At 40.2% G+C, this 72,089-nt stretch overlaps 1 protein-coding gene across 4 annotated transcripts; it reads right to left on the reverse strand.

Moving 5' to 3' along the window:
- Window positions 1-12,731: 12,731 nt before the first annotated feature.
- On the reverse strand, window positions 12,732-55,950 carry RNASEH2B (ribonuclease H2 subunit B). 4 transcript variants are annotated; one of them, XM_018908631.3, is made up of 11 exons: window positions 55,817-55,950; window positions 44,831-44,902; window positions 41,794-41,901; window positions 39,453-39,529; window positions 36,800-36,917; window positions 30,350-30,414; window positions 29,027-29,132; window positions 25,838-25,916; window positions 25,015-25,057; window positions 19,917-19,997; window positions 17,240-17,972 (listed from the first exon to the last, which is right to left on the reverse strand). In XM_018908631.3, the coding sequence occupies exons 1-11, from the start codon at window positions 55,896-55,898 to the stop codon at window positions 17,865-17,867; spliced, it is 939 nt and encodes a 312-aa protein (XP_018764176.1). In that variant the 5' UTR covers window positions 55,899-55,950; the 3' UTR covers window positions 17,240-17,864. The 4 variants fall into 4 exon arrangements, with proteins under 4 accessions (XP_018764178.1, XP_018764176.1, XP_018764175.1 ...); XM_018908630.3 differs by having other exon boundaries at window positions 36,800-36,920; XM_018908633.3 differs by lacking the exons at window positions 17,240-17,972; window positions 19,917-19,997 and adding an exon at window positions 12,732-14,662 and having other exon boundaries at window positions 36,800-36,920.
- Window positions 55,951-72,089: the final 16,139 nt, after the last annotated feature.

Raw genomic sequence — 72,089 nt, forward strand, 5'->3', positions numbered from 1 at the left:
ATGGGCAGGGATGCCTCCCACTAGACCAGGCTTCCCAAAGTCCCATCCAGCTTGGCCTTGAACACTTCTAGGGATGAGGCACCCTCTGATTCTCTGGGAAACCCATGACAGCACTTCACCATCCTCACAGTAAAGAAATTCTTCCTTATATTTAATCTAAAATCAACTCCTTTCAGTTGAAAGCCATTTTCCCTTTTCCTATCACTATATATCCCTGTAAAAAATCACTTTCCAGCTTCCTTGTAAGCTCTATTCAGGTACTGGAAAGATGCCAGAAGATCCTCTCTTCTCCAGGCTGAACAGCCCCAGCTCTCTCTGCCTGTCTTCACAGGAGAGGTGCTCCAGCCCTCTGATCGTCTTCGTGGCCCTCGTCTGGACTGGCTCCAGCAGGTCCCTGTCCTTCTTATGTTGGCAGTCCCAGAGCTGGATGCAGCACTCAAGAAAGTGTCTCATCAGCCTTACCAGAGTTTTCTCCTGAGGTGACTGACAGGCTAGATCTGTTCACACTGAGGACTGCTTGGAGTTTTCCTGGCACTTTTTTAACACCTCTTTTTGTTCTCACTTTTTATCTGCCAGCAACTAAAGCCAGTTGGCCTTAATGGAGAATGAAAAAAAAAGGAACAATGAAGAGTGGCTTTCCAATTAGCAATGGCAACAGACATTCTAGGATTAGTGTTTTGTCATAATACATGGAAAATAAGGAACAATAAATTGCAGAAAGCCTGATATTAGGCACTTTAATGAAAAAAGATGATGAGTTTTCAGTCCAGACTTTAGGAATGCCAAAATTGTGTAATAAAGGTAAACAGAAGTGTTCAGTACTTTTGGTCTCAAGTTCCAAAATGAAAAAAGATGAGATTTTATTACCTATATTTTTAAAATCACATACAGTCTACAGCCTTTCTCTTTGGCTGCTAATATAAAGTTCAAGATGAGCTATATGTCATTACAGAGTGGCTGCCCTTCAAAGGAGGAAAGAGCCCCCAGATTTAAGTTTGCTAATATGACATTCATGAGAGACTATTTTAATAAAAAACACAGAGGATGAGGGCAGGTGTCTTCGAGCTGGATCTGGAACCATAATTTAAGTCCTTTGTGTGATACAGAAAGTTCAGAGTAGCACTGACCATGGACTTTGGATTGCAATCCTTGACTTCATTCACAGGTGAAGCAGAGCACAAAGTTAAGCATGATGAGCCAGAGGTTCAGCAGTAGGAGACCCATGTAATACCTTGGCTAAGAAACTGAGATTGTGTCATCCTATGAAGTCTAGAACAAGAAGCACCTAGGAGTCATTACTTACAGTTATAGCAGAGATTTTCTACCTCAGTTCTTTGCGATCAGGAATGCCTCCTGTTAGCGGACTGAAATTCACTATAAAGCAATGTATCTTTCCTTTAGAAAAATTTGAGGGATCTGCAAAAAGGGAAGAAAAAGTTGGAAGTCATGAATCTACAGAATTGTGCAGAGCTATGATTGCTAGCCCTACCATCTGCATCTCACAGTGATGGGTTCTGTCACTTCTTGGTGTCTGCACTGACCTCTGTAAATATTTTGCCAATGGGCAAAATATTTTTTCCTTTCCTGCTGCAGGCATTCCCATGGTCAGACTCTATAAACTGTTCAAGGTAGCTTGGTTACTTCTTGAAGCAATTTAGATCCTTCATCGTAGGAGCTCCAGGTAGGTGACAGAAGGAAAGTCCTTGATGCTATCTCAACTCTTCATGCTTCTGGGGGATGCAGAGATGAGTTTAGAGAGGAATGGAGTAACTGTGGTGGGGCATATGGGCTCTGATGGGGCTGGAGAAACAAGAGACCTGTCAATAGCATTTTAGTGTATCAGAGGAATTCTCATGTTAGAGATCAGCTCAATGGGACAGGCAAGGAAGGGACCAGGAGTGGTCGGATGGCCACAGTTATATGGTGAATTTGCAGCTAGCTACAGGAAGGAAGAAGTGGACTCTTAGGAAGGAGATGTTACCTCTAGCAGCACAAGTTTCTAGCTCTTTGTTAGCTTTTATGCCTGGTTGTGCTATTTAATATATGTATTAAATGAAGCAGAAACATTTGTGTCTTCTGGCATCTGCTGTTAGGATGCCAATACCTCTGAAGGATATTCCAAAGAAGTTCTGCAAGCTCTTCCACTAGATATGAAAAAAAGAGCTTGGCCTCCTATTCTTGGAGGAATGTTGTCTGTGTCTCAATGACACAAAGGGAGAAGATGAGGATGTCATGGTCAATAAATCATTCAGTTATTCCTAAAGGGAAGATCTTTGACCCCAAGAACTGAAGAGGGATATCAGTTGTGAATCTTAGGAGTATTTTGCCTTCTTGGATACTCCATTTCTATTTCCTGTTCACTGTTCTACCTAAGGGTGCCACTAAATGTTTATTTATCTATTCTAACAGAGAATAGATAAATAAACATTTGGAATATTTATGCTAATAATAAGAGCTGGTGGCTAAACTGCATTTCCTTGCAACGTTAAATCATCTGTGATCATGAGCATGAAGCTTCTCCCACAGGACACCCAAGTATCTTCTCCACTTATCAAAGACAGCATGTCAGAGGGCCAGGCATCAGGGCAAAGGTGCAGCCATAAACTGCAGGAGGACTCCTTTGGGATCAGGGGGCCTGCTGACAAGGCACCCCTCTGCTGTTTTGTGTCCACCAGGTGATGAGCAAGCTGCCAACAGAGGAGGGCAGCTGGCTGTCCTTTGAAAGAAGGGCCAGAGAGTCCAGCAGAGTGGAACTGCAGATGTATGACTTGGGAGAAACCGGGCCCTGAGGGGGAAGCCAGATGTGGGACTTCCCTGCTCAGTCTGTGAGAGAAGCTGTGTGTGCCCCCAGCACACGTACTTTTGGCATTTCTGTGATACAAACCAGGCCATGGGTGGACACAAGGGACTGCAAACCTTCTGAGCAGAAAGGAGTTCTTGAGTCCTTTGAGATGTTACTTCCTCAGGAGAGAGCTGAATGACCTCCTCCCAGCTATCTCCCTCCTCCGTCTTACGGACTATATCTGAGCTTAGAAACACTGGTAATGGGTGTGCCTAAATTAAGGCCACGGGAATTACTGATTTTCCACTTGGGGAGGAGATTATCCATTAAACTGAAACTGAGAAAAAAAAAGAAATTCCCAATATTCAGTGGAATGAAACAATTCATTCTGTTTGACTGAAGAATTCAAAGTGACCCCAAACAAATGCTTTCCTTCCATCACCTTAGGGCTTTAAAAAATTCAGAGAAGGAAAGACAGACAGCCAAAGGGGGAGGCTGGGTGTCCTAGCCAAAGCTATCAAGACAAATGCTGCCTTTCTCCTCACTTTGTGGCTGAGGGACTTCAATAGCAGTGTGGGGGGTGGGGGAGGGAGAGGGCTTGGGCTCTTGCCTGGGATGTGTACAAATGGGCTTCAAACTCTTGGCTTGCCCAATTGAGGCTAATGAACCTGCACTGAGATCTCATGAGAAGACGAGAGGATGGACACATGCTCCAGGCATTGAGGTTTTTCCACTTTCTAAAAGGCGGTGAAGGGAGTATATGTGTAATGAGGACTTGAGACTGGAGCCGAGGGAAGTGAGATCCAACTGCAGCCAATAAATACCCATCTTCTTTTGCCTAATGACCAAAACCCATAAATTAGTTAGGACAGCTTTGACCAGGATGCTGGGAAGAACATGCTGGTGGTGGGAAGATTCATCTTGGGAGTCCCTGTGCAGAACTGTGCATGAGGCAGAAGGGATATTAGAACCTATTTCCTCTGTACTAATTAGACAGGGAAGGCTCCAAAATCAACCCCTCTTTGCAAAAGGAGCCCAAATCCCCTTGAGAAACCGGCTTCAGCAGATGGAAATGTTTTGCAGCAGAAATGTCAGCACAGAGGATAAATAATGCTGGTGGCCACCCACTGTTGGCTTTTGGCATATCAAAGGTGTGCCCAGCTCCTCATCTTGGAGCTTTTTCCTTTTATCAGCATTGTCACAGGTCAAGCAGTGCAGGATGCAGGACAAGCACAACATGGGAATTTAGTGAGCCTGTCAATACATAGTGTGTGGCACATTTGTTACCTAGACCCACTGGCTGCTAACTGTGTCATTTACTTGGGCTGCTTGTTCTGCCAAGTCCACAGAGGCCATCAGTAGAAATGCAAACATATTCCACTTCTTTATAGGCTTTCTTATATATATTTTTTATGGAAATTACATTTTTCTGTCATTTTGTACCCGGAAGTTTTCCTTCTACACATCATGCGGACAAATAAACAGCCCCACAATCCAGTCAGGGAGGTTAGCAGGCCTGATACTGTGCTATGTCAAACTGAGCCAGTCTTGTACATATGTTATATATTCACCTTTTCTCTGGCATCTGCATTGCACTTGGGAAAACACTCGCACGCAAAGGGATGGGCTCTGGGGAACGGAGAAACATTATCTAGCACGGGAATACTCAATTAATTTTCAGCAAGCAGCTTTTATAATACATAACATACACTTAACATAATACACTTTGGTCTCGTGCCAGAGATTCTAAATGATTAGGCTGTATCAATTTACTCTTGAAACACTGATTAAAATCTCAAAACTTTCATAGCAAATGATGCATGAACCAGAATCTGAAATGTGATGATTGAAATATTGCAATGTCACAGATTCATCACACAGCCTTTCCAAATCCACTCTCAGTTTCAGCTGGCCCCTTAAATGTTCTACTCACACATCCTAGTGATCAGCTTTTTTCTCCTGTTCAGTCTCCCCCTCCCCGACCCTCTGCCTCTTGGAAAGATAATAGCCAGGCCTTAATTGAAGCAAACAGGTCATTAAAACAGTAATTTTGTAGATATTCACAATGACAGACATTCATTCAGTGCCAAAGACAAGTAAAGAATCGAGGACAGGATATTCCATGCACATTAATTCTACCATAGACCAAATCGAAGTTAAACATCCTCCTCTTTTCTTACTGTGAAAAATTTCCATTGGGAACATAATTTAAACAAAGAAAAATGAAAAATAACTATTCAATTTTTGCCCTGTGAATGGTGCCCTAGCCCTGAAGGAGGTCTTAACAAATGGTGTCACAACTTCTCCAAAGAGAAGGAAGATTCTCATCTCCTGTTTCTTGGTGCACAGTCACAATTCATCATTTGTTGCAGATAAGAGAGGTCAAATCACCCTGACTATTTTTACAACCTCTCTGTAGGACAACCCTCATCACAGTGTCACAGAAATGCACTTAGTTCTAACTGGAATCCAGAAACTCCAAGCAAAATTGCCTGCTGCATGAAGCACATTGTCTGTCCCAGGAACCGCTGTACCAGAGCTTTTGTGAAATGATTCTTTAGCAACAAGCCAACATTGTAAATCTCATATTGGGTTCTCAAATGCCTGTAAAGATAAGTGCACTTGGACTTCTTCAAACTGTCAGCTACAGGTCCCTTCCTTAGCTGTCAAACTGCAGTGTCTCGGGGGAGAAGCCATGTGTGATTCAGAGAGTCTGACAGTGAGGATGTCCTGACCTGCTCTGGCAAAGGACAGCACTCATCACCCTGAAGGGAGACATCTGAGCCTGGACTCATCCCATTTCACTTCAGGCCAAGCTGAGAGTCTTATTACACTAGGACTTTTTCCCACAGTCTGTAGAGAGAGGCACCACCAGACCCCTTGTCAACACTCAAATGAAGATGTGTTTTTGTTCCCAGTGACCCTGAAGGAAACTGCTCCTAACTAAGTGTTCAGTTAAATGCCTAAAATGAGATGAGGTGGCCTGGACCAGGCAGCAGCCTGGTGTAGCTTCCTCCACACAAACTGCAAATGTTCTCCAGTCCAAGTCCAGTCTTGGCAGGCTGGGACCAAACATGCCAGGCCATGCCTGCCATCACACTAACATCTAAGGATGCTAGCAACTAGGACTTTGGGGAGATGACCTCTGCTCCAACCATTTCAGGGACCATCTGAAGCAGGGAGAAATCTTGGGAGAAGCACATCATCATTTCAAGGTGCAGAGTAGATGCCTGGCTGGACCCAGTGGCTGTCCCCTGAGGGCTCCCCTCCTCCCAGCTGGCAGTGCTCTCCACGGTGCTTTTGGCATGCTTGAACCCCTGTCCAGGAGTTTTCCTGGTCCATCACATGCCACCATTAGGGGACAACTTCTGTGTTCTTTTCAGAGCTTTTACTCTGCTCCAGCTCAAGCTGTATGTATGCAAGGATGAAAAAAACCCAACTGAATGAGATCATTTTTCTCATCTCAGACATTCAGCCTGCTAGCCAGGGTTACTGGAATAAAGCAGGGAAGCTCTTTTTCCATAGCAAGCCATCTGGTTGACATAGGCTCACACTGATGCTAATCTGTTGGTTTCTTTCTTTTTATTATTTTTTTTTTCCTGAGGAACACTTCATCTGCAGCTGTAAATTCAGACCTGCTCCCTCTGTGTGCAGAGCATTCATTTTGCACACATATTTATTACCACATTATCCCCCATTGTAGGTGTCAGGAAATCATTGTTATCCTTGGTGTGTCTACGTTGTTCTAATGTCAGGGATGTACTTTCAAATGGAAATTAAGCAATTATGTTTCACATGGGGAAACCTGACAGACGCATAGATTTTTACACCACTGGCAATGTTGCTGTCACAAAAGCAGACATTGTTCTCAGTGGACTGCCAAAGAAATATAATGTATTTCAAGAGCAAAGTGGGAGAGGGAGGGAAGCAAGAAGGGGGAATGTGGGGTAATTAGCTGTGTGATTTGAGTTCATAGATCATGGAGCTGTTTAACTTCAAAATGCAGAAGCGACATGACAATGAGGCTACTTAACTCATCCTTGAAAAGGAGGTTTCCAGTAGCCTTTAAAAACACAAATAAATGCTTTCAGCACTATCTTCCACTCCTGGTTAAACGAGGATGCTACTGCATGTTTATTCTTTGTAACGCTTATTTAGGAATTGGTCTAATTAGCTACTAAGCTAAGTGCTGTAGGAGCAAAGAGTCATGCTGGTTCCCAGTTTATTGAACATCAGTTGTTCAGGTGGTGTCCCTGGGACAGGCAGCTGGGCAATCCTTCACCTGGTGAGGAATGTGTGCTGCAGGTTGGTGCCATACATCCTCTAGGGATGGGAACATTCCGCTTGCACCCATGGCTCTGTTGTTGTAACGCAGCACACAGAGCCCATCTGGAACCTCGTGCTCCTCCTCCTCCTCCTCCTCCTCCTCCTCCTCCTCCCTCCCTCTCTCCCCCAGCTATTTTTGGTTTGTTGCAGGCTTTATTCAGCAGCCTTTTGTGTAACTCTCCTCTGCCCTTGGTCATTAGCTTCATACTACTCCCTCGGGTGTAATAGACCCACAGCAGCCCAAAGCCAGGAGCCAGTGAGCTCAGGCAAAGGGCTGTACTCGTGCCCAGTGGAAAGCAATAGAGTCCTGGGACCCAAGGAAGAGAATATCTTTAAAAATGAAGTATTTTAAAAATATTTCAATCAAATCCTCACATTTTACAAAAAGGTCTCTTAAGAAGCACAGCAGCATACATCATAAACCAAGCCTTCACTTAAATGGATTTCTAGAAAAGATCAAAAAGGACTTAGGACTCTCCAAGGAGAATTTATTGTTTCATGGATATTTTAGATGGGCAAATCCTGTAGCCCTGAATAAAACAAAATTCTTACAATTGAGATTGAAAGGAATAACTAATGATCAAGACTTCTGTAAGCCAAGAAGTGCATGAAAATGGCTGAGAAAATGGATGTTGCCTCAAGGAGCTCATAGTAAAATACAAGGCACCACAAAACCAATGAGATGGGGGAAAAGTAGACATTTCTATCCTTCCTCCCCTCCATGAGACATAAAAGGTATGTTTATCATACCAGGTCTCAGTGGAGTTTTGGAGCAAGGTAAGAAGCGTAACCAGATTTTTGGACGCCTGTCAGGGCTTTTATGCTCCTCCTCTGGCCGTTCAGGTCACCTTTACCTATGTGAGAGGGGAATAAAGACCACAGATACTTGTTTGGGTCCAGCTGACTGCAGATATCCTGCGTCTGCTGCTCCTAGAGATGCAGAGCAGAAGCACTTGCTGGCACCTGGACACTTCTGCTGAACATGAGACTCTACCCTATCTCCACAGCCCAAGAAGGCTCAGCGGGCAACTGTGCCTACTGCCATAGCTCTCGGGCTGGGAAGCAGGGCTGGTGTCATTTCCTTCAAGGCATGAACCCTTCTATTCCTGTCTTCCACCTCTTCCTGCCCACTCACCAACCCTGGCAGCAGGCTCTAGTTTTAATTCTTTTCCTGGCTCCCCAGGGAAGACATCTCTTGTTCATCAGACACACCACTCCTCATTCTTCTTCCTGTCTCATTTATTTCTATCTCCTGCAGAAGATAAACCACATGAGACCTGGAAGCTCTCCTTGAAGAGACTGAAGATCACTGGACAAACAAGTGGTGCTCTAACACAAGTAGATTAATACCACATAGCTTCCTCAACAAGAGGGGAAAATCAGTGTCCCACAGATCAGGTGGGGAAAATGAACCAACAGAGACACAAATTATAGAGTTCCCTGTAGGTGCAGAAGGGGAATCAGTATCAGCATCAGCTGGGTTTCTGTCAAGCAAGGCTGGGGTGGAGGGACACATGACCTCTTTTGGTCCTCTGCAAATACATCTTTTACAACAACTTGGCAAAATGTCCTAAATGTTTCCTAGGAATACTTGCAGCTGATAGGGTGCTGAAGGAGGTAAACAAGTTAGTGACAGTGTCAGGACAGTGGACCACAAGCAAACCATGAAGCACTGCCAAACCCAGGTGTAGAGAGCACAGACCGTCCCAGGAAGCAATGGATGTGAGAAAAAAGGCATGATGTGGGCTCAGTGTTCTCCTGATGGACCACCCTCCCCATCCACTACACTGCAGCCAGCAGGGAGAAAGATTCTTGGCTATTAAATTGCAAAATCCTGAGGAGGATCCAGATTTTGAATGAAAGACTCCAATCTATTCAACTTTGCCCCCCGAAAAGTGACAACTTGGAGTACCAATGGTGGTTATGTTCCCCACCCCACAAAATAGGAAGAGAACAAGCCTATCTCTTCCATAGAGGAGCTCCATACATCCAAAAGGCCCCTTCACACAGGCAATAATCTCTCTCTGCATCTTCCCTTTGTTCCTGAGCTTGTATCAACCTGTCACATCTCTCCACTTGGGCAAACTCTCCACTCTGTCAGATGGGTCCCACCTGTTCTAGCAGGTCTCAGTCCTCAAAGTGGGAGGTCTCAGTCCTCAAAGTCCTCATAGTTGTCAATGCCTGATTCAGGTTGGCACCAGATGTGCAGCCAGGTGTTTACTCATTGAAGCTCTTTTCCTTCCCAAGCCCTTCCCTTCACTCATGGAGACCAGGTATTGTGAGCATAATGGCTTAGGTCATGTCAACCAAAAAACACACTGTTAATACACACTGTTAGTTTAAGCTCAGTGCTTCCAAACCCCTGGGAAGAATTCAGATACACAACTCCCTTTCTGTCCAATAGAATTTGTGTGGTTACACTTTGGCAGAGTTGAAAATACTCACGCACACATGGAACAGAACACATGGACACAAGTATGAGGACATCTGAGAGTGTCACTGTTTGTAGTTATTCTGTAAGCCCACTGGGACAAATACCTCATCTCTCAGTGGCTTCAAAGCCAAGTAGGACTCTTTTGTACACTGTAAAAATAAACAGTTTTCTATGAAGAACTGCTGAGAAAGGACCTGGCAAACTGCACCAAGAATCTTTCTGATCCTTGCAAGTGCTACTGGCAAACTCATTTCTATAGTGGTTTTCTCTTAAAAGGGTCCAGTAACATTTTCTTCTTGTCGTGGAGTAGCATGTCCATTCTAATGAGTTACTGCCTTTTAGTAGTTGCCTGCTACCTAGTGGTTTACACATACCACTGGCACAAGTAAAGAAGACTTTTAAAGCACGACTTCCAGATAAAATGAGAGCATGGAAAAGTGCTGATCCATGGTCCTCTTTGCTTCCTTGTGCTATTCAAGCTCTCTTTTCTCTCTGCCCTTCCTACCTCCACTCCTTTATTTCCAAGCTTATCAGAGTGACAGAATTGTTTGGGCTGGAAGGGCCCTCTGGAGATCATTTAGTCCAGCCCTGCCTGTCCAGGCAGGGTCACTTGGAGCAGGTTACACAGGCATGCATCCAGGTGGGTTTTGAGTATCTCCAGAGCGGGAGACTCTACAACCTTCCTGGGCAGCCTTTGAGCCTTTTTTCCCTCCATATTTTCCTGCAAAAAAACCCTCCAAACAAGCCAACAACAAAACCCCCCGATCTCTGCAGATCATTTGGCCCACACTGCTTGTCACTAACCAATAGTCTTGGAAGGAAAATGCTCAAGTCAGGCATATGCATACAGGGACAACTTGCCTTGGAAACAAAAACCACAGCAAATAATCCTTCCTGAAGGTCTCCTCTTTGCCAAAGCTGCACTCTCTAACCAATGGGCTGGGAAAAAGGTTCATATCACTCACTCTTGCTGCAGTTCTGTGGTGGCACATTCATTACAGATTTCACAGAATTACAGAACAGCCCATGTTGGAAGGGACTTCAAAACATCATCTGGCCCAACCATTCATGGAAGAAGAGCCTAGATGAGATTATCTAGCACCCTGTCCAACTGCATCTTGAAAACTTCCAGTGATGGGGACTCCACCACAACTCATGAAAGGTTGTTCTAGTGAATGATTGTTCCTAACATTAACAATTCCTTTCTATATCAAGACAAAAGCTCTCCCAGTGCAACTTATACTTGTTACCCCTTGTCTTAATAACCTGGGATGACTTTATGATGTTTGTATCCCCAGTTGTTTGCTCTGTTTATGCTGGATATTAAGTTCTGCACCTTTAAGACTGGTTCTGAGAGTGAAGAGGGGAGAGAAGAAGTGTGGAGATTGTTATCAGGGACTGCACTTGCTCCCCGCATCCTTCTCCTGGGCTGTGTTGTCTGCAGTATGGACAGACAGCGGGAGAGAGCTTTTTTGGGTTTTTTTCAGCTTACTGAGGCAGAGAAGTTCCCTGTGTTTTTTTTCTTTTTCCTGGAACTGTTCAAACCTGACCTGGACAGAAGACTCAGAAAAACACTTGGAGCTCACACCTGTGGCCCACCGGGGCCTGTGACGCTGCATTCCAGTGCCAGAGGGACTGATAAAGAGACTGAGCTCGGCTGCAAGCCATGAAAAGGACTTTTTGAATTTGCCATCTCTTCAGAACAGTGAGAGGTTATACTGCTCAATGTTGGGGTTTTCTCACTTTCACCACTACTGAATCAACTCTGAACTGCTTTCGAAGAACCTGTAGCAATGCCAGCTTGCACAAGGAATTCAAGAGGAAGTAGTGATGAGCCTATTCACGACTAGGGATGCAGAGAGTTTTGATTTTGGCTGTCCTCATGAATGTGGATTCCTGTTCTGAAGCAGTTTGCTCAGCTGGCCTGAAGTCAAGGGCAGATGGGACTATAATAAATTAGCACCTTCTGAAAAAGAATCAGGTCCTCAGATTGAAAAGAGAAAGGGTGAAGAAAACAATGACCATAATCCCAAATCAGAAGCCAAATATTAAAGCAGAACTTTTCACCTTCCTATTAGCTTCCCCTTTTAAAAACTGGTGAGCCTCACAGGGGCATTGTTTTACCTGAGACAACATTGCTTGCTTTGCAGCTATCTCAGGGTATGCAATGCATTTTAAAAGGGAGCTTTGGAAAAATTAGGGCAATTAGCAACGTGACAGACCCTAAAAGACAATAGTTGTGCACAGAGGGGGTAATAGAGATTTCACCTTGGACACTTGAGCTATTGAAGCTCTTCAAGAATATAAAGCAATGTTCTATTTTCCTTAGTCTAAGCAACGCCTTGTGAGATCACTTCATTGAGGTAAGAAATGTAAATACTATTTCATATTTAAATAGATGCTGTGCTGTTGCTTTGTTGTTAGCACTGGTACTCCTCTTTCTTCAGATAAGTGCTGGTGGGTGATGGGTATATGAAATGGTACAAGCCTTACTCCTTTTCTTTTTTGGTTTCATTAATATCAATAAACAAATTTGACAGCCAAATAAAATACCCATCACCTGTGCTTTGCCCCTTGCTGTCTGGATTTTATAAATGCAATGACTGTAACTATCTTAACAGCCTTGAAGCCTCATGTCAACACTTACAGTATCAGGGTGATACTGGTATGTTTTGGCAGAGGAACAGCTTTCCTCTGTGCTTCATTAACTGTCTGCTCCTAAAAAACATGGAAAATAATTGTTTATCAGTTCTGTGTCAGTCTGTGATGGAGCACCTATGTATCACATAGGTGAAGGCGAAGAATGCAAAATACGTAAAAAGTCACACAAATAATCACATCATTCTCTTCACCTCCACTCTCTTCATCCCACCAACACTCAAAGATTCACCACCACGTTCATGAAAATGAAAATGTCCAGAGTGTGTAGGCCAGCAACTGTATGTAGACAGAGATGGTTTCTTTTCAGAACACCTGTACAGTAAGGTCCTCAGGGATTAGCCTAATTGCATTGCTGAATCTGTCTAAATGAATGTTTAGATTTGTATTTATATCAGGATTCATTATTTCCTCCAACTCAGCCCAAGAATTACTGACTACCCTGTGGAGGGTAACAGCATCAGTAGCCTGACTGCACTGTGTTTTTCTTTGCATTCCTCTGTGACACTAGTGAAGAAATAATCAGCAAAATATTCCAAAGGCATTTATTTATTTCTTGCACATATATTAAAAATAAAATCTTACAAAATATGGAACCACATACTGAAATATATCATCTTAATTCACACATCAAGTGTTTTTTAATGTAAGCTAGAAAAATAGAAATTTCATTTTGGACCCATATAATAATCTTGCTGTATTCCTAAAAACAATGTTAAATTTTTTTTTTCCTAAAAAAGAGAAAGTGCACATTGCTTCAGCAGACTAACAAAAAGAATTCAGTGCAAATTCCTAAAACAGGCATTCAGATTACAATTCCTTTCATATATTATTTCTAAACAGTTAATAGTTCAGCTTTTCCATATTCTGAAACAGAGATGAACAGAATCAGTTAAAAAGAAAGTTGAACAAGCTATTATTGCCTCTGTCCTGGAATTTATTTTCCAGCAAAGTCATAATAAACTCTTATTGGATCTCTTCTTTACTCAAAGTTAGGCAAAATTTGCGAGAGTTGATGTAAAATATTTCTTTATGTTTTACCTAGAACACTGAAAATACATTCAAGCTTTACCAAGCATTTTGGTTATTTGCTGTAGGCATCTGTAAACTGGGGTCACAGTTGGAATTTACAGAAGGAAAATTCATTCTATTCAAAATCCTGTCAATTATTAACTTTAAAAAGTTCTCCAGCAAAGAGTTATATATTAATAGTAGTTTGATATACAGGTATTTAAGTTAAGAACATCAGACTGCATATGACACAAATGAGGATCCCATTAGCATTCATTTTCTGCATGTTTTATGTAGTCTCAGGCTGACATTTTGGTTGAAGCTTACTCCACAGAAAGTGCCACTTACATCAATAAATGAAGGATAATTAGCTCTTTTTTTTAAATATGAAAAATTACACAGGTTTTGGTTTAGTTCTCAACACAAAATGTACATGTTATTTTATATATGGTTGTAAGGATTCAATCCCTTAGAATAAAAGAAGTAAAATAAAAAAACACAGCATCTCCATCTGTCCTTCTGAACACACAACCTACCTAAAGGATTAGCACTTAAAGAGTCACACTGTCCACACAATCTGAGCTAGGTGACACCTTCTGTAAAACAGGTCAGTGTTGGACAAAATCATGTAAATCATCAAAATCATGTAAATTACTTTTAAAAATGTAAATGTCCTATAAAGAGTCAATATTGGGTTTTTTCCCATTTTGGTTGATTGTTTGACCGAACATTGGACTTATGAAAAAGAAAGAAGAAATTGCATAAAACATGCTATACAAACATATTTTGCTATACAGCTTCTAAAACTTGTAATTACAGCCACTAAAAGCATACATTCTATTAAAAAATGAATACAAAACATAGAAAATCAAGTATTTAAGACTTGCTCAAGGATGCAGTTGGTCTGATCTTGCAAAAGACTTGGGCAGGTGCTTAATATTAAGCATATGAGTCATTGTGCCAAGAGAGATTTTATGGTCAACACTAATGCACAAATATTAGACTGGCTCTTCCACTTCAAGATAAGCATGGATGTAAGTGCTTTGCTGGATATGGATCAGGATGCTCAGCACCTAACAGGGCTGCAGGCACTGATCCAGCAAAGCACTTACCCACACGAACAACACGGCTGACTTGAGGATCGCTGCTCATGTGCTTAACATTAGGCATGCTCGTAAGTGCTTTCCTGGAAGGGCCCGATAGACCAATGGTGTGTAAGCTATAAAATTTGAAGCAGAGTATGTTTAACACACTGCATATTTAACAATACTAATCTGCTGAGATTTGCTCTTTCTTGGAACAGGGCATGTCCGATGTCAAACATTTATTTTTCAGAAAGTGCGTAAAGAAAGACATCAAAAGCAGCTTTGTGATTATGGCAAGTTCCAATAACACAAGCGAGTCTCCTTAAGCTCCTTTCATTTCTTCTTTGCACGTCTTTTCTCAGGCATCTACAAAGGAAAGAGAAAACCCTAATCAAAAACATTATTCAAATAACCATCCATGCATTTAATTTCGCCCCAAATAAACATCACGTCAGATGCAACTGAACACCTGAAAACAGACACACTGACCCCTTCCAGATTTCAGATCTGAATGCAAGTTCTGCCCACTATGCCACCTCTTCCACTGAAAATATTCAAATCACCAAGCACTTCTACAAATAGAAATAAGTTTATTACTTAAGACTGAAAATGATGTGCCAGTTTGACCCTTAAATACCCCTAAGTCAGTGCTTGTATTTCCATGTTTTCCATGCCCACTCATGTCAGCCCATTTGCTATGCAAAGTCTAAAAAAGTGAAAATGTGAGAGCTGTTTAATCCCAGATAAACAACTATAAAATCATCACAGCTCATCAGATATTTACACGAACATGTAGAGATGTCATGTTAACCCAGAAAAAGAAATAAAGTAAGACCACATTTCTATAATAGCCCTGGCATATTACTCCATACTATGCTAACCAAGGAAGAAATAGCAAAGCAGCACTTCATAATGATCTACTGCTACTGCTGGCCAGGCAGGGTAACTATATTTAAATCCTCATTGTGGTAGGAAATATTGTTTTATGCACTTGGCACCTTATGCTCTTCATAACTTCTTACAGATACATGTCGAGGAAGTTTCAAACTTACTAAACGTATTTCTTGCTTTCCTAAAGGGAAAAGAGTTTTTGTTTTCATGTGAAAGCTCTAATGGTTTTTGGAAACGGCTTATTTTTCTTGTCATGCACAAATTCCTGCTCAACCAAAAGCACAGTCGCTAATAAAATTACTATTGTGGTAAGTTACAGCATAGCTGACAGCTGAAGTCGAGATGTGGCACTAAAGCAAAATGCATGTCTGCACAGAGGAAGAACTCTAGACTTAGTCCTTGAGCACAGCAGCAGATGTGAGAGGCATGCATAGAGCAAGAAAAAATCTGGTACCCCATATCAGAAGTCAGCACAAAGGCTTCTCATCTTCATCAGATTTGATCTCTCTCTGTCCCAAATTCTGACCAGAGAAACTGGGACATTTTCATAGAAGGTTCTTGAACAGTCAACGAAAAGGTGTGCTTGCAAAATTTATTTCCCAAAACTTTTGAACTGTTAAAATCCAAACCCCTAAAACTAGCATATTTAAATATCCAGAAGAGCTTCTACCATGTATCTGTTCTGCCCCACAGCTCCTGTTTCCAACATAATTCTATCCTATTCTTGGTTTTCCAACAAGTACCCATCCCACGCTTGTCTGCTTTTTCAGCATTTTCTAGAACTGGCTTTTCATTAATAGATACAAAACTCCTTTTTTCTACCAAAACACTCCCCAACTTGTTGCTTACTGCACAGAACTTCTCCATTAACATGGCAGAATGCGCCTGTTCTTTTTCTTTCTTTTTTTCCCATAGCATCATCCTGCATTTTTGACAGGTGTTTTTCAAAATTGCCATCACTTCGGCATCCCTTTTATCACATGAATTTGGGAGGCTGAGTGTTTTCTGGAATTTAACCCTTCCAGTTCATAACCACAATTGCTCATTCTGGGCTCATCAAACACAATTTATTATCAGAGATAATAATTTTGTAGATTTCCAAGTATTTTCCTCTACCTGGAATTCCAGCCATGCTGACCCTCTGCGCATTTGCAAACTACACCTGCCACTTTGTAAAAAAACATCAGTTTGAAAGGCACACAAAAACCAACAAGAACTACAAAACTGCACAGAACACATGGCAAGGTTTCTCTTTCATTTCTGTCTGGAAGAGAGTGCCACAGAGCTTTTTAACCTAACAGACACCATCGTAATCCAAGGGTTGTAAATGACAGCAAGTAAGTTTGAAGTGGAAAAATGACATAGTTACTCAAAAAGGGGGAATTCCTAATTCCTCTGAAACTCACATGATCAAGGTATACAAGCAGATTCTCTGCTGAGCTGAAGTAGCAAAGACTGATGTGTTTGAAGAATGTCCTTCAAAAACACACATTGTAGTTGATCTATAGTAATGACTCAGTGCAACAACTGATGCATGACATTGATTATTGTGGAGAATTGGCTAGACCAGTACAATTGATCCCAGTGACTCCATCTCTTTTTCAGTTCTGTGACTGAGGGAAGCCACAGTATCAGCTATCCCTCTAAATACACAGGAATACTCTGTAATGATGAAAGAACACAGAAAAGAGTGGGCAGTGCATTTTAAGTAACAGTCCTACCTTGTGCAAGACTTTGTAAAACTAAACCTTATCTAAGACACTCATACTTAAGCTTTTGAATCCAATGCCAAACAGGCTTCTTAAAAAAACCCCCACCCATTTAAATCAAATTTTCCCTGATTATTTTTGTAAGGACCTCTCGACCTTGGAACTAAACATAAAAATACCCCTATATTGCTATGTGCTAAGAGATTTATCACATAAAGCCAAAGAGATGCCAGAACTCTTTAAGGATTAAAATTTATATACAGGAAAATACCAAAAGCATTTCAAAAATGTGCTGAAACCCAACCTAGCTTTTGAAGCATACAGCAAATACAGCAAGCACAAGTTGTTACACAAAGCACTTTATTGCATTACATGTACACTGACATTCATTGCCATTTGTTTCCAGCATATTGAAAACAACCCAAATCCCAATACAGAGAGTATCCTTGCCCTGATAAAACACCACCACTGACAATGCTTACATCAGCCCTTATATTTGGGTCAAAATAAAAATGCAATGATGCCATCCTACTCTGATGTAACACGGGGTAAAAAAACTTCAGAAAGTTTTGAAAAAATAACGCAACTTATGAATTTAAGAAAAAAAACATCAAAAAGTGGGCAAGTTTTCAGCCTAGAATGAAATGTAATGGAGAAAACTCTGTGGTGGGCTTGCTCTAGAAGGAGCAGCAGCACAGTATAGTACCCTGCTAAGCCTTGCTTCTAGCTCATGCACCATGTTATTGCAGCTGAGCCATCTTCCCAATCCAGGCTGGAAAATCAGATAACATGGTACTGCCTTGCCTCACTAAGGCCCAACAGCTCTGCCCTGCCACTTGACAGATCTCTCCCTCACACTCGTACCCAGACATGCCCTGCATACACTATACTAAAAAAAAAACTCCAGGAGACATCTTTAGCTTAACATAAAAATAACCACTGTATAAAATTTTTTCAAGAACAAGTCTTCATTTTGATGTTTTAGGTTTGGAGCTGAAGAAAGCAGAAATGGATTTCATTCCACTTTTATCAACTTTGGCCAGAGCCTTCTGTGCTGCAGACATCTTGGTGTTTCCCTGTGAGTGAAATGATAAACAGAAACAGTTAAACAGCAACTCCACAGGGGGGAAACAGATGCTACAAACTCCTAAATACAGAAGTCAAGCAATAAGTTTAATTGCTTTTTTAGTATACGGCCATAAAGATAATGTTATGCAGGCTTTGAATTGTAGGAGAAAAACATTAAAGAGCAAATCTGAGATTATTCAAACTGAAGAATACTTGTCATGAATTACTTAACCTCAAACAAAGACAGAAAACAAACTACAAGGAGAAGGAGGTGAAACATCTCTCATTTCTGCAGGATGAGGTATCCCAAATCAAACGTTTACTTTGGGATAATCCCTGAGTGTACATTAAGAGGAATAATGCATGCAATAGAACAGATGCATTCTGTACCCTCCGACTTAATCTCATGATTATGCTGTCAGCAGGCTGAATTACAGACCTGCATTACAGATGATGAATAATTCACACTGATTTACTATCAAAGACTATGCACAGTGAAATAAAGGGAAAAGAGATTAAGAACTAGGAATGAAGAAGGTAACTAACGTTTCCAAAGCACTCTTGAGGCCACTGGGACAACTTCCCAGACTTCTACACCTAAAACACATTTTATGAACCACATTTTATAGAGCCGACCCCTTTTTTTTCTTGTATTTTAAAGCGTTATGTTTTAAATCTCTAGCTGCTTTCCCTATTAAGAAAACTCTGCATTGACCTTTCTTTATGATACTCCTCAGTCTGCAGGACTTCTCAAAAACAGTACTTGGGATCAGCTAGATGGTTATGGATACGATGGAGATAGGCAACAACTGTATGATTGTCTGTGTTACTCTACAAACAAAACCACTGCCAAAGTATTTTAAAAAGAGTAGCATACTGTACAGAGTCCAAGGGCTATCTTTTCTTTCCCAGATTCTCTCATCAATGTGCGTTATTACTTCAGAAGTAAATCATATTTAATGTTAAAATGAATTATCTCACCTCAGTTTATTTCTATCTTCATGCTAAGTTCAAAAGCTACAGTATATAATGTGGGGAACGGGGAAACATGCATATTTAAACTATTTATCACCTTCACTTAGGGGGAAATCCTCTTACTTCCAAACTAGAATGTGCAATGAGTACAAAAAAAACCCTGGGGTTTTGGGGGGAGGAAGGAATGCATCTGTCACCAGCTGCTTCTCTTTGCAAAGGGATAACGAGTAGTCAGCATTAGACTGAAGGTCACAAGACCAGCACAGCGGGCCTTTTCGGTTCCCCACGGATTGGAGGAAGATTCATTTTCTTTCAATGTTCAGAGAAATAAGCCAGTACAAGCCTCACAACTTTGGCAGACATAGACAGGATCTATTTCTTTTCACATCTCTGTTGCTCTCCTAGGAATAGTACAGTGGCAGGCACCGTTGGATTCAGATTTGGATTGGCCTCCAAACATGCATTGGAGCTGGCAATCAGTAAGTTCTGTGTTGACTTAACTTCATTAAGTTGACATAAGTAAGTGCACAAGCAATATTTCTAGGTAAAAATAAAGCCTGTCCTAGCATCCCTTGGAATTTAAATAAATGTTGCCATCTTAATTTCTTTTTAAAATTACTGAAATTTACCAGTTGCTATCACTAAGCCATAGGATTTCTCATCTCAAGATCTCAAAGAGCTTTGCAAACATTAGCCGAACACCTTAACACATCTGTCTGAGTCTGTGAGGCTCACTGGAATGTTCACTGGTGACATACAACCCAGCAGCAATAGCAAAAAACAGTTCAGAATATGAAATTAAAACTGTCACATTAAACCTGAAAGAAAAGTTCAAGGAGATATAATTACAGATGTCAGACAATTTTGTATTTGTTTTGTATTTGTGATGTGTTTTGAAGGAGAAAGTTAAGCACTCTGTGCTTGCTATTAATCTACACTCTGTCAGCAAAACATGTATGAATGCAAGGCTTGCTTACCTTCTTGGTTTTCAGACTGTCGCTGTTAAATTTAGTATAGTCTTCTTGTGGTTCCACAGGGACATCTGACAATTTCCTTTTCTGAAATGTTAGAGTGAGGAAGTTGCTCTGTCAACCACTTTTATGATGTACACACATGGAAGTTCAAAGTTTTGGCTTTAAAACGTAACCATAGCACCAAAACAGGACTGGCAATCAACTGAAGAATCTGCAGCAAGAGTGGAAGATTTCTGTCTGCAATCGTCTTCTCTACATGTGAATATAAACCATCTTTACAGCATTCAGAAGAGAGCATTCAGTGTCAGGGGAAGCATTTTCTTCCTAGCCTTCTGAAGAATGACTGCTAGAAATCAGCCATGATTGTGACTTTGGTGTCAGCCTATTTAGAGAGCATTCTGGAGCAGCTGTTAGAAGTCAGTGCCTGACAGTCAAGGAACTGTGGTGCTCATGATCTCATGGACCTGTGCAGCACCTCTAGTGTTGTAGCTATCTGCCAACACATGTGGATCATCATCTAGTCTGTTGTCTGTTTGTTCACAGCCTTTAGAATTTATTAGTTTCTACAGGCTGGCATCAGTGAAACACTGCCATAGCTCATTCATCACTTGAATCCAACAGTATATTATCAAAGTTTGACTCTGCATGTACTGTGTGACTCCTAACTTCAGAAATAATGCACGTGAACGATTCTAAGCACTCCACATGATCAGGCTGTAAAAATGAATATTTCTTTCCATAAACTGTGACCATGTGTTTAGTTTAAAGGTGAAAACTTTCTGGTATGTTTCCAAAAGGGAAAAAAAAAAAGTATGTAGTATTTTACAACACTGTATTTTTATTATTATTATATATCTGATATTACTACCCTGTCCTTAATATCCTGTGAAATCTAGACCGTGGCCTTCCCAGCTTTTGTGCCAAAGAGAGTGATTTTGCAAGCAACTTGGATGGTACCATACATTTTAAGATCCTGTTTTATTCATTTTGCTTATGGTGCTTCTGATATCTCTCTCTCTCTCTCTCCCCCTCCCTCTTCTGTTTGGCACAGAAGCCAGGTCTGCAGCCTAGATTTCTCAGCTCTTAGAACCAGATCCAACTGAAGCCTTTTCTTTTGATTTCAATGGAATCTGGATCAGCCTATTTAGGAGGCTGTTTACTGTGCTGTGATTACATTTTCAAATGACAATCTAATGAAGAATTACTTTTCTCCTCTTTTTGGAATCTGATAAACAAGTTTTTAAAACTTATAACAAAAATGTTTGCATTTCAGCAAAACATTTGCTGTTTAGTTGTAGCAAAGCCTACATATTCTTTGTAAATGTCTCTCATCATCTGCCAATAGCCAGACTCCCTGTGCTGACAAACTGGACAGTGCGATGATTACAACACAAGATCAACGGCTTACAATTAATACAAAGAACATGCAATTTTGATTTAATCATTAAATCACAAAGACCAGGCTGCACCCAGTTTGTTCTTGCTCAAGAAAGAGAATGTGTCGTTGCTTTTCAGCTGATCACTGAAGTTTCTACATCTTTCAGAGTTTAATGTAATGTCCAAACATGCAATTATTTTTCCAAAACAGGAAATGCATGTTAGAACCTTATTTTGGAATAATCATATATTATGTCTGACAATACACCTTGCCCTCATGAAGAGAAATGTCAACACAAGTGATTAAAAATGGTCTAAAGACAAAGTTTCCATGTATAAACCTACATTGCTCCTCTGGGATTGTGAAATAAAGGAGTGTTTTTATCTCTGAAGTTGCAAGGACTTAAACACAGAAACATCATACACACCCTGGTCAGTGCTCTGGAAATTAATCAGATCCTCAGCAAGGTCTCACTACCCAGCAACTGAACAGTTCTAAGCCTCATTTCCTCTGCAACCAAACTGCTGAAATAAAACTGCTTTTAAAAATAGATTCTCAGAACTATCCCAACGGTATAAAAGCTATTCGTACACAATATGGAATGTACATCACATGCAGTTTAATACAGTTGTTTTAACATGCTTATATAGCTAATGACTATCAGTTGGCTCCTGTTGTGGGCTTAATATTTCTTACAACACATAAAGATAATTCTTAACTGAATCAAAGGGCCAAGTAACTGTGCAGCCAGAACAACTGTCCAGCCACATGGAAATAACATATCTCTGGATATCCATTGGAAAACAAATGCTATTAATAACAGTAGGGCTCAATTATTCCTCTATGTGCTAGCTGACATGCTGCTAAACAGAACAGTCACTGAACGAGCCAGAAATGAGGGTTTTTTTAGACTTTGTTTCAGTAAGTAGCAGGGACACTGCAGGAAAGGCCAGCGTGGTATGCTATCTCGTTTCAGCAGACAGAGGCTGCCCAGTTTAAATTAAATAGAAAGGATTATCCAAAGTGGGGTTATTAGTTCTAGGGGGGCAAACATTGCAAATCGTACACCTTACTTGTCTGAGGCAAAGCAAAGGGACTTGATGTGTGAGGAAGACATTTGTAAGGTAAAAGAAAAACACTGAAGAAGTGATTTTGGATCTTCTACTTCAAACAAGGTGAAAGTCTTGGAGGAAAAAGCTTTTCAGACTAAACACTATAAATGTGGCTCCTTGCTCACACAGATGCACACACATTCCACCACCCCCTATCCATCCCCCAAAAAATCCAACTGACACTAGGTGTAAGCAGAAGTCTCTAATGAATGGGTGGAAAAAAAGACTGGGGGAAAGGAAATATCAAAAAAAAAAAATCAGTTTAGGGGTCAGGTAATCCTGGGACTAAGTGAGAACTGCCAAAAAGTCAAGCTGAGTTAGACCTTGGAAAGGAAATTAAAACAAACAGTACAAGGTTGTTTAGCCACAGAGGCAAAAAGGGAACTAAAAAAGAGAAAATGAAGCTGCTGTACTGTAGGGATTGGATAGATATTGAAGTTAACCTATGTGTGGACTCAAAATGGAAGAACTCTTTTACCTCAGAACATAATTTTCAATAAAAATAAAGAGGTTAAGCACAGGGACAGAAGAAGGAGTAGAAATCACTCTATTCAAGACAGAAGTAAAACTCAATATGCTGATCCAGTTGGAAGACCGCATCAGAAGCCACAAGATGAGAGGCAGAACCTGGCGTATATTCTATCAGGCAGGGACCATATTAGTGCAGAATAGCCACAGACCCATCTCTAATATAAGAAGGAAGAAAAAGCAATAGTAGGACTCAGGAGAAGAGAGTGGTGGAAAAAAGTGAAAGAAGGAAGAATAATTAAAGAGTAAATGAAACACAGAATCATAGAGTGGTTTGGCTTTGAAGGGACATTAAAGATCATCTAATTCCAACCCTCCTGCCCTAGGCAGGAATACCTTCCACTAGACCAGGTGGCTCAGAGCCCCATCCAACCTGGCCTTGAACACTGCCAGGGATGGAAGCTCACAACATCTCTGGGCAGCCTGTTCCACTGTGTCACTACCTTCAAATCCAATTTAAACCTACACTCTCTCTCAGCTTAAGATCATTCCCCCTTGTCCTGTCACTACATGCCCTTGTAAAAAGTTTTCTCTCCAGCTCTCCTGCAGCCCCCTTAAGGTACTGGAAGGTACTCTAAGGTCTCCCTGGAGCCTTCTCTTCTCCAGGCTAAACAACCCCAACTCCCTCAGTAGGTCTCAGCCTAAAACCAAAACAAGGTAATGCCTACTAACTTGCCTTTATTTTGTCAAATATAACACATTTTCTGGTGACAGAATGTGAAGGATTGCCAGAGGACTTGACATGGTGCCACTTAAGCAGCTGAAATTACAGAAAAAAATACTGCATAAGAAGTTTAAGGTAGGTGAAGAACTGGGAAAAAGGGAAACAAAGGCAAATAATGCAGAAAGGGATGTCCTTGAATCAGATGGAGATTACTAGTTAATTACTAATTGAAGATAATAACAGAATGCTAACATTTGCTGAATGTACACCACTGAGTAGCATTATGAAGACCTAAAGAGCCTTTAACACTGTGAAAAAAAGTCAGGGAACATTCAAGACTGGAAACATTAAGACCAGATTAAATGTACAGAAGAAGTAAAAGGTCATGTACACAGAAACTAACTTCATGAATTTCTTGTAAATCTGAGAACTGATCAAGTAAAAACTGCTGTGGAAAAAAAAAAACAAAATCAACTGTGTGTCTTAACTATTCACAGCACAACAGAGAGCTATCTGATCACGCATCAATAGAGGCAAATGGGATTCTAGTCTGTAATGGGACAAAGTATTTCTAGTTAAGACAAGATGGGAAGAATGCCATCATATTGTATGAGTAAAGGTTTTATCAGAAATAATTACACATTTTTCTGGTCACCTGCTTTGAAACAATTGAATTCAGCTTGGAGTAGGTGTAAAGAAATGTTTCCACAATGAGGGAATGGAGAATCCATCTCACACAACCAAATTGGCTTCTCAACATGAAAACACAAAGCATATATGTTTTCCCTTTACACATTAAAAGAACTAATGTTAGGGAGGGAAAGGAGCCATTTCAATTTTAAAAAACAATGATAAAGTTAGCACAAAAGGGCAGGGGAATAAATTTGCCATGAATAAATTCAAGGTGGAATTTACAGAAAGGTTTCTGAGCATCAGAGGAATGAGGTTATAGAACACTCTTCCAAGAGAAGTAATGGAAATAAAAAATCCTAATGAGACTTACAGTGAAGAATGGTCAATGTATGAGAGATTATTCAACATGGTTGTCTGGGAATCCATGACCCAGGAGGTCCCTTTTAGGGTCCTCATAAATTATGTATGAAAGAAAACCTATGAGGTCATATTGTCCCATCAACCTCAATAAAACTAAATAAGCAAAACACATATGAAAAAGACTGTTGACCAAAACCATAAAATATGCCTCTCTTTTTCCCTCCCCTTTTTTAAGAAGGAAAACCAACCAAAATATTCCTTATTAAAAATATGAGTTACCTGGTAAATTTCTTGAGCTTGTTTCAGACTGGCTTTTCACAAGGCCACCTTACTTAATGTATTGTACCCAGGGCTTGGTCTGGTCCAGTTTTGATAATAACACAGAAAAATTAACTTACATCTATCAATATCCTAATGTTCTCCTACCTTCACTGGTGGCTCTGGTGCTGGGCTTCTAAGTTCTGGGAGCCTGCAGAACAAAAGATTTTAAATTAAAAATAAAGAAACGAATTGCACAACCTAAAGTTTGGAAATCCTTCTTCAAGAATGCCGCTTTGGTTATCAGCTGCTCACACATGGCAAGCACTTGCAAAAAAAAGCAGCTCATGGACTGTGTTTCTGACTTATGAAACTGTTTGGCTATGGAGCTTCAGGCTGCAAATTGCACACTCTTCCAAAGGCCACCATAACAGCAGCCTTTGAACAGAACTGAACTGATGAGTAGGGGCAGAGTCCCAGTGATGATCCAAGCCAAGTCTGCTGCTGGCAAGGAACACCAGGATGAGGTTGGCTCACCTTCCAGATTTAAATACAAACTAACACAGGTGAGATAAATAAGTCAAACCCAAGCAGCATTGAGTAGGGAAAAGGAAAGAGGACTGGGGATGAAGACTCAATTCCTGGCTCTGTTTGAGCTTGACAATTCTGGACAAACTGTTCTTTTGGATTTTCCTCCCACTTGCTTTCAAAAAGGATACATTACTCAGGGTTTCATCAAGCAACGGTGGTAACAGACATATCCGACTTCAACATTACATCTCCCCCAGCTCACAGCTCTTAACAGCAGAGGAAAGCCAAAAAATAACCCATAATCCACATTTGAAAAATCACATTTTAAGTGTGGCAAATATAATCTCATTGTGTCATTCACAGCAACCTTGATGAAAAAATCTCAGTATTCAACAGAAATGACCAAATGGACATTAATCCATGCCATGGAAAGCTATAAGCCAGCTGGAACAATACTCACCCCAAGTATTTTAACAACTCCTTACTCAGATCTTCAGGAATATACTCTGATATTAACCCATGGGCATACCGTACATAGTCTTCAGGAAGAGGTCAGGGAGTGGGAAGGAGGAGAAAAAGAACATTCAGGTTACATAGTCACGTTGCTTTAGCCATGTTGCATGTGCTACCATGAGGCACAAGGCTGAATCACTCACAACAGACTTCTAATGGATACACTGTGATGCTTCTCTGCCTTGAGTAGTTTATATTATATGACACTTGTAGGTTTATTTAAAAAGTAAAGACTTACTACACTCACTTTGTCAGCACATGTTATTAATATCTGCTGCAAGTACTTTACAAAAGCTGTTCACTTTCTGAGAGTACTAGATATCGTGTATTTTTCCGAAGAAATTAAATTTTAAAAACCTGCAAAAATAAAAAGCTGACTCAACAGAACATGCAATCATTAATTTTAAAGCATCTGGATCTTACAATTATTTGGCAAGGGCTTCAGTACTAAAGAACATTTTCTGGCTTCAACTGAAAACAATTAGATGAGACAATGAGTCTATTTCAAAGTCTTATACTTAATTTTCAGTACTTTATAGAAAATGCCAAGGCCTATCTAAACATCACTGGCAAGACAGGATAATTATCTGTGGAAATATGAACTACTAGAAGCTGTTTTCAGTACAGGGCACTCCTGCTATAAACGTTCTTCTGAGAGACTGGGGAAAAAAAAGTGACCCTTTTATAACACAAAGTCCTAAACCAGATCTTTTCCGGTCACGTTCTACACAAGCACTTACTGATCGTGGGCTGGACTTTTTAAACTTGCTGTTGTTGAGGCTGCTAGGGAGTAACTGCACCCATGCACAGGAAGCATTTGCCAGACAGATATTAAGTTAAAATCTCTCCTCTGAATTCCAACTCCAACAGGCCAGTTTATCTGCTCATATGCTTCCACACTTAGACAGTTCAGAAGCACATGGCATAAGGTGGCAAAGAGCTATTATTTTAGTGCCAGAGATAAATTTATCTTTTTTTCCCATTTTCTCTTTTTTTAACCTGAAAAGCCCAATGTAAACTGGCATTGAAGCAGAAAGCATCAACAAACTGACGGCAGCATATGCATTTCAGCTGTAGTGATAATAAATTCTTACTATCACCTATCTGCACTTCTCCTTCCTTCATTGTCTAGATTCAAAGATTTTTCACTCTTTAAGTCTACTTTGGGGTCAGGAGAGAACAAGAAATAATTCCAATTCAAGACAATTTTACCTCAGCATTTAATATGTCCAATTTATTGCTTAAGAAAAATATTCCAATCATTTAGCTCTTTGCATTATGACACTGAATGGTGAGTCCAAATCAACTGCTATTATTTCATACTATATACAAAATACATTCCCTTTGTATTTCTGACTTGAAGCAAGCTTCACTGACTTCCTTTACCAATTTAAAAATACCACCACTTGCCTCCTATGGAGTCTGTGTTCTTACACCAGCCTATCTTTGTTATTAATCTTTCATCAAACATCAGGAATATTGCACATCTCCCTTCTTTGTCTTCTGAATGAAATAGTCAAGTCCCATATGATAAACCTCTCCTACTTCCCTTTTTGGTCTCATTATATCCTCCCCTATTTTTGCCTTACAGTATCTGTAGATGCTAACTACATATACACACCTATTTTTAAGGTGCTGGAATTTTATAATACCCCAACGAAAACAATTCTGTACAGAAATAAATTGCACTGTCACAGCAGTGAAAATCAGACAAGAAAATGAGTCTTACTAGAAGTAAGTGTTGAGTAATGCCCATTTGACTTCTTGTCATAGACCTTGCCACATACAGTGTGACTACCTCCAAAACTCACTTATTTTAGACCCCAGTATTCCCAATTTCAATGCTGATCTCTCAAATATGAAAACGCAAGGTTTTTAAAAAGACTACTATAATCATGTCACTACAAACAAAGAGCAAGGTGGAAAAAAAGCCACCAAATTTCTAATTGCATATTTGCAGATGAAATATGCAATTATAAATTTCAGAGAAAAAGCATTTAAGCATAGTCAAGATGGTTGTTGCCAGGACACTTTCCCCTTTCTTTAAAAAAGCAGGGGTCGGGAATAAGATGAAAAGCTACCGTTAAGTTAAAGTCACAACTTTTGCAACTTTGTCTCTTTTTAAAAACCATATATTACAATTTCTGTTCTATAAAATTGTCTATTTGCCTCGTAAATCTCATTCATTTTGTTTCTTTTGATATCATGACTTGGTAGCTCATTTTCCACTTTGTCAGCAAGTTGCTTTGTTTCCCCTTAATTTTCAATAGCATGAAGACTTCTGAATGTCTTTGTAATAAGAAACAATTTGCCTTGGTTCATCTTGCTCTAAACTGTTCTTAATTTTCATTAACATTTGAAGATTTTATTCTGAGTTCATTTTCAGGTTTCTCTACAGAATTTTGTGTCAGTAGCATTCAGGACATCACCCTCCCCATTAAAATGGTGACTAGAAGCAAACAGGATCCCACCAGACTTTTTGGTAACAGGACTGTTATAATTTAATAGACATATTATCAAAATTTTGCCCTTAATAATTACTCATTTGTGCATATGTAGTGGGTTGAGGATGGTAAAATGCCAGTGCACCCACAAAAATCATCCAACTCACACATTTGTTGCATAAATTAATGTTTGGACCAGAAGCCTTTTCTCTGTGACCATGACTTCCTAAGATCCCTTCACCATTTTGAAGAATTCTATGAATGCTAATATTCCATGGATCCTAATAAAAATAATAATGAAAAGACACATGTTCTAATACAGACACACTTACTGGGTGGGAACTCATATACATTATAAATATGTATCCTATTCTTTAACACAGCCTCAGTTCAGCAAAGCACTTCAGCACACATTTCACTGTGAAAAATGTTTCCTCATTGAACTGTGAAGAAGCTAAGAGAACTCCAGCTGAGACCATTGTAATTGTTAATTACAATGTCATCTGATGAAGACAGCAAAGAACTTGGAAAACCCAAGGCACAGAGTCACAACTTATTTGGAATATTCTGTACAGGGTATAAATTTACTGCAAAGGCCAATTTCAATATATTTTAGTTTCTAATCATGTGTTTTATCTCTACTTATGTGACTTCACAAAAATGGAATTCATTATGATGTTGAGTTTTCTTACCTTCCTGAGCATCTGTGATCTGTTTACTGTTGATAAATGTACTTGCAAGCACCCTTTCACCTACTGATATATTGTTGCTTTTAAGTGCTTTCACTGTTTGATTAACCTACAGAAAACCAAAGAATGAAATGCCTGTATCAATATTGTTATGCACATGTTAATGCAGTGACAAAGCTCTTGTAATTTTGTTTCAAGCATATAAAACACTCAAGTTATGGACTGTGGTGAAATTTAATATACATTTGTAATGACTAGCAGATGAGCTCAAAAAACCCAAAGAAACTACCATGTCTTTGAACATGTTGCCTTGGCAACACAGCACCACTTTTGCAGCACCCTAAGATGAGCTGAGCTACTCAGACTCAAGAGCCATGATTATACAGGTGAGAAATACACCTGCTCAGAGAACACTTCTGTGCTCAGGAAGATGGCAAAAGCAGTCCTGGTGGAAATCAAAGATGAAAGATTTTACATGGCACTGGATGTCCTGGATCCAACAGAGAGAGAACTGTCAGATGAATGTATTTTCAACAACACAAACAGGTACCTGTTCACATGTAAATATTCAGCTAATCATTGCAAAATAGGTATTCATTCCCATGCCTCATCACTGCAGAAAGTGGACCAGATTTTGTGCTTGTATTGATTAATATAAATGACAAGGCCTCCTCATCATGTGATGCACACCCTCTTTTTCTATAGAGTGGCATCATATTAAGGGCACATGTGCATGAGTAAAATGAAATTCACCTTCTTTATACCAAAACAAAGACCCCATCAAGCTTAGCTTTAACACTGGTTTATTTCTAGCAAACTCTACAGACCTCTTGAACAGCATGACTGGATCAGGATAATAGCAACCAAACCAGGACCATTCTGACTAAACTCTGCCAAAACTTCAGGAAACACATTTGTAGCATAAAACCAAGGCAGTTCTGTCCAGCTTCAAAGCACAGCAGAATTTAGAAACTGTAACTCTCCTCTAGCCCATCTATGAGAAGGACAAAGCAAAAGCAAGCTCCTCACCTTATGCAAAGCCCACAGCAATAAGCTGACAGCTTCTTCTTCCTACCCACACCCCATATAAGCCCCTTTCATAGCCATTCCCGTCAAAAAGAGAAATGCAACAAGCTTGTTAATATCTCTAACACCTGATCACATTCCCAAGTGGAGCAACTTTACTGTGATGTCTGTCCTTCTTGGACAGGACACATACCTTGAACTGAGGCACAGCACATGGCTCCAATGCAAATATGGACAAGCTAAAAAGCATTTCCATTTAAAAAATATAGCAATTTTTAAAACAAAAGCGAAACACAATACCTTTTTCTTTAACCACTTCAGTGTCTTCTCTTGGCTGTATTTGTGGAATTTCTGACCACCAATCTCTGAGAGAAAACAAGCAAGGGGAAAAATGTCATGTCTGGTTTGGATTGCATTTTCAACACCTTTAAAATCTTTTAACTTGTAGATAGAATACAAAAGTTAATTTGCATTTTGCACATGTTTGTTATCAGGGCAATAAGTTAAAAAAATATTGGAAGCAAAAAAAACCAAGAAAAAACCAGACTGAGCTGATATGAACAAGTCTGAACAATCTGACAGTTCTTTAATTAGGACCTAATCCAGCAAAGCACAGATTTTATTTATGTGTAATCTTGGGTTCTCTTATTCACTAAGACTCTTCTCAAGCCCTTGTAGTTTCACTTCACCTTCACTGCCCTGTGTCCCCAGACTGGTGATTTTAACTACATATCTCCAAACACAAAATGTTGGTTCCACAATTTCTTTTTTTTTTTTTTTTTAAAATCAACAGTTTATCTTAAATCTTTATGTACTGGATTTTAGCACCTAGTAATGGACCAGGACAGAGAGTTGGTTACTCTCCATCCACCACCTTTTCTATACAGCCCTTCCCTATCAGTTCTCCTCTCTCATGTCAGTGACTAAAACAGAATTTTTACTTCTATCCCCCTTTTACATAATTCAATATAATGTTAAAAGAAAATACAGAATCCAAAATAGTGAAGCTCACTCCTTGTGGGAGGAAGTACATGATTCACTCATGATTTATGGAGCAATACAAATTAACTTGATGATCTAAGAATTCTGGAGAGTGCTTCCCCTGCAATAACAAGGGCATCAAGAGCACTTGCTATTCACATGTGATCTGGAGATACATGAGTTCAAAACATCCAGGCAAAATAGAAAATTACAAAGGCTCAGGGAAATTTTGGTATAAAAATTAAGTGTTAACTCACAGAAAGCTACATTTGGGAAATGGAATCAGATGCCTAATAAGATTTCACAGGAGATTTTGGAGACTGATGCTTCAGTCCTTTTCTTTAACAGGTATTTCAGTAAGTTTTGATCTCTTGTATATCATTCCCATAAATACCTACATCTGTTTCATGTCATTTACTGATACAGTGTCATATTCCTACACTCATTTCATGGATTTTCCTTCTCCCCTGGCAAACAACAACATATTATTTATGATTCCTTCAGCATTTCCTTCTTTGGGGTTTATCTTGGCTCTTCCAAATTGCGTACAAACAGTGAACTATTATGTGCTCTTTCTGCATGCATGGCAGGGGGTATGGAGAGGTCAAGGAAAGCTGTTTGCAAGATAAAAGTTTAAATCCATCTCAATAGTTGCATAACAGCAAAATACAAAAATTCTTCAGAGCAAAAATGAAAAAATACAGTAATGTACACTTTGCTTAATGATGAGCTGCAGGTAAAACAATTAGCTGTGACATTGTTGGCTGCAGACTTGAGGACTTAGAAGCTTCTAAATGGCTCTGAAAGAAAATGAGCAGAAAATGGAGAAACTTTCTGGATACTTGAACCTGCTTCTCAAAGGGCAAACATGGTTTGGGTTCAAGCACAGTGAGTACAATTCATGGATTCCTCTCTTATCTACGAAAGTTCGAGGAAGGGACATCCTCTGGGCACCATCCCCCAGCCCATGCTGAAAAGTAATTCTAGTCTGGATTCCCAGGCAGACTCCCCCACAACAGCATGATTCAGAGTGACTCAGGGAAAGGAAATGTAGAACTGTGAAACCATTTTCATTAAAACATGTGAAAAATAATTACACTGAACCCTTCAGAGATCACTTTGTTTGAAAATATTTTGTGTGCTTGACAGTTTTGACTATTAAACCCTAGAAACTGACAATATTCAAGACCTCTGAAGAATTAAAGTGAGTTATGAAAGTCACAAACTGCTGACAAAAGGATTCAATATTGGAACGTGGATTTAACATGTGATGCACATTTGATATTGGTGAGAGTTAGTGACTACGTTTGATAATATGAGTATATATTGGAAAGCCTTTTGTTCCCTAATGTGTCTGGTGCCTATAAAACTGGTCTGAGACATCTGGAAAGATTGGGTTTGAGAAATACAGATGGAATATAAGTGGTTCTACAATTAAATAATATGTTCAGTGATCGGGTAATCGCTATGTAGACTTGGAAGTTTCCCTGATGTATTGTTGAGCAAACTGCCTAAAGCACATTTTAAAATCCATTTTCTCAGTGTTTTCCATAACTCTGAAACTTATAGGGCCCCTTTTTTCCTACCTCCCGGGAATACAAGCTTGGCAATATTATTTAGTTCTTCTAATCAGGTAAGTTTTCTTGGCTCTTCATGTTAATCACATCAGACAAGATCATAGTGCAGCTTTTGCCTTGCAAAATGAAACAAAGAGTAACACTCTAGAACTGGAATTCATAACCCTTTCTTAAACCTTCTCTACTGTACATTCAATCCAATGTCAGAATTTATTAGCAAACAACCTGCCTCACCCAGACTTAGTGGGCTGTAACACACCCTTTCCACAACTACTAAAGCAGGTAATTCAGAATTTAATTCAACTAAATGAATTTTCAGTGCCCTTTAAGAATGAGGCCAGGGAAGGTGGATTTTCTGCTAATTCAGTAAGTGTAAACTGTGAGTGCTCTGGGGTAAGAATTTCTTAGACAGATGTTAAAAATCTTAAGACTAAATGAAGAGTGAAATAATTATGTTGTTAAGTTCTGTCAAGCAGAACAGAGCTGCAGAAGCCTTAACGCAACTGGTATTTCTTGCCCTAATGCTCTATTCTTAAAATGAAAAAGGCTACAAAGTGGACAACAGCTCTTAAGAGCCAGAAAAGAGTGAGTACCTGAAGTCATAATGCTGGTATTTTTTACAAGCAATAAAAGACACGAGAATATGAAACACATAGAAGTGGATTAAACAGAAAGGTGATGTGTGCATGACAGGCAAGCAAGTGCCAATGGGTTTGTTGCATAACAGTACTCTTGGTGTTCTATAAAAAGAAAGAAATCCTAAGAACAAGCCCCACTGTAACCCAGTCCAAACCTGAACAAGAGAAGAAGTAGCATGTACATGCAGGTACATGCCTGGGAAAATCCAAGAACATCACACAAAGCTGATGAGTGTGTGTGGGTACAGCTTTTATGACAAAAGCATTGCTGTCCTCACATTTCAAAACAAAACCCAAGAAGTGAACACACCTTTAACAGCTAATGCAATTTGTTGGCAAAATGAGACAAAATTATGGGTGTACATAATAGTTTACTTACAATGGAAAAAACCAAACAGTGAAGCATCTTCACTACTGTCTAACAGAATACAGTTTATGGGAGGATGCTCCCAGATGGATAATAACTGCAAATACAGTATCAGAATGGATACAGAAGTTACACCAAGACACAAGATCTTGTCTATAGCAAACACTTTTTTAAAAAGTTTTGTTTTGGGAACATAAATACTGCCCAAAGGCTGTACTGTTGTTTGGAGGAAGTGCCCCTTCAAAAAAATATTCCAGACCTTGACCTAAGTTCCTATGCAGCTCAAGTATGACAGCCAAAAGGATGTGGCTCCATTTTGCCCCTTCTGAGATGGGCAACCCACCTGATCACCATTATGATAATGTGACCTCCTTAGTGGATAAGGGAAAGGCTGTGGATGTTGTCTATCTAGACTTCTGGAAAGCATTTGACACTGTCTCTCACAGCACTGTCCTACAGAAGCTGGCAGCTCATGGCTTGGACAGGTACTCTCTACACTGGGTAAAAACCAGTTTGGATGGCCAGGCCCAGAGAATTGTATTACATCCAGCTGGCAGTCAGCCAGCAAATTCTTTATCTAATATCTTTATCAATTATCTGTGTGGGAGGATTGAGTGCACCCTCAGTCTGTTTACAGATGACAGCAAGTTCGGCAGGAGCGTTGATCTGCTGCAGGGTAAGAAGGCTCTGCAGAGGGATCTGGAAAGGTTGGATTGATGAGCCAAGACCCAATGGCATGAGGCTCAACAAGGACAAATGCCAGGTTCTGCACTTGGGTCAGCACACAACAAACCTCTGCAGCAGGGGCAGAGTGGCTGAAAAGCTGCTCAGCAGAAAGGGATCTAGAGGTGCTGGTCAACAGTGGCTGAACATGAGCTGGACTGTGCCCAGGTGGCCAAGAAGGCCAATGCACCCTGGCCTGTATGGGGTATAGCGTGGCCAGCAGGACCAGGGCAGTGACTGTCCCCATCAGCACTGATGAGGCCACACCTCCAGTTCTGGGCCCTTCACTACAAGAAGGACATTGGGGTGCTGGAGTGTGTCTAGAGAAGGGCAATAGAGCTGGTAAAGGGTCTGGAGCACAAGTCTGATGAGGAGCAGCTGAAGGCGCTGGGGCTGTTTGCTTGCAATGAGGCTCGGGGTGGGGACCTTATCACTCTCTACACCTAACAGAAAGAAAAAGGAGTTGCATTGAAGTGGGGGTTGGTCTCTTTTGCCATGTCTCAAGTGAAAGGACAAAAGGAAACGGCCGTAGGTTGCACCAGGAGATGTTCGCATCAGGTATTACAAGAATTGGTTCACTGAAAGGGTGGTCAGGCCTCGGAATAAAGTGCCCAGGTCAGTGGTGGAATCACAGTCTGGAAGTGTTCAAGAGGAGACTGGGCATGGCACTTGGAAATATGGTTTAGGAGTGATTACGGTAGTGCTACATTGACACTTGGATTGACAATCCTGAAGGTTTCATCCAACCTTGATGATGGTGTCATTCTGTACATAGAAGTTTAACAGCTCTTCTCTCACCCTGGCTACCATGTTACACAAGTTGTGGGGCACAGCATTTGCCTGAAAGCTTAAAAATACTTTTTAATGGAAATACTTGTCACTTCATGAGAAGGCAAAAAGAGTTTTGCTTTTCAGATGCACCTGTCCTAGCAAAGCCTTCTCAAAAGTCAGAGCCCACCCAAAGAAAAAGATTGTTTGGTCCAAAATGATACAAAATGTAACTAAATGTTTCCGTAGGCTCTTTTGGAAATGCAGGAAGAATAGTAATATTACTGCACAATTACGTGTTTATGGAAGCACATAATTCCAACTACTCCAGTCCCAAACAGAATGTGACAACTGCCTTGCTACCTAGATTTTCTGCTCCCTTGTGAAAGAGAGCATTTTCAACAGAAACATTTCCTGCCCTGAAGTTCAAATGCAACTTCCCTATCCTACAGCACATGCACCATATCAAGCCAAAAATACTTAAACTTGTTCACCTAAATTAACTTACAGCTTCCACCCCACCCAAACACCTTAATGCTCTATACAGCAAGAAGGAGGTCTGGTCTTTTACTCAGCAGACTTCATTATTTCATTACCTTTCCATAGCCACTTCCCAATTATCTCTAGATCATCAAAATATTTCTTCTTTTATATATATCAATGATAAGGGTCAGCTTGCTTCATGAAAGCAAATTCTTAATGTTTGTAGCTTTTAATCTATCTTTTAACTTTAAGATTAACTCCTTGGAGGAGCCCTAGTGCCTAAGAATCAGAGAGCTTACTAGTTTTGCATTTGATGATGCAAAAGATTCCTGTACGTTCTCCTGCAGATCTCCACGTGCATGTAGGGAAATCTCCATTCCCTATTAGGAAGTTAGCAAGCCTAAGTAGAATGCTATTCAAAGGACTGAAAATAAAAACTGAGGTCTTGTATGTTTTGCATATCTGCAAACCTGCAGAAATAATGTTATGCTCCTGTCCCTTCCCTAGAAAGCATATATTGTCCTCACACAAAATGAAAGCTCCCGCACCAAAGGGAATTCTGAGCAAAGGTTGAGGAAACTATGTACAGAATTGATAGCTTGCTAACCTTTTTCATTTGAGTTTTCTCCCTCATATACTTATGCATCCCAATCAATTTTTGTTTTTTAAAAAAATTAGGTCTTTAAGCTTAAGCCCACAACACTAAATTATGAAAAGCCAGCAAATTTGTGCTCCTCTGTCTCAGCCACATATTCATTCTTCTCCAGCTTTTTTCTACTTATTGTTTCAATGCTTTGTGACAAAGAATGAAAGACATAAAATGGACCACTTCCATGCCAGACCATCCTACACTAAATAAAGAATTTAGAAAAAAGTAAAATTCTGATCCAAGTCAAAGAGATTTCACACCATATACAATAATGTCAAGAAGCCAGCTCCGATTGGCTTATCATTTATATGACACCTAGCAACAAGACTGCATGAGATTTTCAGAGTTGCAGCAGATAACCTAAGATCCACATATTTCTATTCACAAGACTGCAATGACAAGCTCTAAGCCTAAGCTTCTGTTTTTAAAGTACAGCTGCATCCAGCACTTCAGTTGTTTGGTAAAGCAAAAAGCAATATTTAAATGTATCTTGTAATGAGGTGACACTAACAAATTGAGTCTTTTTTTATTTGTCCTCCCTCCCCCCGCACCCCATTTTTTCACCTTTTTCTTCTGTTACGTGCTGTATGTACTGTTTAACATCTGCACACTTCAGCAGCAATGGGCAGCTAGGGTATTCTGAGTCTAGCACAACTTGATCAAGTGGCTGGAACTTTCCTTGCTGCTGAAAATACATCAAAGGGATTACAAAAGCATTACTAAAATGTTAAGACACATATATACACACTACACATATGTATATAAATATATATGCATGCAATGGCCATAGCTTTAAAATAAAGGATTTAAAGAAGATCGTATTTTGAATGGTAACACATGACACATTCAGAAACTGATTACAAAGCAAGCTATAAATATTTATTTCAGACCAGTAAATACCTGCAAAATGCTGAACTCTTCAAACACTGCACTTAAAAGGCCAAATTTAAAACAACATGGGGAGAAACTAATGTGAAGTACAGCAGGATTTTTTGGAAGATGACATAAGACACAGTAGTCAGTGTGTGCCAATAGTGTTTTAGACCAAAACCTGTTGGATTAAACCCAGTGTCATAACTTCCATTCAAATTTTGCTTTTCCTTCCACAAAGATAAATCTCAAAGGAGCAGGGCAGCTTCTGGAACACAGTATTAACCTTTCACCTCTGCAAAGTCAATTCCAGTTTGGCCAGAGTAGGGATATAAAGTGATTTTGGCACAACTTAAATAGCCCCACACATGACAGAACCATCAAACAAATTTTGCCATTGCCAAACAATGCATAATCATTCAGCATGGTTTGGCACAACTGGCAACCTTCCCTTTGGAAAGATCCTTAAGTGCATCAGTACAAAGACTGAACTTCTCCTGCTTAGAGAGTGCGTGGTCTCTGGAGCCAAGGCTGAACTCATTATACTGGTCAGCATGAAAAAACTCACTTGGGGTACACTGCTTTCATGATTAATTAATTCTCTTGCTAGACACTCAGAGGCTTAATAAAAGTAACCATCTATTGTTAAATCAGAATAAAAACCAGAAAAAAATCCCAAACAAACACACAAAAAGCAGAACCAAGAAAGTATTTAGAGAGTTTCTTCTCCTTAAAATGGAAAAGGCACACTAACTGTGGCAAAAAGAATTTAGGAGACACAAAAATAAAACTGCAATAAGCTCTTTCTTATAGATAACTGACCTGCTTGTGTCCCAAAGCAAGACAGCTGCATTTACCTCATGCATGGGCATAGAGCCTAAGACAAGAAAGGTGCTGTATAGGAGATGGCTCTGCTCAGAGACACACCAAGCAATCCTGCATCACACTATCAAAATCAAAGGACAGTGCAAAGGATGATTCTATGATATCCAGTGATATCCATCAGCTCAAGCGGGAAGTGACTGTGCTGCATTCAGGCTAACCTTGCCACAAGACTTCAGAATACACTAACTTAGGCAATGTGCTGCAGGAAAACATTAGCCCATTTTTAGGACCCAAAACAGCTCTATGCATTTATCTGGCATCATGCCTGGCCTAGAAAACCAGAAAACCTAGAAAACAATGTACTGAAAAAGTGAAGGGCAGCACAGGACTTTTCCCATGCACAGAAACAGCAGCAGCAGCTGTCCTTTACTCAGGCTACCTCAACACCACTCCACATAAAGAGAGGAGATTTACTACTTCCCTAATTTAAGTTTGGCATAAAGCTTTCAAAGGAATGATGAATTCAGAGTGCAGTGCCCAGGGAACAAACTGAACTACTTGTGGAATGACCTCTCCTGATGGACCAGCCTGACCACCAAAATACAGAATACATCTGCACATCCTATACCTTAAATAATTTAAAAATAATGACAGAATAGTATGTTATTGTTACAAAAGTATATTTATTATCTTCACCATAAATAATTTGTTACCCTGCATTGTCCACTTGCAATCTAAAGCAGAAAATAGCAAGGAACCTTGTAGAAATTCTTTTAGAGCAAAAAGTCTTAGGATGCAAAAAGTGCACTGCCTCCACAAAACAAAACAAACAAGCAAAAAAACAACAACAAGAAAATCAACATTTCAATTTTATTTTGTGCCCCCTTTTTCACAGGCTGCTTATTAAAAAAAAATCAGAAAATTTGCCTGTGACTTTTGATATATTTCAGAAATTTAAGGGAGGTTTACACCCACTCTAAATCAATGAACCCAATTTTAATTACCCAACTATTGGATACTCAATCATCCCACTGCTGTTCTATGATATGGCATCTCTACAAATATTGTTGTTTCCTTTAAAGTCCAAACTGCCACAGAAATATTCCTCCTTCCTCCTCCATAGCATCAAAATTTTTCATTCTTTTCCCCTTCTTTCCCAAAATAACCATTTTACTGATGCCTCAGAAAGGGCACTAGTTTGTTTTGATGACATGTCAGCATTTTAAATTCAACAGTTCTGGGACAGGCTCTCAAAAAAAGACAAAAGAGAGTCTCTTAAAAAAGAAGGTGATTAGTGCTTGTTGAGATTGAAAGCTGACTCTTTTAGCATAATTTACCAACCAAAAAACTTGATGGAAACAAAAATACTTCTAGGTATTAAGATAATACTGCTTAAAAGCAAATTAAATTTCGATTATTATGGAAGGCACTCTTTGTAAAATTAACATAACCTCTACAGAACTGAAGTCAGAAATAATGTTTTCTCCTGAGAATTCCAGATGAAAAAATAAAGCAGGCTTACCTCTTTGTCTGCCTTTATGAGGTAGTAAAGTATCAGAAATAAGGGGTCCATTGGTGTAACAAACAGCAGGCGCCCATCTAGGTGATAGACATGCAAAAGTAAGCTTCCACAATACATTGACTTTTGGGGGCTTTAGGATGCTTTTTTAGGAGTGTAAACAACTTTTTTTTTTTTTTTTTTTTTTGAGTAAGAATCCCAATATTTTAATAAAACAAACAGAAAAATAGTATTTGTAATTTCAGACTAAAAATACAGAGATAACTCTATCCTCTACCCTACCAAACTAAAGCACAAACTCCACTTCAGGACTTCTGCTTCATGTACTCTGAGTTTTTTCTGGACTGTATTAAAACCAGCAAAATTGAAGCTGCCCTCTATTGGCAGATTTGGGGGCAACAGAAATTGGATTGGCACACCAGAGATACTCAGCAATACTCCACCTCTAACACTGGGCAAGGTAACACTGCACTGACAGAAGTGACAGGCAGAACAAGAAAGAATTTCAAGGGCTAGTTAAGTGAGAGTTGCCTTCATCTGCAAAGGGAGAATCTGGTGCAGTCTCCTAATGGAACAAAATAAACTTAGATCAGAATCCACGGCTCAGTGTGCTGCATTCAAGGTTACACACAAAGGAAGAACTTGGTCTCCCATTGAAACAGACACCTCTGCCCATCTGGAGTTCATTGCAGGACAATGGCTTAGTCAGGCCTTTTGTACAACTGCAGATAATTGGAAACAATATAACATCAAGGAAATTCACTAATGAGACCAAATAATTGATGACAATTTGACAGTAATTAGCAAACCAAAAGCAAATAAATGTAATTTTTTTTTGTTTTAAATCACATGATTAAGATAATTAAAGAAAAGGAAATCCTATTATGATGGCCCTAAAACTAACAAGAGATCATGTGGGAAGAATGTGTTTTTGGCAAAGCTGATATCCAACTTACCATGTGTATTACCAAGATGATGTTCAGTGTGAGGCAAAGCCAACATCAGGACTACTTACAAACACGAAAGCTTTGATATTGGAATTGGAAAGAAAAAGATCCACTAGCCACTTTCTAAAAGCTTCCATTTAAATGCTTTACACCCAGCCTCCAGGAAGTTATTTTTGTTTGTTCTAAAGATTCAGACTCACTAGAAGTGTATAAAGACCTCTGCCCTTCTCTGAAGATAACCAGATAATTTAACTGCAAACACAAAGATTTTTTTTTTTATTGTTCTTCTCCTGACCCTTTCAGAGATAGAGCAGCCCTAACATTCAGGAACAATTTTTCCACTGTATTTTTTGAAGAAAACTGAGGACAAAATTTCTTAAGGCAACTGTTTCCCAAGGGCCAAAATAAAGGTTAGAAAGGGAGAGAGAGAATACAATGTGGACATAATTGGGAGCAGGGAGCAGACCCAGTCTGTTGGCTCACCCCCAAGAAGAGCAAGGAAAAGCTCAGAGACATACTGCTTGCACTGCTTTATGTGCCTGCAGAGGATGTTTAAAAGTTAGCAGACACTTTGGGATATTACTGTTAAAGAAGGCATATGTCTGGAAGGGTTGCTTTTATTTATTACTATAAATGGACTTTTCTCTAATGAAAAGGAATAAAACAAATATACCTTAATCTTCTGAATTAGTACTTATGGACATGCTGGTCTGTGGACATGCTGGCAGAGAAACACTGCTACAATAATATCTTTACTGAAAACGGATTGTGAAAGCCGTCACAAGCAAGTTACACAAGCGTCATCCTCATTTTCACAAAGGTGAGCAGGATCAGAGAATGTCCAGGATATTACAGACCAGCTCCATTCAGAGAGAACACTGAAATAGCAGCTTTAGACCTCTCCTGAGAGCCCAGCACTTAGGCTGGGAACTAGAGAGGCAATTTAAAGAACACAAGACCATACATTCCAGTGCTTGGAGCTTTAACACACCACTTTGCTTGGCTAGCTAAGGCCTTCCTGCCCTTTCTTTTGTTTCCCACAGGATAATACATATTAACTTAGAAAGATGACTTGCTGGTGTGATTGACAAGGAAAGCTAACTATTTTATGGCACTTCAGTTTAAACACAATTGAATTACTTACCCCTCCTTCCCCCTTCAAAAAATGACAAATGAACATCAGTCTAATTGAGGCTGCCAAAGGCAACCTTTTAAAGAGAAATGACAATGCCCCTGGTTAAATCCATATGGCACATGAGTCTATCAGAAGGTGGGGATACGATGCAGCACGTCTCAAACAACAAGGAAAAACACCTGTAAATTTACTAGAAGAAACAGAGAAGGTCTGTGTACAAACATTGGTTAAAGATGGGGGAAAGACACATTATCCAACTCACCCTGTTGAACAGTCTGACCTATAAACCAGGAACGACGTTCCTCGTGAAAAGCTTTTACTTCAAACAGCTGCTGTGCACCACTATTGAATAAGTAAAGGGTTCCTTCCCCTGTTGAAAAGAAATCTGGTTTGTGTTTGTAAGCTTTCAGAAAAATCAAAAGAATACCCAATATGTTTGAAGAATGTGCCTTATATACATACAGACACACAAACATACACACAGTCTACATAAACTCACTACAAAGAGAGCTTAGACAAAAAACACTATTATATACAGATGTTCATTTACCAGCTCTATAAACGAAACTGAATTTGAATCAATAAATAAGATGTGTGAATAGTTCATCTTACAACACAAAGCCTTTGATCCAAACCCAAATCAAAATCACTCAAGAAATCAGTTTTTTTCTGCAGTGAAGAGGGAAGGTGAAAAACAAGAGAATTCCCTCTCCTTCCATCATGTTTGTCTTGAGGATATCAGACTCTGGGTTAGGGGAACAAAAGTCTCAAACCTTTCATGGACAATCTGAAATACTTTTTTTTTTTTTTTTTGTGCACCAAAATGGATTGTGATGACTCTGTATGGGTAGACCTATAAAGTAAACAGGGAAACTAGAAGAAGTTGGTTTGAAGTGCCCATCAGAACCTTAATAGTTGGGAAAGGAAAAGGAAAGTTTTATTTTAGGTCATCCCACAACGCAGCTTTACCATTTGACATTAGTTTTGGGTTACGATAAAAGGGTAACAAACACATTGCAAACAGGACTGGCATTTTTCATATCTGAAATGGGAAGCTGCCACAACTACAGAAGGGGCCACTGAAATGTGGTCAGCCGACTCTGTTAGCTGGACTGCTTCTATCTTGGTTATTAATCCATCCTCATGAAACAAGAGCAACTACAGCAGGGCTGTCCTGCTCAGAGCACATAAATTGCAAAGCTGCAGTGACTTGCAGATGATGGGCTGGCTCAGAGAAGCCTCAGTGTAAGCCCTGAAAGCTGACATCAGCACTGCTCTTCTCAGTCTGCAGACACCCCCAGGTGCGGAGGGAGGTCAGCAAAAATGGGCAGACAGATGAATTCCCAAAAATGACTGGTAATGCATTTTTTTCCCTTTTATCCAAAAGGCTGACCAGATGTTTAACCTCACTTAAGGATATAATTTCAGTACTCTGATAATTTTTCTTTTGGGTAGGGGAGGAGAGGAGCAATGAGTAGTCATAAGGGGGGAGCAGAAGTTTCAATCATTACCATGTGCACCCTCAACAAGGGTCTACACCACAGTTTGATCAGCCCCATATCAAACTACTCACAGAAGTGCTGACTGAACAACTTAAGACTCCTACCAGGGAGTGTGCTAGCCAAATCCAGTGGTGAGCTACAAAATCTTGGGGAAAGAACCCTTCTTATTATATAAGTACAGCTCCTTAATTTATGTCATTATGCTAAAAGGACAGTCACCATGGGTTCCCTACAGTATTGTTAGACAGGAACTGCAGGGAATGGAGAGAGAACCTGGACAGCTTTACTCAACAACTTCAACAATGGTTCTTGTGGTACTTCTGAATTGCAGTCTGATCCTACTTTATAGTCTTTGTAAGGGATAGAAATTTTGTTCTTTTTACCTGTCTATATAAAGGACAAAGCATGCTTTTATTTAATAAAGTGGTTAGCATCGATTCTATAGTGTGCTGAGTCCTTCAGTGCCTACTTATACAGCATCTGGCATCAACAATTCATCTGTTAGACACAAAGGTAAGGAAAAGACATTAATAGCCTGTTCTCAATTCTTCCATTTTCAGACTTTGTATTTATAACAGGCTACATAACTAGAAGTCTATGCAGGCCTATAAATAAGGTCCTGTAAATTCTAAAGGAACACACCCAGACAATCATTGCACTTTAGGTTTTCCCCAGAAAACTTTCCCAAGATCTCTGATTCTACAAGGTAAACAGATCTCTTTTTACACAGAGAAAAACAAATTAACATCTATGCTTTTTAAAAACATAACAAACTATAAAGGCAGTATGCCACAGCAGGAAATAATAACACAGGTGGAAAATAGATGTGGCTTTATATTCCCATTGCAAATGTGAGTAATCAAGAAACAGGTATTATAATGAGCAAGTGATTTTACATTCTGTATCATTATTTTTGACAATTTTCATCTTTCAAGAACAAATATGGTTCCTACACTGTGACAATAAAAGTCATCTGAAGCCTCAGTTACACACATATATGTAAATACATATAAATACAAGCAGTCAATTTCAGACCAAAACCATAAAACTTTAATCTACAGAGAAGAAACTAGCTCAGGCAAAGAAAAAAAAAACAGCATGAAAAATGTTTCTCAAACAGAATGTTAACCCTAACTAAGGCTTGCTGCAAGTTTCTGTTGCAGCATCATACCCTCCAATTATTAATTAATCAAAGAAAAATTAAAAATCCTTGACTAAAAGAACAATATGACTAGAAGAAAGCAATGGTGGGATGGTGGTGTCATTGAATTGCCTGCATTTGCTGGTCTTTCTAATATACTTTGAATTCAAAGTGCCTCATCCTCTGTTAAGGAGAAAAGAGACACCATGACCCAGCCACAAGAAGAAAATTAGATTTAAAAGTGAAAAGACTTAAAAGCTTGGTAAGGACAATTGAATCACTTCTTCTAACTCTATTTATTTTATAGCATAAGATGAATGCTAAGAAGCCTAAATTTGGATTTAAAAAAAATCTTGGACTCAACACCCAACACTCTAAGCTCCCCAAAACTAATGCACTTAAGAACAGAACTTAAATTACACCCCTTTTTTGTTCTGCCAATATTTCTGATGAATAAACAGTTCAACCAATTAAAATTATAAAAGAAATCCTAAATGTTTGCACAGCATTAACCATCTGGCATAACCAGCAGTATCTTTGGCACTCAAGACTTGTACCTATCATCATTACTTCAGCTTTGAGAAACATGAGTCTTTTGGTGGTGGAGAAAATCAACCAGAATTTTAACAAGCTCATGTCACAGTTCCAGAACTTGCCTGTGCTTGGGTTGCGTAGTTTTGTAAACAAGGGTTCGCTGTCAGGTGTCTTTGGGGGGTCAATTGCAGCCTCTGTAGGGGGAGAGGAAAAAGTTAGGAACTTGTAAATTGTGAAGCATTTCACATCTGCTTCACCAAGACACTCAGAATTAATTGGATTGACACTTTTTGAAAAAACACACACATCTGCTTAAAAACTGTATGCCTCAGCCTAAATTCATCCTACCTGATCAAGGCACTTAAATTATGATTCCAGACTTCCTGGCACTCTCTGTCACAGGAAAGATATGCACCTGGGGATGATTTAGATTTTGAAAACCACTTCCCCCTAGAGAGACTTCAGGCAAGAGAGCTCCTAAATTTGACATCCCAGTTAAGTAAGATGAACTGATATGCCGCCCTGATTAGTCACAAAGACAATGAGACTGCTTTGGTTAGTCAGGCCAAGCACAATGTGGACATTAAGAAAGTCCAAAAGGTAAAATACACATGGGAAGAAACTATCGTTTAAAGCTTTCACGAAGTCAGATTATGCAGGAATTAGCCTATTCTAGTTGTTATGTCTGTGAAAAACACACACACTTATTTATCTGTTATGTATAAACTTGAAATATAAAGACTGCATTTAGTCTTTCCCCCACAAGAAAAAGAAGCTGAGAGAAAGCAGCACCTCTGGCTGAAGCCCCTCACAGATATTTTCTTTCCTGTATCTTTGAACAAACAGAAGATAAAAAGCAGAGCCACAAAGGTATAATTTTTTCTGTGAAACTGAAAAAAGAGAGAAACAGCTACCACAAGGACGCTGACTCAAGTACAAAAAAACACATCTATAAGCATCCCCAGTTAATTATATTCTAGCCAAGTTCTCTTTGTAGGGAAAGTCTAACTTATATTTATGAAAACAACTTCCCACATCTCAGTAAAAAGCACCATGACAGCATCATCTTTCTTAGCCTGCACACTGCCAGCTCTGCCTCAATTCCTTTCATACAGGCATTCATCAGAGCAAGGAAAATTACTAAAACATTTCACATATATAATGAGTATCCAGACCCCAGAGAATGGACTGACAGAGATCAGGCTGATGTTTGTGTTACAGTGCTGCTGAGGAAAGCAGAGAGGAGCAGTAGAGGCAGACTGCATGATTATTCAAAGGAACAGAAGCGCCACACTGTCCTTCCCCTTTCAGTAACATCCAGCAGGTTTGGGAAAAGGGAGGTGGCACATTTCTTTGGCAAACAGGGAAGTAGGAACAACTGAAAGTAGCTGTCCTCCACCCTGGCTGAAAGCCCCAACATATCTGAAAAGGACAAGTGGACTTCTCACACCTGGCTCTTTACTAACACCTCATGGGCCAAAAAAAAAAAAAAAAGCCCCAAATAACTCTCAACCTTCATATCCACCCCTTGTTATTCAGTTGTGCCACCAACAGAAGTTGCCCAGATAAAGACATAAGCAGGACACAAAAACCAACTGTGTTTAGTAATAAAAATGTTGGAGGGTAATAATTCTCTGAGGTGTTCAGAGAATTTGAAGTAATTTTCTTCTCTTCAATACTCAACTGAGTCTTCAGGTGGCTTCAAAAACTGCTTCAAAAAGTTTCAATATAAGTTGAGGGCTTTTAATGGAAAAAATCCGTATTTGCTAAGCAGACTTGCTTCATATGCTGATACATAAACATATGGTTGTCAAGCTACATTTGCCCTGGCAAAGGCGACTTTCCAATTTCTAGAGCTGTGTATATTTCAATTCTTGACCACAGTTTAACATTAGTGTATTTTTTGTTACTTTTTAAAACACTGAAGTGATTAATGATAGTGAAAGAAACATGCTACACGTGTTTACTTTGATGTGTTTCACATGAACATATTAAAATATACACAGTAAATGTGAGTTTCAAACTTTAAAACAAAAAGCAAAACAAAAAAACCCCAAAGGAACTTTCAGCGCTTGCTTGCTCTGCTTTCTTCATGCATAGATTGATGAACACTGGGAATGAGTCCAGCTGAGCCCAAAGTTGCATCTTGTCAACAATTAAGTTGACAATCCTTCCTAATTTTTTGCTGGTTTTAATGACACTTGCATCTTTACTGGGTTGAGATGCTCCCTTCCTAACCTACTAGTAACACACTGAATTTATCCATCTCTGCTAAGCCTGGGGGACACCTATAGGTAGGCAGCACTGAGTGTAACAAACCCAAGGAATACAGTCTCCATTCTCTTCCTCATCAATCCTTTATCTCCCCAACCAGATAACCACCCTCCTTCATCCAGGCCTGCTCCATGTTATCCCAGGCTCAGCACCCTCTCTCTGCCCCTCTGGCCCTGCCAGGAGCTCTTCCCCAGGTGGTGAAGAGCAGCACAGCCCTGCCCAAGGGATTCTGTGGTGCTCCTCAGGCTCCAAGGGGCTCAGCACAGCACAGAGAGCAGCAGGGATCAAAGCCCAACCAACAGCCTGAGCTGCAGGCTTCTGTCCCAGTATCTCAGAGTGTACCTCACACTCTCCACAAGGCTGCCACGGAAAAGAGTTTGCCTGAAGGGACATGCACACACACAAGGAGAAGGGAAGGACTGGGCAAAGGCCAAAGCGGTTTCTTTGAGTTTCTTTAACATTCAATTTCCTCAAAATGTAAGCAGTATTCCACTCCATTTCCAGGGGCATCTGAAGTATATTTTTGTTATAGATTGGCTTACTATATGTCAAGTTGGCAGACAAAAAAAAAGGCAATTGGAAGAATGCCTGCTTGGAAAACTGGATGCAGTATTAATATGGCCTTAAGGGCAAAGAAGGCCCTATTTATCTGAATTTAAATACCTCATGACTAGGAAAATGCTGAGCAAGGGATTTTTGATGTTAGGTGTCCAAACCTAACTTATTTGTGTTCTGGACTGTAGCCAGGAAAGGTAACTGGATTTCTTTAATGCCATTACATTTATCAGTCCTTCTACTTCAGCAAGGATCTCTTATAGCTAAGTAAACACAGATTTCTTAAAAAGCAGTACTGTAGCCATTTTCTATCAAAACTGAGAGTTAAACTAGGTTAGGAATTTTTTTTTTAATTTTAAGCTTCACCTCCAGATAAGAAAACCCCCTACAGAAAATAAACAGTAAAAAGTAACATTACAGGAAGAGCTGTTTTGTTAAATTCTAGAGGAAAACATCAGATGATTGCCACTATGCTTATTGTAACAGTTCCCATAGCTCAGCCCTGACAAACTCGGTCATCTACAAGAATACCTGGGGGGAGAGAGGCGAGAGCTTTTTGAACAGTACACTCTCTACCAACAAAGGCCCACAGTCAGGTCAGCTCACTAACGTGCCATTACAGCATGATTTTCTCCTAGGACAACACACACTACAGTGATATAAAAAACTGACAGACGGGTACAGAGGGGTTCTATTAATCCTGTCTCAAGGAGGCATCTCAGCCAGCAAGTACTCTTTAAACTGCCTGGGAAGACAGAAGGCATACACTTCCAGGAGGCAGCTGAAGAAAAAGAGAAAAGATTATTATGTTTCATGGAGGTCAGACATAAAACCAGGAAAATTCTATAAAGTATATAAACAAGACAAAGTTAAAGTTAACCAGCTTTCAAAGGATTTCTGGCAATAATTTCTTCCACAACGGATAGATATGAGGTGCTAATGAATCTGGTCATTAAAACAAAAAAGCGTTACCTGGTTCAGCAACATAAATAAATTGAAAAACAACATAAAACTCCCACTAAGAGCTATGAAACTGTTATGGATGATGCAAAGTCTATTCACCTTTTTTAAAAAAATGCTTATAGAATACTATATATAACAGACTAATATCAAGTTATATGGAGTTCCCATGCAAAAAGCTGCCAGCCAAGCAAGCAAAAAGGCTGTAAATATCTGTCAAATGCGTAAGAGGAAAAAACCCTCAGAGAGCACAAATTTCCCAACCACCACCACCCTGCAAAGAAAAAGGACTATTTAAGTCTGGAAATAAAAAGTTAAGATTTCATTTAAAAACAGATATTAAACCATACGTCACCTACACAAGTCTTTTCCATTCCCTTCTTAACTTCTAACTGTGCATGAAAGTTGTGTCAGATGGAGACATTATGATGGAGCCCATTAAATAGACATTTTATGGAAGACTTTAAACTGTATAGCTTAAGGGTACAGATAGGTTAGATCTATTAAACATTTTATTTGTGCTCTTTTCAGAATCTCAACCCTCAGGAAAATGGCTTTAATTCACTGTCCATGTCCTTTGTTGTGCAGCATGCCCTGAAAAACAGCCTAGTGAAAATTAATAAATCCAGTACTTTGTATCACCCAAATTTTTGATAATTTTTCTAAGTTACAAGGTAATTAACTGCAAGTATAATAAATGAATTCAGGTATGCACAGACTGAGAATACAGTCTGTATCATAAATGGCTTCAAATGACCAAAGATCACAGTCCATAGAAAAGTGCAGCCCTGGGGTCCCCAACTCTGCTCCCTTCTTGTTTTGTATCACCAAAACTAGTAAGCTCATGGCCCCGCAGCAAGCCAGCTCAGTTCACTTATCCAGCTGAGAAGAAACCACCCACAATGAAGAAGCAAATAACTTTCAATCCTATCAGTAAGCTCACTGGAACAAGAGACAGAACCCATGGTAGGAGCAGATGGCATAGAATATATCCTACTCCACATGTGACTCAGGTGTCTTTGACCAATGCACATGAATTAGAAAACCAGATCACGCGTGAATTGACAAAGTTGAGAAAGGAGGAGATGAGCCACAGGTCTACATTGTTGCTTCCTTGGCTCACAATACTCAGGGGAGCACTGAGCAGAACAATTCACCTCTGCAAACAGCCAATATTTTGCAGGTGCTTACATAAAAGGTATGGGTTTGTACTTGCCCACATTTGATTTTTGGAAATAATCTTAATCGTTATTCAGTTATGTAAACTTGATGTTACCTCACCACCTTACTCCTATGACTGTACATTGTACTTGCTTCAGTGAAGGGACTTTTGCCATGCTTACTGTAAAAGACAGAATGATTATCAGTTGGTAATCATGGCATTTATTATTTGGTGCCCTAAGGAAACAATGTTCAATGTGACATAATTTACAACATTGTACAATAAAACACAGAATCTAAAAAAGGCACTATTTTCTATCTTGACCACAACTTCAGAAATGCTACTTGACAGTTTGAATGGTCTTTTGCTCCAGGACACACCTAGGCAATACAACTAAATTTAAAGACTTAAGCTTGAGAGCATCTTTTGGCTTCCCTTTGCGCTGGCACAATTAACTTCTTAGCCAAAAAAACCCCATGTTCATGGACTCACTAGTAGCAATGGACAGTACTAATTCACCCATTACTGAAGTTGAGATGCCTGGCAGAACATGCAGAGTTTCAGCTGAATAAAGGGGAGGTCAGTCTTGAGAAGTTCAAGAACTGGTTATCACTTGAAAGGATAAAAACTACAGACTTCCTTTCTCAATATTTATAGGGTCAGCACTGGTGCAGCTGTATTACTGGCTGAATCAGCCCTAATTCCCATATGCAGAGAGGCCTAAGTTGGCATAAGTTGGTCTCTTCCAAGCCAGATGGCAGAAAGCAGAAGTGGGAGATGGTGTTACACATTAAAACATCTCTTTTCAGTTATTTTATTTGCTATGCTTCCTTCTGGCTCCTTAGCTTGCCAGTTATATCTGCTTTATTCACAGCAGAGCTCCGTACGCCTTTTAGGAGATGACATGTAAGAAAGAGTGCAAAATTACCTGCAGGCAAAAGGCTTTGTTCAGGAGATGCAAATGCCAGTTTAAGGGGAGGTTTAGTAAAATATGCCCATAGATGCTAACTTCTGAAATAAGCATATTCACATTCACCTGATTAAAAAGGTATATAAACATGTGCAATTATTTCATATAGGTTTTCTGATGTTTTGACTCAGCTGTTAAAAAAAATACATATTTGTTTATTGTAAACATTATTTCCAAGTTCTTTACCTAGATTATTCTGGGAAAGTATTCATGTTCAATTATTCTGCTCAATTTTGACACTCATTACAATTTTTGATTCAAGCACCCTAACAGCCCAGCAGTGTGATCTATTTTGTAGCAAAAAAACTGAATTTTGTTTAAAACATTAAGTGAAAGCATGTATCAAAGTGCAAGCATGGAAAAAAAATAATGCAAAACCTGTCTACTTCTGTTTTTAAAGCAAACCACTTTCACAAATTAAGTATTCCACAGCTTCTTATGCTATGACACCTTCTCTCACTATGACCCAAAATTTTCAAGTCAAATACTTCCTCGGTTACTGCATGGAGACAAAAGTTCCTTAGTCTCAACTGAAAGGATGGAGGATTAATTTAATGCGTGCTGATGCCCCATGGTTTGGCATCACAGTCTATTTATTTCTGCCTCCATTTGACTTTTGGCATATATGAGATTTGTTCAAACAATTTGCCAAGTATAATTTGAAACTGCTCCTTTTATTTTTGAATAAGTAATTCCTAAAAATAATAGGATTGTTAAATTTTCCTCCCCCATTGCAACCCTTTCAGTTCTATTCATATGGCAGTTCCCATAAAACAATAAAAGAGCTAATCAATTTACTGTTTAAGAAAATAGCAGTCTGAAAAAAATGTGCTCAGCTAAACTTGTGTAGCTCAGAAAAATAAAGGTTGAGAATAATTTTCAGCACGCAGCTAACCCCTACTTATTTTCCTAATGCAGACAAAGACAGAACATATTAAACACATCAGTCTTAACCTTAGGTGTAGAGTGGAACATCACACTTAGAAAACTGCCTTCAATTCCTGACCTCTTTGCTAAAACCAGTGAAGGATACAAATAGTTTCAGTTCTGACATAACACCTTTCCCTGAGGAATACTGAAAAAGAGACTGTCCTTCACACCAATTCTGCTAAGCAGCTAGTGTGATTTTGGTAAGACCCATTTGAAGCCATTGCATAAGAATGTTTATTTGTTATACAGAGCTCAGATCACATCTATGTCAGACACAGTGACTTTACCACAGTGTTTGAGTCTTCCAAAGCCCTGCCTTAAGACTGAGATAGCCCTAAAATATTGCTGGGTCTCAGCAATATTTCTCAGTCTAGAAAAAACCTTTTAGCTCTTATGATTTTCAGAGAACACATAAAAAATGGTAGTTCCATGGCCCCAGACGAAAAGGTAGGTAGAAATTTCCTACATTCACATTAAAAAGTAGCAGTATTTTTTTTTTAAGTACATGGATACTCAGTAAATACAGACACAATCTGCTCTATTAAAGCACATCATTAGTAACTTTGTAGCCGTGAGAGAGCCAAGGTTTAATCCCCAGGACCTACTACTTGTCTCTTGTACCTGTTCAGTAGCTAGACCAACAACAGAAAGCCAGTACAGCCATTTCTACATTCTCATGGAAAAGCAGTTTGGATACAAGGGTAATGTAACAGATTTGATTACCCAACTCCCACTAGAAATGCAGGAAAGCACTATCTGGAAACTCAGCCATCCACCATCAAAGCCCGTGTGGTCCTTCAGGACTTGTTAGCACATTGGTGACTCTGTACCATGATTCCTCCAGAACTCCAGATTCGGGAGGTCTTCTTAACCATCGACGTCAACTACTCTGCACAAAGCAAGCTCAGATCCAGATTTCCAGCCAAGCTAATAAAATCCCCTGGAACATGGAGCACAGCACAGAAACACCCAAGTGGGTCTACACAGAGCCAGCTTGGTCCATCAGGACTTATTAGTTCAGAAACTGTCTGAAAGCAGCTGCACTGCAAAGCTGGTTCTGGAAACAGCAGAGATGTGTTAACATGGCACAGCACTTGCACTAATAAACTGCTAGTGCTGAGCTGAGCCTGCCCCAGGCTAAATCTGGTGCCTGGTATATCCACGGCACAGTTAATCTGCAACTGCAGAAATGGCCCTAAGAGCTGACTCTGTTTCAAGGCTAGCATGCACAGCTCTACCATTACCAACACAACCAAGTTTTCTGTCCTTTCACCTTCCTCCACAACAATCAATCCCTCCATCTACCCTAAGCCATGCTGTTGGTTCACTGTTTTCTCTCCTGGCCATTCACATCCATTTCTCAGCCTTTCACTACACATCCCCAATAAGGCTGCACAAGGTACATCAGTGGCTTCCAGCCTTTCTGGAGTGATGAACATGGTTACCACCCTCTTCTCACCCTGCCTGAGCAGCACTTCCTAACTCCTCTCCCACCACTTCTGCCTTCCCTCTTTGTCCTGCCCTTGGTGGTTCAGTCCCTAAACAAGGAATCATTACACTTACAAAAACAAATTAAAAATATGATTGTATTTGCATGTCAAATTGTCTTGTCTTTATGGAAAAAAAGCAAATATCAGCATCATAACACCATCACAACACCTCTCACCAGGCCAAGGGCAGACTACCATCTCTAAAGGTAAAATTTGCAATCTCACCCAGAGATTGCTTAGCAGTCAGCTCAGACATGACTGTCCAAGGCTCTTCTTTTCCCTTCCTACTTCAACTCTCTTTGTGTGATTCCCCCATGCCAAACAGCCCAATTGTCTTGGTGTGGCAGAAGGGCTGGCGAGGGCAAAGACTGGCTCAATCAACCCCGCTTCCCCTCCCGACCTTCACCCACCTCTACAAACCATGCAAAGTAACTGCTGAGCACATGGTTTGTAGCTCTGCCCTGTGATGTGCAGGCATGAGAGGACCACGAACTACCAAACTTTTACAGTGCTGGAAATTTGACAGAATTAATCATTTGCTACAGAAAGTGGCAGTCTGGGCCTCTAAAAACAGTTCACACCATTGGTAAAAAACTCATTCTGCCTGCATTCCTCTAGCCAGAATCACGACTTCAACAAAGAACATGCGCAGTTCTACCTGACAGAAGAGACTCCTTGTTTCTGAGCTGTTTCCAGAACACTGAAACCAATACAAAAACTACAAAATCAAAAATAAAACTGAAATTTGTCTCGTCAGCCATCACACATACTCTGAATGGCAGAGCAGCAATTCATTATCCATGCAATATAACAGCATATAAATGTGTACTTAAACAAGGAAATCAGTAGTAATTTCATAACCTTCCATATTAAAGCAGACATGCTTTTTTTAGTAGACTCAGGACCAAATGGCATTGAACTAACACCCAGAAACAGATCCTGCACTTTTCTGCACCAGCTGGTTTTGGGTATGTATGTAATATAATGCCATACAGGTATTACGAAGAAAGAGATTGTTACATGAATAGAATTTTACCATTAAAAGGACATTTTTGTTCTAAATCAAACTGCAACCATCTTAATTCCTGAAAGTAATCAGGTCTTCCTACTACACATTCTGCTAAACAGCCAATGAAAAAAATCAGAGATTAATTCAACAGAGCAGTTATGAATTGCAAAATTGTGATAAGTGGTAACATGTTAACTTAAAAAAGCTTTTCTGAAAATCATGCTAAAACAAAACTAAAATCATGAAATGGCTCGTTTGGCTGGCTCTCATCAGCTGTGGAGTTCTGAATTTATCAACCACAGACTTTTTTTAAAAATCACTATGTGCTTTGAAGTTAACTAAGGCTTAATAAACTTTCTTACAGGTCTGGAGTACTATATAAATTTTGTCAGAGCTGTGCTGGCATAATTGGTAATACAAACTGTCTGGCTTCATGAAAGTTACAAGCTCTGGCTCCAATCCTGCAAACACTTACTGAAGAATTTAACTTACTCCACAGAACTGACTACTCATGCATAAGCTAAGCATATTTGTAAATATTTGCACAGTATGGACATCTGTTGGCATAGCCAGTCATCTGATATGAGATTCAGCTTTAAATCGTAGTCTGCATAGAGTCAATATTAAAAAAAGGAATTCCTCACTTTATAAATTCCTTTCTTAGGCATCAAGCATGTTAGATACCAAAGGGTGGAACCAGAAAGTTAAAACTAGAGGAAGAGAGGAATCAGTGAAATCATAGCAATTGGTTCTGTTTCCCATGTAACTAGAGAAGCCTGGTTTCTTATGGGCACATGTCTTAAGACTGAGCTCCTGCCTTATTTTCAACCTTTGCTGAACAAAGCTCTTGCTATATCTTTCCTTCAGTGGTGCCATTTACAGCATTTCTCACAACATCACAGGCAAAGCCCAGAAAATTACTCCAAAGAAATCATCCTTTTAATCAGGCTTGGTTATTAACACTCTCCAGTTATGAGCGAGCTAGGAAAAAGCCACAGTACAAAGCTGGCCCACAGATAATCATGGAAGTCGCACTTCCTTAAAAACCAAGCTAGAAAAAGACAGTTATGTCTCTTTCCTCTTAATGTCTTGGCATTTGAACACATCCGATTTCACTCATCCTCTTTAACAGCAAAATATTTTGCGATCTGTTTGTTTAAACCTGATACTAGGCAGAAATACATGTAAGGAGCAAAGGCATCCTCCCAGTGATTCAGCGTGGCAGGGGAGAGAGTGAACCTCCGCAACACAGTGGATATTGCAGAGCTGCCCTGTGGAGCTCTGCTGCTTCACAATCAGGAGCTGAGGAGATCTCGCTCTGCTTTAGGACTGAAGTCTGTTTGACAGCTGTGGCTTAGGGCACTACACCGTTTCCTTCAAAATTGCAGGAAGGGACTGAGGGGATGGAGGCAAGGTGGGCCGCCAGCTTCGGGGAGGGGACAGCCAGACGGCATCAGGGACATCGGTGGCAAGAGCCCTTGGTAAAACGCTAATGACAGACATAAATTAAGCGCACTGATCCAGCGAGGGAAACGGGGTCCCTGGAGAGGGGAGGGCGGGTACCGTGCGGGGCCTCGTGTAGAGGCCTCGTCCCAAAGCGGCCTCAGCACAGCCGGGCGGGCCCGGCCGCCCGCAGCAGCCCCGGCACCTGCCCCAGGCCCCGGGGACGAGAGCCCGTCCCCCGCCCGAGCGGGCCGGGGGGCGGGAGAGCTGGGAGCTGCGGCAGAGCCCCTCCGCGGAGCGACGCCGCCGGGTTACCTGGGGCAATGAGCACCCACTGCGCGGGAGCCGCGCCCGCGGAACGCCGCTCCGCGCCCTGCCCGCTGCGTGCGCCCCGCATGCTCCGAGCGCCCCGCGATCCCGCCGCTCCCGTTCCCGCCGTCGCCGCAACATGGCGGGCGGGGCGGGCCGGGAAGGGAAGGGGCCGGGCGGCGGCGGGGCGCGGCCATGACTCGGGATGCACCGGTGCTCCGCCTCTTCCCCTTCTCCGCTCACGCAGGGAGAGGGCGGTGTGGCCGTGGCGGGCGGGAGGGAAGGCCGACGGCCGAGTTTCTGCGCTCCTCCGCTCCGCTGGGCGGGATGTCCCATCCGCAAGGGTAGGGCAGCGCCCGAGGCTCCTAAACGTTCGTGGTCCAGATGAGCTGCAGAAGTCACAGGGTCCGCAAACAATTAGAAAGTTTTATTAGTGAATCGCACAGTTGGTGTGGAAGTTGTTTTGTTAATCCCTTACCTACTGTGTAAGCCCACGGCAGTGGGTTTTGGATATAAGAGTGGGTTGAAAGGGAAGAGAGAAAGGAAGAGCTGAGTTAAAGAGGGGCTGAGAGAAAGAGAGAGGAAAAGAGATCACTAGTCCTGATTCCAGCGTTGATCCTGCTCAGGTCGCAGGGGTCGCTGCCCAGGCTTGGGAGGGGTACCATCTTATGGGTAGTTTTTCTCCATCCCGAAGACAGGCTTCTCACTCTCCCTGTAAATTAGATACCAAGTACAGTCCGATCTTTCTGGAAATGGGTCGGAGGGCTTTGGGAGGCTTTGGGGGGTCTTGATCCCCCTCTGCAGTCCATGTCTGCCTCCTGGCTTCATCGTTCCTGTACTTGATCTGTACTATATTATGCTCTTTTCCAGGAACTAGGACAAGGGTGTTAGTCCAGGAAAAGTGCTGCCCCACCTCTGCATGTCCCCCTTCTCCAGCCGCATCTTGTTCTATCTCATGGCGTGTCAGTACCGTAGTAGTTAGTTCTTTCTAACTGTGTAACACGGCTTCGCACAAACGGCACCGACTGAAGGAAATTCCATTTAAATTCCGTGTATCTTTAGTGGAGCAGGTTGTCCTGAATGACTGTGGCATCTCTATCAGTGGAGGTACTAAAAGCCAGGCTGGGTGTTGCTCTGAGCAGCGGCTGTAGCTTTAGGCCTGAGGAGGGAGCTGGACTAGACCCTCTCCAGAGGTGCCTGCCAGCCTTGGCCATTAAATGGAACCTCAGTTCTACAAGGCTGGTCAAGGGCAGAGCCACAGTTCTCTCATAGCTGTCATCCTGCCCAGCTGTGTGGGTCATGTGCACAACATGATCCTGGTCAATAGGTTCTTTACCTCCAGATCTCGCTGAGAAGCCATAGTCACAGCATAAAATGCATATTTTCATGCATGTGTACTATATGTACGTAAACTTGGCTTTACTTGCACAAGACTGGATGGATGGCCACCTTCCCAGAGATTTAGGAATAAATATTATGTTATCAAAAGTATTAAAGTATATGTATCAATGGTAAATCTCAGAGATATGAAACAAATATTAAAAATATACAGAGCAGAACTAACCAAGGCCAGCATATGCAAAACAGCTGAGCTGATGTAAGGCTGAAAAAAATAATTTCCTGAAGTTTGAGCATATACCTTCATCACTGAGATTACATTAATCTAAATTTGTTTTATTTTAATTTTTTTGACTTTTTTTTCCACTGATTGAAGTAAGGCAAGATTTAAGTGCCAAAGACTGTGCTGCACCATGTGTTTTGAAGTCCCCAGAGAAATCACTTGCTCTCAGAGCAATTGCAATTTGCCGTGGTGTATGCCTGGATTGCAACACTCACTGATGGGTCTTGTAAAATTCTCCTCACTTCTTGTGTTAGCAAAGAGAGAAGGAAGCTCACCAGTTCCACTGTAATCTGCACAAAACTGCTGGAAGAGCAGAACAGATCTGTTAGCTGTGTTTGAAAGCTTCCTAGAAGGAAAGCCTTCCATGTGGAAGAAAGGGTTCACCATAAGATTTGGCTTCTAGTCCTGAAAATGGTGGCTCTTAGCATATTTTGTACCACCGAGCTTTACAAAGCTCTGGAAAAGCCAGGAATCCAAGTCTGCCAGCCTCCAGATGCAGCGTGTGTCAGGATCAAGTCTAGAAGCATAAGCTGCAGTTGTTCCAGAGCTCCTGTTTCCTCCCTGGCTGTAGTGTGTGATGGAAATGTTATAGCAAGTGTTGCTGTATGTTTACAAAACTAACTTATTAAGCTCACATTTTTCAAAGCACCAATCCGTCCTTATTTAGGCACCTGGTAAGCAAGCTAATTTTCAGAGGTGCTGAGTACTCCTACCATCAACTGAGCTGAATGGACATTTCAGCTGTTCATTTCTTTTGATTTATGAGCATCTCCCACAATCTCTAGATGTATATTGGCCCTGGGATCTATAATGTCCTTGTCCAGGAACTTTCAGATAGAAATGTTTTTCTCAGATACTTTGAAATGCCCCAAACGGAAATTCTCAAATAGGCCTGGACAAGGCTCTAGAATGACATCAGTTTTGGAATAGAAATTATGCAGTAATTTATATGTATTAAATATTTAAAACTTTCTGCTGTTACTCATCCACACTTGATATATTCTGTTCCCCTTTATAAACAGAGGATATACTATATCATTATAAGGAAAAAGATAAACTAATTAGGGATTTCTGTCAAGAGCTGATGATACTAAAATCTTATTTGCTTAAGAATTAAATACTTCACCTTCAGGCTTGCCAACACTTTTAAACTGTAATGGTGTCTCCCTGAAAGAAAATGCTGATGTTTAAAACACTAGACTGATCTAAACTGCTGCGGTGATATCCTTTTTATATGCTCAAATCTTAATTTCATGCACATGGGCATTCTCATTTGGGTCCATATGACTCATTAAGTCCAGAAAGTTAAATGCATCCAATATGGGACTAACCCTAACCCAATCTGAGGACAATTTTTTTCCACATTTCAGAGCCATTTGATTTGCATTCAGACTTCACCTACGTGCTGTCTGTTCATTCACTTCTGCTAGGCCTGCTTCTTATAATGCAAATATCTGTGCAAATGCAAGCATCCCTTTTTGCCAAACAAAAATTACTTACTTTTGGTGCCAAAGAAATGCTACCTCTTGTCCACCTTCAGCTGCAAAATTTACTCCTTCCTTCTACCCTACACTAGTTTTAAGTGAAGGCAGTTTTAAACTTTGCTCAGAGCCAGAAACAAAAGACTGTATTGAAAGGAGTGTGATTCATTTTTAAGTAGAGGTTGTTGTTTAAAAGAGAAAATTGTTTCCACATAATTATGTTTCATTTTACACTGTTTCAACAAATATGGGCCAAGTTTATCTACTTTATGCTTCAGTGGTTCAAGCATTTGCATGCACGGCTTTAAATCAATTGCTCTGCACATGTAAGGGTCACCTGCCTGTAAGGATGCAAGGGTTACATCCAATGCCAATAAAAGGCCTAGTGATACATGTAATTAGTGGATGTACCATGATAATTATGATCCATTTTAAGCTATCTAGTTTAAAATACTGTTCTAAGTTAATCACAGGCCAAATTGTTGCTTTGTTTGTTTTTATTCAAAAGAAAGCATAGGTGGCATTGTAACAAATTGTAATATGGAGGCCAGACACAGAGATGGGATTGACCTGAAAGAACACATACTGGCATTGCAAACCTTTAAAACATCATTTGAATTTCAAACTGAAATTTCAAGTCAATCTGTCAAGCTGAAAAATAATTATTTTAAATTGTTGTTGATGACAGCATTTGTCTAAGCAAGTGCTTCTCTTATTGAAATTAGTCAATTTTTAGGAAATTAACTATTCATTTAAAAACACTCAAGCAATGGTGAAAAATATTCTAACCAGCTCTGAGCAGAAATCACTTTGTCCTTTGCGCTAAACAAAGTTGCAACACCTTGGGTACCTATAGGTAACAATTATAGTTTTTGACCTTAATAGAAATAACCTACTGAGTTCAAGAGTTTGCCAGTATGTCAGGTCAAACAGCAGTAAGAGAGAGAACAGGAAGAAAGGAAGAAAGCCGAATTAGGAGGGAAAATCTAGGCACACCCACAGAAACCATGGGATTCATATTGACTAATTTTATTGTGTAAATGTGTAGTTTCAATCTGATTATATAGTGTCTTTTTCAACTAAATGGAGAGAAACAGAGTAGCATCCATCTGGACTACTTCATAGGTTTATGTCAGGATTAGCCCACCTATCTAGAGGTAGATATCCAAACTGAAGATGTCTCAGATGAAAGGTAAGGACTTTTCTCCACTATTTTTTGGTGGGTTTGGTGTTTTTTTCCTTCTTTTTTTCTGTACTGGGAGAGGCCCCTGTTTACATACAGTTGTGATCATTGTTACCATTCTCCCTTTCCCCCTGTTTTTGGTGCTTCCATCACACCCTAGGAATGGATGAGGACCTTACTGTGGGGTTAGCACAAGCAGATATTTATTGACACAAGTAGGCTAGATCTAAGAAATGTTATTGTTCCTCTGTTTAATCAGCCAGAAAATTCACTTCTTGGAGGTGTGTTGCTATAGCAAGCAGACCTTGGTCTGTTTATAGAAGCTGCTCAGAATGATGTATACTGTTTAGAGAAAAAAGTTGAATGAGTATACAGATTGTGAGCTGGCTTGAAATGAACAGTAGCAACACTTGTTTAATGTGCTTGATACATTTATCCACAGCAGTAAGTTACTGCAAAATATCCTCATTATGACTCAGACACTGGTAAAAAAACCCAACGCGCACACACACACACACAAAAAACCCCTAAACCAAAAACAAACCCCCCTCCCAAAACCAAACAACCAACAGCAAAACAAAAAAAACCACACCCAAAAAACCCCCCAAACCTAACCAAATAAAAAAAGCCTACAAAACCCCTGAAATATGGGGTTTTTTAAAATCTATACATCTGAGACTTTACTAATATTTTCAGATCAAAAGTTATTGCATCAAAAACATGATAGCAGCCCTATTAACCCTGCCTTCCTTTACTGCATATTTCAACAAATTTCTCAGCCCCATTAGGACACTCTCAGAAAGTAAATGTTCACTTCAAAAGCAGAGCATGAATAAAAGCTATGAAACAAAATGTCCAGGTTACTAAGAAAGAAGGTAACACTTGAGATTGAATGTTACAGTGAACCTTGTAAGTGCTGTGTTATGGCATTATTATTGGGTTTTTGCTGTTACTATAATTGATATTGTTAGCCAAAAGTACCTTGGCAGTCTTGAGGCTGCAGTTTATCTTCCAGAGTATCAATGGTTAAAAATGTAATATCTGTAAGATTAAAAAAAAAAAATTAACAACACCTTTCTACCACAGTTTATATACATGGATACGTGGATACATGCACTATATATGTATCTGTGTATACTGACACAACCATTTAAATATATATATATATATATCTTCCATATAAAACATGTATATGCATATGTTTGTGTGTTGCTCTATTGAGGCTTCATTCCTTTGGTACTGAGGAACAGAAGTCTAAAGTTTTCAGACATTTGTGAGAATACCATTTATCCTAGAGTATCCTAAAGTACTATTAATCCTAGGATACTATCCATATAGTTCAAAAAACGCCACTTATTCTTCTCCTCAAACATCTTTAATCATCTATAATTTCTGTTGTTCTGTGGTGTTCCTATTTCTTTTCTCTGAGGAATTCTCTTTGAACAACCACAGTGTGATAATTGGATTTATTTCTGCTATTTTTTCCCTCCCTGCTGTATACTAATGGCAATTCTATTACTAAAGGAACACATTCATAATTCTTTTATCCAGCAACAACTAAGATAACCTTATGGTTAATTAAGAAACTTAAAATAGTTAACTTCTGATTTCAGACATACAAGTCTAAACCAACACACTTATGCTCTTGTAGAAAACTTGCCAGGTGGAATCTCAAAGAACAGAACGGTTTATAATGCTGTCTTCAGAGACATAATTCCATGCAGACCTAATTTCTTTCCTAGCAAATACTGTGTGCCAATCTGGGAAGCACAACTGTCACCAATGATGGTCATTTGTGCACTTCAAACCCAGACTTAGTCTTGCAGCAGACCCACTGAATTTCTCTTGTTGGGGCTGCCATTAAAGTCTCTGTCCTCCACCCTCAACAGAGTAGGACTGGGAACCAACAGCCATGGTAAAATGATTATGGAAACTCTGAGTGGTGCTTATAGCCCAATCTCCTAAGGAAGTAGGGCTTAGGGGAGCATATTGTTTATTTGTATTCATGTCTGAGTCCTCCCTCAGTAAGTCGTCACTGACTTCAGACACATTTGGTGCAAGTTCATATTTTATGAGAGTGCACACCCAGGCTAATGAAACAAACATCTTTCAGGTGACATTCAGCTCCCCCTGAAACAGATACCCATCTCTGGACAGCCCATCAGCTTTCTAAAATTCATGGCGTTTGTTGACTGTAGGCTCAGTTTGGTGGGAACCACTCTGGCCATCCACTTCTGGTCTAGTAGGGCAAAGTCTCCCATAGGTCTTTTGTCATAACCTCTAATTGCATGTACGTATGTCAGATACCTTAGGGTATCTCAGATGAATTAGTGACCTTTCTAGGGAAGAAGAGGACTGTGAGATAAAGAAACACAAATTCTAAATGCCTTAGTAGTGAGTCTTTTGCCGTAGGGTAGTGGAATATTAACATCCTAGCCAAGATTTCTCTCTCAATTATTCTTTCTTGTTTTCATGCTTTCAGCTGGGATAGAGTTAATTTTCTTCTGAGTAGCTGGTACAGTGATGTGTTTTGAAGTTGGTATGAGAATATATCTCAATGTTGACAACACACTGACGTTTTCATTGTTGCTAAGTAGTGCTTACTCTGAATCAAGGGCTTTTCAGTTTCCCTTGCTCTGCCAGCCAGCAGGTGCATGAGAACCTGGGAGGAAACATGGTCAGGACAACTGAACCAAACTGGCCAAAGGAGTATTCCATACTACAGAACATCATGGCCAGTATTTAAACTCTGGGAAGTTGGCCAGAAGAAGCAGATCACTGCCTGGGGACCAGCTGGGCATCAGTCAGTGTGTGGTGAGCAAATGTATTGAGCATTGCTTGTTTTTTTTGGGGTTTATTTATATTCCTGTCCTTTTCATTATGAATATTGTTATTATTATAATTAATATTATTCATATTATTAATATATTTTATTTTGTTTTAATTGTTAAACTGTTCCTACCTCAGCCCATGAGGGCTGAAGATTTTGAAGGATCTCTGATTCTCCTCCTGATTCCCACCCAGGAAGGGTGGGAGGGAGTGAGCAGCTGCAACGGTGCTCAGCTGCCAGCTGGGGTTAAACTACAGCACATGTAGGTGTGAATATTCCTGAAGGCTTCCCAGCTTTGATAAATAGCATTTGTAAAATGGCTAACATGTGCATGGATTATGTGGTGTTTAACAAGAACTTGAGCTTTTGCCACAGCTCAAAGGAAAATTCAATCACCTACAGAACTCAAATTCATTAGAAAATGAGCTTCACTAGTGAATTTGGAACACTGTTTTGTTGTTGTTATTCTAAACCCCAGATATATTAGAAGGGTTATCTGCCTATGCCCATCTGTGGTCGTGCACAGAAATCCCTCCCTGGGGCCAGAAGTGTGGGCTGTGTAGTGGTTGTGTGAGAACCAAGCTTTGCCTACGAGTGAAAGCAGGTGAGCTGTAAGCAGAAGGCACAGGCATGAGTGGGTTTAGAAAGCACAGCAGTTTGAGACACCTGAGTTTTAGGTCCAAGAAGCCTCATTTGAGGCAGAATACAAACACTGTCCTCACAGATGAAGAAACTTATTTAAGACAAGTTATCGGTTCTTCCCCTGTTGGAGTGGCCAATTCCCACAGAACACAGATGTCTTCTCCTGCTTCTTGCATAATTCCTGGTTGTGGCTTCTTTACTGTAACTGTGACTGTAACTGGTATCAGGAGTAGTAAAATAAACAGGGTTAGAATATGCCCTCAAACACTGTACAGAAACCATCTGTATTGTCTAATTGGTAGCCACTTTGGGCTTAATCCTGTGCCAGGTAGTAAACTTCCCAGATATTGCACCAGCACAATGCCAGGGACAGCAAGACTTTGCCCAATAAGTAGTGTGAGCAGTGTGAGCTGGGTTTGCATGGCAAGGTTTTGGTAGTAGGAGGAGCTACATGGGTCACTTTTGTGAGGATCTGCCAGAAGCTTTCCCCATGTCTGAGAGATCCAAAGCCAACCAGCTGCAGGACAGACTCTCCACTGGCCAGGGCTGAGCCCAGCAGTGACAGTGGTAGTGCCTCTGGGATAGCAGCGTTAGGAAGGAGTAAAAAACTGCACTGTTGCAGACAGAAAGAGGAGTGAGAGCAGCAGTTCTGCAGACACCAAGGTCAGTGGAGAAGGAGGGGCAGGAGGTGCTCCGGGCACCAGAGCTGAGATTCCCTTGCAGCCCCTGGTACAGACCATGGGGAGGCAAGGGAGGCAGCTGAGCCCCTGCAGCCTGTAGATGTCCACAGTGGAGCAGAGATCCACCTGCAGCATGTGAAAGACCCCACCCAGAGCAAGTGGATGCCCCAAAGGAGGCTGTCACCCCACAGGAAGCTTGTGCTAGTGCAGGCTCTTGGCAGGACCTGTGCCTCCATGGGGACTTAGACTGGAGCAGCGCATTCCTGAAGGACTGCACCCCCTGGAAAGTACCTACACAGGAGCAATTTGTGAAGAACTGCAGCCTGTGGGAAGGATTCACGTAGGAGAAGTTAGTGAAGGACTGTTTCCTGTGGGAGGGACACTGTGCTGGAACAGGGAAAGAGTGAGTCATCCTGCTGAGGATGTGTGATGACAATGTGTGATGAACTGACCACAGCCCCCATTCACCATCCCCCTGCGCCACTGGCAGGCAGAGGTAGAGAAACTGTGAGTGAAGCTGAGCCCTGCCTGGAAGAAGGGAGGCCAGGGCGAGGGGAGTGTGTTTTAAGATTTGGGTTTATTTCTCATTACCCTGCTCTGCTTTGATTTGCAATAAATTAATTTCCTCAAGTTGAATCTGTTTTGCCCATGGTTGTAATTGTTGAGGGATTTTTCCCATCCCATATCTCTATCCAAAAGCCATTCCTTATATTTTCTTTGTGGTGTCCAGCTGATGAGGAGAGTGACAAAGTGGCTTTGGTGGACATCTGACACTCAGGGTCAACCCGCCACACGGGGCCACCCTGTGTTGGGGGAAGAGTACACTGTCAGCATCATGCTTCTTCCCCTGGGCACATGGAAGGCACTCTGGGTTGATTTATTTGCTAGTTTAGACATAGCCATGCTTCACTATGGCTCTTAACATGTCCAGTGAGAATTTTTGCCAAATAGGATGACTGCAAGCAGGCACAACAGGTCAGTAGTCTAATAAATCTTGCAAGGCTCACCTATTTCTAGCACTTGTGGGTGAAGATTTCATGGGCATGGCCAGTTTATGCACTGTGAGCTTGTAATTTCTAGAAGTGTAAGAAAACTTACTGTAGATCTGCATCTCTGTGAAACAGAATGTGTAACAGCTGCACATGTGTGCAGGTAATGGTGCATGCACAGCTTCCATTTCCCCAGAACTACCAGCCCAGGCAAACTGGTTGCCATGGCTCCAAATGGACAGCCAGTCATACAGGCATCCTTGACCATATTTTTTTTTTGACAGTAGAAATTTTCAGGGAAAAAAAAGGGTCTTTACTGTGGAATGTGAATATATACTTAAGAATTTAGAATTTTCAGTTGTTTCTGAGTTAATGGTTTCAGCTCCTTTACCATACAAAACTTTTCACTTCACAACAGTTTTTCATTTATCTTTTTAAAGTCTCCTAAATTCATGGGCAAAAGAAACCTTACTGGAAATTAGATATTGGTGAATTCTTAGCTTGCTGCATGAGTTAATCATATTGAAACTAGCTATACTCTCAGGTTACTTTTAATTCAGACTGAAAATCAGTATTCTCAGTTGAATTGTGTATTGGCTTATGAAGTGTTGCGTCTTCACTAATGCAATTAAGTCTTATTTTGTGAGCACTGCAAAAAGATTATATTGTTAATATATATAAAATTTTATTTCAGCCAAGTACGTTCTCAAGGGAAATTCTAGGAGGAAAAGGGTCCTTGTTACTTGGAACATCACTAATAGTATTTTGTGACCTTCAAGGCAGATAATTACAAAAACAACTTGTTGAGGTTTATGTATCATCCATAGCTTTATTGAAACAAAGGACCTGTGTGCGATGCTGTTTCAAAGATTCTCTACAGATCAAGAATTGTTGTCTTTTACATAACCCTTATCAAGAACATCATACCAGAAATAAAGAATTGGCAATAAAACATCCCCTGTACTGGATTTGGGAAGTAACCAAACTGATTACAAAGAAAGATTGTAAATTGATTTAAAATGTGAAAGGGCTGTATTAAACTTAAAGACTGCTGTACTTGTTCCATATCTTTAGAAGTGACTGGCTGAAGACTGACTTGCCCATAGTCTGAAACAGACCTTTTATCATCTGTCTGCTGGATGGAACAATACAGGCATGTTTCATCTATTTAGAATATGGCCAGGGGCCAAAGAAAGATTAAAAATGTAAGCAAGAGTCAGTGCAATGGTTGTTCCTGTAAGAGTTAGGCATTTGGACTGCAATATCAGCAAATCCACCCACAAAAGATATATTCCTACAACAGAGGATTTTCATTTGATGTCCTGGAAAAGCAATTGGTACGCTAAGGACAGGCTTACCCGTTACTCCGACAGTTGAATTTGGAATGCATTTGGCATTTACAAGAGTAAACAAAAGCAACTGACACACTTGAATAAGTTGTTTTGTGAGCAGCAGAACTAATGAATGCAAACAAATTCTAAAAGGAACAAATTGTTCCTTATGGAATTCTGTCTTTGTTCTTCAGCCTCCCTCATCATAACCCCAGCTCCCCTGCCCAGGTCCTCTGCACTTTTTGAGCCAGCTGAGACTCATCCCACGCTGCAGCTTACTCAGAGCTGGGGTGTGCTGCTGGCCCCCCGACCCTGCCATAGCTGAGCTAACCATGTCTCTGTCTCAGTGAGGGCAAGTTGACTGAGCACCTCTGTCCTCCAGAAAAAGTTCATTGTTTCATAGATGCCTGGGAGGGGTTCAAGCCTGCCTAATTGAGGGACCTGACTTGAGCTTAAATTCAAGAAAGCCAGAGAGCCAGCCTTATTTCAGTGTTTCTGCCCTACCAAAGCAACAATAGATCATCGCTGCCTTCCTGAGTCTGGGCATGTAATTTTTGCAATGTCTGCCTTCAGAGAGATCCAAAGATACTCAACTGTCTCCACCTTCTGTAGAGGGAAACTTTGCTTTAGGAGAGCTTATTCTTCAGTTTTCTGAAATGTTTGGTCAAGTTAAAAACCTACAGTAAGACTCCAATTTGAATCTTGTTCCTTCTAATTTGATTGAAACTGGCCATGGAGATCAGGAGAGGAAGACAGACAGATTGCCCCATTGTGGCAATTATGGGAAACAATGCTAAAAGTAATAGTAATTAGGAGGCACATGTATTTGATATAGTGGTTTATGTGTTTTAATATTGCTCTAGATACTGTAAAAAAATACTGCAAAAATAGAATAAATTTTCATTTAGTTTCATTGAGATTTCTTTTGAATTGTTGAATGCAAATCCAAATCTTCTGTCTGTCTGGAACAATTTAATTCAAAAATATAGAAGAGTTCAGTCCAAAATTTCATTTCAGGTAAGGCAACTGATTCTGCTACATACATTGGTAGTGAGCTGAATAGAAGACAAAAACTTCTTGAAGACAAACTTCTGTAGAAATGCCGTGCATCACCTGTTGAACTGAGCTTCTCTAATATACCTGTGTCTTCTGAAAATACACAGACCAGTGGCTGATGTGAATCCTCAGTTTTTCTCCAAAATATGTTTTTAATTTTTCCTCAACACTCAGGTGGATCACAGATCTACTGCTTTATGATTTTAATTATCTTCAACTGTTTTGGAACATGTACAGCTCATTACACAAAAAGAGCAGGAGAACTGCTGGTTCAAAGGGATAGTAACAGAAATAAGTCTGTTTGAATAAAAGAAAAAACCAGCAGAGCCTGTAGTCAAAAAATCCGACTGATTTCAAGCTGAAATCTTTTGCATATTTGGAAAACAGAGAACACACTATAAAATGCAGATTTGTGCCTTCTCATCCTCTTGGGCTGAAATCAGAGTGAGGAGATACTCTGATGGCACTTCCACTGTGCTAGCTCAACCACAAGTGTGACTAGGAAGTGCATGAGGTCTCGCAGGAAACCTGGTTTGAGCTCAGGTGCACAACAGAAGGATTGAGCTGTTTAGGAGTAAGAATACCTAATTTTCTTCAGTGAATGTCTGAAGACTTTCCTACAAGACCTTGACATTCACAGTATGGAATGCCTGCCTATTTGTCCACCCATGCTTTTTTTTTTTTTTTTTTTTTTTAACTAAATGTCAGTTTGGCCAATGTATGCGTTTTTGAAATAAATCTCTGATCACCTGGGCTGGCTTTGTTTCATAGACAGCTCCCATGGACGTGCTGTGTCCTCTTCTGTGAGCAGTGACATTGGCACAAGGAAGAGCAGTTTTCCTTTCCACCAACAGCCAACCTGCCTTCAGAGGGCAAATGGGGGAGTTCCTTCACTTGCAGCCAGGCTTTGCTGCTTTTCTTTTCCACCATGCAAATACTCTCTAAGCCTTCTTTGGTCTGGCTCTAGACCCATCTGCAGTCACATTTTTCTTCACAGAGTTGAAATAAAATTTTACAAGTCAGTTTTGCTTAAGCAGCAAAATGTTTGGGGAACCATCCTGGACTCAGGGAGAGGTATTTTCACTGAGGTACTAAAAATACTAAAGTGCTAAAACTATTATCTGAATATTTCTAAAAAAGAAGAAAACCTAAGAAATACGGAAAAAACCATCTGGGTTCATTTGTGCAATACATAATTTGTGAATTACACAGAACACATCTAGGACACTATCAGTCCTTGGGCAGGCTATCCTAGCTCTGTCTCACAGGACTTCCACATTTAATGCACTTAGGAGTAGAGAGGTAAACCAAAGCTAACACCTTTTTTGTTGTGGTTAAACTAAGAGTTCTGTGCTCAACTCTTAAGTGATTTAATGTGGAAATTCTGACGGACAAAAAGCAGAAAAAGGAAAGAGCAATTGTAAATAAATCCACGAGAAATAAGGAGGATTTTGGTAAAGGACGATAAAAAGATGAAATGAAGAAGTGAAACATGTCTGTTGGGAGAGAAAGAAGGAGTAACTGCAGCGAACACCAGAAATTTCCTAACCATGGGACAATATCAGCAGCTCAGAGAGAAGCAGCTGTGCCCTGCAGAGACCCAGATTTGTCAGAGACCCTAGGGCTGTCTTGACAGAAACTAGACCCAACTTCCAAATGCCAAGCAAAACAGGGTTAGAGATGAAGAAAGCCTTTTGACTTAAATGAAAAGCTTTGCCTTAAATAAAAACCTTCCAAAGGACTGTCCTACTTCTCCTTTGCTGCATGAAAAACAGAAAACTTTAGCAGTCAATGGCTGTCGGGCTCTGTTGTCAAGGACTTGGTTATAATGCAGCTTGAACAGCCACAGTGGATGAGGCCAACGGGGGATACAAATGGAATGACCTTCTTTTGTTGCATTTTGGTTTTCAGCTTTTATTAAAAAAAGCTCTTTAGCTGAGGTCTCTACCTAGGATTTTTTTTTTGTAACCAAGATATAAAACAGTTTGGCTCCATCTTAAGTGGCCAGCCAAACTTACAAGGTCAGGCCATAAACAAATTTAACAACTGTTGTTAATTAAATAGTTATTGTAGTATAGATGGGGTCAAACAAAGGGTATGTGTGGGAGGGGAGGGAAAGAGAGGGCCTAAGTGGCAAAAGGTGGGGGAATCTTGGCTCCTGACTTAGAAGGCGTGAACAAGCAAGAGCTCTGTGGAAAAGACCTCTGGGACATAACAATAACAGTTAGTATTTCAAATTTTGGTGCAAATATTAAGAAATTAATAGCAAAAAACCCCAACTCATGTTCTCTCATTTACACTTTCCTATTCTGTGCAACCAGCCTGGTAAGACTTGGCTTTCTTCCAGCAGAAATCCTGTATCTGCCTCTATCAGTGGTATCACTTCAATGACATATTAATGCCTCCCCATGCCAGGATGTTGTCCAAGTTCCAGCTGTTTGAAAGAGTTGTTACAGAATGGGAATTCCAGTTGGAGATTTATAGAACAGCAACAGGGGAAAAAAAAAAGGAGGATTACATTTAATTTTAATACTCAGAAATGTGCTTTCCTTGTCATAAAAATAGAACCCTGCCTGCGTGTCTGCAGCCTGCCCTGCATACTGATTTTGTGTGTGCCTAGCTAAAACCAGTGCCTGTGATGGGATCTGATTTTGACTCTACAGAGGAAGGTAGGAGGAGAAAAATTTATGTTTCAGGTCTGTAAGGCATTTTAAAGTTAATCGAGTCCTTTGGGTCTGATATAATTTGTGTAAGATTGCTGTTGATGATTAGAATAGCTATTTAAGATTTTTGTTAATAGTCTGTTACATGGACCCCGTGGAAAGATTCCAATAGCAGTCTGTTAGTTTTTCCCTGTCACATTCAGGTTACAGACCCTTCACAGATGTTGTAAATAGACATCAATACTAAAAGGGAATATTACACAAATTAAAATCATAAGTGTGCTCAAACTGCCAACATAGACATTTTGTTAAAAACATCTGTCACATAAAAGCAAACATTTAAGGCCATTATATATATATAACAATTGTTTTCATTTTTAATATGTACTACATATTTTTCTTTTCTTCTGTTATTATTGATTTGAATATTTTTTCTTAGACTTTAATATTATTTTTTCCAACATTACTTATGTTCTTGACCATATAAATAATAATGTGGACTTTTAATGAAAAGAAATAAATCTCAGTGGTTGGAAATCTAGTGGATACTTTCACAATGAATGAGTCAACTGAGAATCCAACACCATGTTCTCCAAAAAAAAAAAAAAGTTATCAAATGTTACAAACACAAGTATTAAGCTGGATGTTTGTTCAATTACATCTAGTTATTTTGTTCTGTTCTGAAATTAATTTCTTAGGTGAAAAGGATAAATGACATATAAAGGTCCTATTCTGGGCCTTTTTGTTGCATTACTGCTGATGCAGCTGTTCTGACTGTGCAAGCACTCACCATAGCACCATGCAATAGAGCCCCCAGAGCTGGACAGCCCTGAGGCACTTTCTAACTTACACACCTACTGCACTGATAATATCCACCCTTCCTTCCCCCCTTTCCCCTGCAGTGTCTGGGTAAATCTGTGGAATCTCTAAGCCCAAGCTGCTCTAGGCCTGTCTCACCAGTGCTGTTGTTTCTACTACAAAATAGAAGAGGGTTACAAGCAATCAGTGCCCCCATTTGCCCTCCTTACAGCTTCTCTCTCTCATGTTTGCTTTGGGGAGAGCTATTTGGAGCCAAGGGAGAAAAGGAGCTAACAGTAAAGAAGTGGGGACACCTGGACCTTGTGCTGAAGTTCAGCCTTATCTCCTTCCATTTGTAGCAGCGCACCTTCACACCTCCTAACAGCTCAAACTTGTCAAGAGATCATAAAAATATAATGAATTGTCACAATCAGGAACAATTTGCTGCTCATGGAACAAGAGTCTTGGTCTGGTTAAAACCAATGCTTGCTATTTTTTTTGGTTACCTGTGTTCTGAAAACCACTTTCATAAATGATCAGCTTTAAGTTCATACTTAGCTTTTCTTAAAGTTGGTGAGGTATTTCTCCGTGTAAGGCTCCCATATAATTAGATCCAGTTGAAGAATAGTTGCAGTATCTTGAGACACTATTACTTTCATGGTACAGAGGGTGCACTGGACCCTTTACAAATGTAGAGACACAGCCTGTGGCCAGGGGAATTGTTGAACCAACTCAGACTCAAAAAAAAAAAAAAAAAAAATTGTGAATACCGACTTCAGGTTCCACTCAAGTATGGAACAGATCTCATGAAGAGATTTTTGAAAGTGTTCTGTTGAGTAAGAATGAGTAAGCCAGGCCTGTAGCATCATAGAAATGTCAGTTGGAAGAAATGCCTGGAGATTTCCTTGTCATGAAATGTAACCTCCCTTCCAAAGCAGGATTGCCACCAGTGCTCTTAGTCTGAAAGAACATTGGGATTTTTTTTCATTGCTGTGCATCATAGTT

The sequence above is a fragment of the Serinus canaria genome, chromosome 1, assembly GCF_022539315.1.
Source record: "Serinus canaria isolate serCan28SL12 chromosome 1, serCan2020, whole genome shotgun sequence".
In the NCBI taxonomy this organism is placed as follows: domain Eukaryota; kingdom Metazoa; phylum Chordata; class Aves; order Passeriformes; family Fringillidae; genus Serinus; species Serinus canaria.

Coding starts and splice junctions, on each gene's coding strand:
- RNASEH2B (XM_018908630.3), bottom strand. CDS start 55,898: ATGCGGGGCGCACGCAGCGGGCAGGGCGCGGAGCGGCGTTCCGCGGGC. Junction 25,058..25,837: donor GAGTTGTTAAAATACTTGGG/GTGAGTATTGTT, acceptor TTTGTTCTGCAG/GCTCCCAGAACTTAGAAGCC. Junction 19,998..25,014: donor CACCAGAGCCACCAGTGAAG/GTAGGAGAACAT, acceptor CTAACATTTCAG/AAAAGGAAATTGTCAGATGT.